Below are 72,089 nucleotides of genomic sequence, written 5' to 3' on the forward strand. Positions count from 1 at the left end.
CGCCACTCAGTTAGTTGAGGTCATAGCGGAGCGTTAGTGGGCTCGTTCAAGAGGGGATACTGTAAAGTTTTGTCCCGACACGGTTCATTCGCCATCATGCGTTGGAATAGTGAGGAGCGTGCCTTTGCCGTTGAGGTTTACTTTTCAAGCGGATGTTCGGTTATTGCAACACAGCGTGCATTTCGGAATCGCAAATCAATTGTTACATGGGTCACTACATTCAGACAAACTGCAAGTGCGACAAAAGGAAGAACTGGAGTCCCTCGGCCCGTTAGATCACCTGAGAACATTGAAGCAGTGAGAGCGTCAATGTTCCTAACAAGAGTCATGACAAACGCCAGAAATCGGTTTACGCAATGTATGGAGAATGGGTAACGTCACCTAACAGATTTGATCTTCAAAACAATGTAAATAAAAACTTTAGACATGTACCTACATTATAAAAATAAATAAATATTTTCCGATGCATTCAATAGTTTTTATTGAGTTTTGAAGAAAGGAAGTTATGCTGCCGCACCCTGTATAAGGTAGCTAAGAGTGAATTCTGCGGTGCTGTTTAATTGTACTGAGTGTGCATTCAGTGCGGAATAACATCAGATGAAGCAGTGATAGTCATCGCGGAAATGATTCCTACAGATTTTCTAGCGGATTTAGCCTACTAACTTTATGTTCAAAGTTCATATAGGTGAAAAGTCATAATTAGATAATCCGATAAGTGCAATTGATTGAACCATTCCTCGAGGGCAGTCCAATATGATGCCAGATGTTTCGCCCCCTTCAGTGTAGACTTTGTGCAGGACAGCGACTGGTTATTTGACCCTTCGGGATCTTCATTCTCAGTTTCCTCAGCTTCAGAGTTTCGGCTGTTTCAACCCGCCGTCGATTCTGTAGTATCAATTCACTACAGATCACCGATGTCATCGATGAGTTCTAAGTTCCATATAACTCTGACTTAAGATTTTCTTTTACGAAAATTATTGTACTACTTTTCTACTTTTGTATATGGGCTTAAACGTTCTTCATTTTGAAAAAGTGCCGTCGAAAATTATTTTTCTGTCCATTTACTTTCATGAAGTACTCCACATCTATGCCATGCACCAATCATGCCCATATAGATCTCGGCATTTTACACCCAACAACAGACGACAAATAGTCTTTCACATAAAATACCTAAGATACATGCGTATTAAGCGTAAGAGACATTCAAAAGACATTCGTCGTACTTCAGCCACTTCTCGTAAAAGGTTACATCCGGGGCGGATTCTGTTTTAGGCGACCTATCTTTTGAAATCCGATGAAAATTTTATGGATGAATTATTTCGAGAGTTGGTCATGTTTCAGAGTACGCACTAAGTGGAGATACAAACATGTACTGAGTTAAGTAGCCGAAATGCGTAAATCATGCACCTTTTACACGAAAATTAGGATCCTGTCAAAATAAATGTTCCCGGGTCTTGCGGAGAATATGCGTCGGGATATCACTTCTGAAGACATCGGATCCGTTTGAAGTAATCTTCTCTGCGTTGTTTTTGTGTTGGCTATTTAGCACTCAAGTGGCACTTCGTTGACACTTGAGGATCTTTTGGATGATGAGGATTGCTTAAGTTAATGACATTAAATGCATTATTGCCATGTTTTAACTGATATTCATTGGAGATTGTGTTGTAAGATGTTTCTTGATGAGGAAGGATATTTAATGGGATTGTTTACTCAGATTTGCGTCCTTAAAAGAAGAGAAACTGCAATGCAAACAACCTTCTTTACCTTAAAAGTATTCAAATATTCTCACTTTGGGCAATTTCGAAATATGTAATTTTTCATACTTGAAAAATTGTGCAATAAAGCGAGCTTCCAAAAATGGCAGAATAATTTGAAAGTGTATCTGCCCCCAAAAACCTCTCTTCGTTATATCACCTTATCCATATTAAATATTAGAAATATTTGAAAGTTATGAGGGATTCGAAGTATTGAAAATAAACAAGAAAACATAAACTGCACAGTATTAGAGCAAATATTTTGTTATGATACCTAATTATAGACAACTTGACGCCTATAAAGATTTTTGAAATCAAATCAATTTCATGTAAAAAATCGACCTACTTTTCCGGGAAGCTTATCTGAATACAATTGCTCTGTGAGTTGGGGCTTATGAATACAAAGTATTTCCTGCTTGTCATCAGAGGCGATTAAAAGGTATAGAAATGTGTGGGCCAACAAATTTGAGATTTTAGTGCTAACGAAACGTCCAGAGCGCCTCTCATAGGGACTGATCTCATGGCTGCGACCTTTGGCTATCAAAAGTGGATAATGATTGGTTTCTGGAATGTGCGCACGCATCTCGACAACGATAGTGAGAGTCCTCAGAATGCTCGATTTTTCTACCTCGAGCGGGAATTAAAACGATTTAAGCTAGGCATTCTGGGCCTAAGCGAAGTAAGACAATGAGACTCTGGAGAGTACTCCTCTCCCGTTGTCCTTCGGTACTTTGAAAAGCCAAGTTGTAACAGATGAAAATTCGATGCAGCGTCGTTTCTGACGGCTACTGCAAGGCGCGCTCTCTCCAAAAGAGAGCCGGTTGATGACCAACTTCTGACTGATTCTAGCCAAGATTAAAAAACTCCAAAATTGTATAGTGCTATGCACCAACGGAAACTCCCGATATAGTGGAGAAGGATGCTTTCTATGAGCAATTACAGGCAGTTAAGAAGAGGCTTCCCAAAGGTGACATTGTCATTGTGATGGGTGATCTGGTCCATCCTGGCCTCTGACAATACCTTGCTAGGTAGGTAGGAGTAATGCGGATTTTTGCTGGTTTCGAATGCCTCATTATTGGTGCGATATTGTTCGAGCATAGAGCCTGCTATAGGTCAGTTGGATTTCAGTTGATCGACACCGTACGAGCAATCAGATTGACGGTTCCGCATTGAGAAGTAGGTTTAGGAGTTGTCTCCTAGATGTGCGCAACAAGGAAGGCACTGACATCGCTCTCGAAAGCTTGCGTATTGCGTCCGCCACTACTCGAAAGATTGGAGAGCTGTGACTTCCTCAGTTGAATATCCACCGCTTGTAGGATCTAGTTGTCGCTGGACAATGGGAGAACTATTTTGCTCATCGGACGATAGATGCACTGAGAATATCGATGAGCATTCTCGGATGCTCAGGGTGTGGAGCAGCGAATTAACGCCTGACGACTAGCAAGGACGCATTATCTGTCTCATACATAAAAAGGGAGATATCACATAGTTCAGCAATTATAGAGGTATCAAGTTGATGAGTACCATCTATAAGATATTCTCCGTTATCTTGCAAGGCCGGATAGCCCCATACACATAGAATATCATTGGCTCATACCAAAGAGGCTTCACCCCAGGCAAATCAACTTCTGGCCTACTCTAACGATACCGACATCACCCGAGACCTACAAACTGCCTTCATCCAGATCGAGCAGGCGGCGCGAGATCTTGGGCTGCACATCAATGAAGGAAAGACAAAGTATATGGTGGCAACGTCAGCACCGAAAACCAACCAACCAACAATATCAAACCGCACTGGTCAAACGGGAAGAAGAATGATAGGAGACTACAACTTTGAGACCGTTGATAATTTCTCCTATCTACGGTCGAACATCACAACCGATAACAGCTACGATGATAAAATCCGCGCACGTTTGTTGACAGCCAACAGAGCCTTTTTCAGCTACAAAAACTGTTCCACTCGAAACGAATTTTTGGCCCCCTACATGAGGATGAACGATTCCGTAGTCTTCATAACGACGAAATCTATGAGCGATACCATCATCGTTCGGTTGTGGATAAAATCCGGCTCAATAGGTTACGGTGGGTGGGTCACTTAATCCGTATGGATGAGGATGATCCAGCCCGAAAAGTCTATAAGGGCAATATCTATGGTAGAAAGAGAAGTCGAGGCAGACCTTGCCTGAGATGGAGCGATGATGTACGTCAGGAGGCCAAACAGCTTTTAGGGATATCGAATTGGTGGACCTCGGCGCAAAACCGGGATGTCTGGAGTTCCTTATTAAGGCAGGGAAATTTGCTTTTGGGCTGATCAGAATAGCGGAGGATGCCGCCGAGCGCAATGATTTCACTAAAAAGCTTATATATCGTTGTAAATCTTTCGATGGTCCTGCGTTAACCGTAAACTTCTGATCCATAAGGAGAGGTTTCTGCGTGCTTCATGCCGTTGCAAAGACAATAACTAAAATAATCGTGGAAGATATTAAAAAACATCTCAAAAGCTTGATCGGGAGAGAGCAGGCAGGTTTCCGCCCCTGATCCTCATGCATTGACCACATCGACATCTTACGGATCAATTTAAAGCAGTGTTCGGAGTTTAAATTTTCGCTTCAACTGCTCTCCATCGATTTCGATAGCGTGAACAGGTAGTGTATCTAGCATGATCTAGGCAGGACGGGAATTTCAGAAAACTGATAGTTATTATCAGCGCGATAAATGATGGCGGAAAATGTGTAAAATCTGAGAGGATTTTGTGGTCTAAAGCGGACTTGGCCAAGGTATCTCTTCTCTATCGGTGACGTTCTTTGTGCTGCCTTGTCCACAGGATGTGGAGGAATGCAATGGACAATGACATCTTTTTTCAAACACCTCGACTACGCTGATGACATCTATTTGAGGTGCAAGCACACCGGGACATGGCTCTCGGCCAAACAACTCTGGATTTAGAAACAGAGGCAAGTCGAATTGAATTGAGAGATAATCACGAACACAATCATGGTTTTCAGTCTGAAGGGTCAATGCGTTGTCATATCTGCATAACTGCCCATTTATGCAGCGAAACCTCAATCAATTTGTATATTTAGAAAGTGTGGCTTCTGCCGGTGGTGGCATCGAACTGGATGTTGTTAAATGCATTAACAATGCCTAAAATATGAAAATGCAGTTACCGCAATACCAAGAACAAGTTGAGACTGTTCTGTGCTAGTGTTCTTTCTGCGTTACTATATGTGAGTAGCATACAAATAGTAAGCACGACTGTTATTCAAAATCTCAAGACCTTCGTGAACACCTGTCTGCATCGTATCATCGGAGTCCGTTGCCTGATACTATCACAAACGAAGAACTTAATTGGCGCCCAGGCCTGGTGAGGACCAGGTGTAGCAGTGGATAGGTCACACATTAAGCAGGGGCGACGTTGTTGGCTACGCCATGCAGTAAAATGTACTATGTCAAGATCTGGCGTTGGCCTCGCTGCAAAACCACTTGGTGCAGAACAGTAGAGAAGGAGTACGGGTGTCTCGAGAAGTCATGGTGAAACTGAAGCGCATTTCAGATAACTGCGAACGATGGCGTGTAGGTGTGGTTGACGTGCTATTCCCCACCAATGGCAATAAGTAAATGGCAGTCATATATATATATGACTCAACAGACGCTGTTTTGTCTTACATGAATTTCTGGTTGCTATTAAGGTTTAAGGTTTTATGTTAAACAGAACCTTATTCAAATCGATTTAATTTCTCTCTGCCTTTCTGTCGCACCCGATTTCCTCGGAAACGGCTGAACCTATAGCCGCGAAATTTGGGGAACACATGCGAAAGGGGGATGTAAATTTTTTTGAAGGTATAGGATCATGTGGTGTACTAAATGAAAAGGTTCGATTAGTTCTTTTTATCTTTTTTATCTTATTTCTGGCATTGAATGAAACACAGGGGAGTGAGGTCTTCTTCACAGAACCTATCCAACCGAAAAATCACAGCGATGTATCTACACGAAATGTGGGCATCAAAATACATCCTATTGCGATATCTGATCAAATGTTATTACCCAAGTTATAGAGGGAGAGAGAGTTTTGTATTTCTCGTGAATTCATCGCACTCTAAAGCTCTATTAATAAGATCTAGCAGCTAGCGTGTTTACAACTGAGAGTGTTAGACTCAAAAAAATTCTCCACCCATTTACTATGAAAATACAGCATTCGTACCGCAATAGTTGAATTGGCTTCAAACTTTTCAGAATTATGAATTCTATTATCACTTATACTGGTGCCAAATTTACTTCTTCAAGAACGAATATAAGCAGTGTCTCCGAGCAAATTTGTAATATATGGTAATATGCTATTATTAATTTTATTTGATCAGATATTGAAATGGGATGTAATTTGAGGGTTAGATTTCGTGTGATTTTTTTTCGGTTGAATAGGTTCTGAAAACAAGACCTGTTTCACTTCTTGACGCACACATTATGAGTCCTCACTCCTCGGTATTTCACCCAATACCAGAAATAAGATCATTTTTCAAAAACACTAACTAAGTATTATTATTCTGTTAAGGACGTCATAAAAGAACTACTGTGCCTCTTTTACTGGTTATAGTGTAGCTTTTAACTATAGTATATCACCAAGCCTGTAATCACCATGAATGTTAATATATTCCCTACCATCAAGTATTTCAACTTGGCATTTGATATTATTCTCTCAGGTGCCAGTGTCGCACACTGGTTTCATCACATTCCGTACGGAACCTGCAGGCAATGTCCGAAGATACACCTAGCTTCCCTAGGTGATAATTTATTCGGCAGTCACCAGTGAGTATTTCCACTATAATTCGGAAGTTTTTTTGGTGAGATTTAAGCATTCCTTTGTGCACTTGGTTCGTATCCTGGACGGGACTGCTCCTTTCCTGGTAAGCTCGCTCAGTATAGTTCCCTCAGCCGTTCCGCTTCACTTTTTAATATCATAATCACGAACACAATTCCGATTTCAGGGAAGGGTTCTGGCTCGTACAGAGGTGTCCTTCTTCCCTTGTTGGTCAGTTCGTCTGCTGCCTGTTTGCTTTCCAACCCAATATGCAGTATATACAATTGAGACCCAGAATATCCAGACTTTATTGTGTGAGCCAAGCGTGTTCAGTCTCTCAAGACATTTCCACACCAGATTAGGGTTCACCTGGTTGGACCTACGTGGCTAAATCCCCACTTGGCTGTCGGTGGCTCTTCCCTCTATAGTTTTTTTGGGTGGTTGAAGTGGCACATCTGTCTATGGCGTGTATTTTCGCCTGGAATATGTTAGTGTGTTTACCCATTAATTCAAATTAGGTTTTTAGGTTTTCCTGGCATCCTTCTGTTGTTAGGGATCCATTAGTATACCAAGCAATCAGCACCTGGTTAAAGCCGTATGTCACGGCTACGCTCCAGTTTGCCCTGTTATACTTACTCCTACTTCAAACTACTTATCGATCATATTCTGTAAAAAAAAATTGAACCGACTTTTGAATGTACAGAAACTTGTGAATTTAGTTAAATTTTATTAATATGATTTGCATAAATTATTTGTAAATAATAGTATGAATAGATTTTCCTGGAAGTGATAATTTAATGGTACCGCGGACAGAATCCTCTACTTCCAAGTTAACTGTTGTGTATTCCCTATTGTGTACAACTAAAGCGATGCTACCGTCAGGTTGCTTGAAGGCTGCTGTTTTCACATTTCTTTCTGAACTGGAGGCTTCGACACGTACAGAGCCAGGTTGCATGAATCTTGAAAAGTGTCCAATCGCGTAGAACAGCGGTTGCTTGTAGATCAAGGTACTGTCTGAAAATCGGGGTTTCTCTTTATATAGGCATGCCAAATTTATTATCAGATTCCTTACCGTTGGCACGGATAATTGGAGCATCGACAAAGTTTTGAACGTAGTTCGGCCCACCTTGTTCATCTAAAATCAAATTCCAGTCAATCCAACCATTGAGGTGATGTTGGAAGTCAGACATAAAATCATTCAAATATTGTTCTGCACGACCCCAATCTCCCAAAATTGGCATATGTCTCTGTAAAGGAAAGCTTCCTGCAGATGATTCGGTATTAATAATAATCTTGCCCTCGAATTGGTCGTGGGATTTGTCTAGGAAGCTGGCAGGAATAAAAAAGTCCCAGTACCAATGCAGCGAAATGCCATCGAGATAGCTAGTTGAACCTTTGACTGTGCTTTCCATCTAATGGAAGGGAAAGGGAAAGTATTTTTTTAAAATTATATAACTGATGGAAATCAGTTGCATTGCGGTACGACAGTAGCTGTGGCCTAACAAACCAATTTACCTTATTCTGAAAGAAGAATACTCACAATGTCAAGCCAATTAGGAAGAACAATACGTTGATCTTCAGGGCCCATGATTAGAATATTCTTATATTTGGAATTCCGAAGAGTTGGTCCGAAGTTTTCAGCAAGCCATTTAGCCTACATAATTTTAATTAAATTATTAAGAAAAATGGATCGCTAATATTTGATAAAATGTTTACCTGAGTTTGGGGAATCCACCCCAAACTTAAGAATTTGATAATCAAGAAACCAATAACTCCATTGATAGGTTCGTTGCCTGTGGAAATACCCCACATATTCAAGCCAGCTTGATCCATTAACTCCAACCATCTGTAAAATATATTTATATAATTTTTAGGGAAATGATACTATTCCTTTCGCAATTGAAAAAAGGATTTCAATCTCCTTATTCCACGAAATCATCAGTTTGCATGAAACACATCAACTTTCACTATAATCGGAAAGTTGAAACAGGATTTCAATTGGCACACATGCATCCTCAAGTCAGTGATTGTGGAACTATGGGCGGGCGCGCATCTACATAAGGTTTCCATTACTGGATGACGTATTTTATCAAGTAATGCTAAAAGATGATCTGATCAGATATTTGTTACCCAACGTAAATTAGTCTAGCTACCTAATTTCAAGTGAGATGGGATTCTCCTTGTCTTGATCGACTTCAAAGTTACCTAAATCTAGCGAGATTAGAACATATGGAACTAAGAAATCAACGTTGATTTGAATTAGTAGGCCTATCCATACAAAACGTGGACAGAAGTTGATCAGTCAATCTCTGACAAATCTCGGATACCTCTTTGAAAGATCATCATATTCATTGATCGATCTGAATCTTCATTTCTTTTTACCGTTCCTAATCGCATGCAAAAGTAATAAGCATTCCAGCCCGGTGCTCCTGACATCTCGTCAACTGATTTCGCAGCGTGTGACCGAGTGTTGTTATTTGGTAAAATCACTTTCCCATGTCCATAGCCAATCATTCGCGTTTTTTCTTTAATGACGGATTACCTTCGACAAGAGTTAGATGGTTGTGATTCTAGATGCGTCATAAATTCGTATGCCACTCGAGAAATGTCGAACTTTGCCGCTAGTGAGGTGCGCAGCGCTTTTCTAGAGAGATTTTTAATTAGAGAGTTGAGTGGTTCTCAAATCATCATTACCAATTAATCATCGTTGTTTCGGTCGATACCTTCATCGCGTTATGGTATTTGTTAGTCGGTAAGCATTCATGACCATAGAACGCAACAGCGCAAACGCTATTGCAGTACAGTGGATTGAAGACGTTCGTTGGTACGTCGATCAAAAAGAACGCCAGTTTGGAACTCCAGTTATGCTGATGAATGAGAATTGATTCGAAATAATTAAATTGCGCAGTTTTGGGTAAGTCGCTGCCACTGAGAGTGGTAGTACCTGTTTCATTCTCTCTCGGACACCAACTCGCAAAGAAGGAAAGCTGCAAAGGGGAGGGCACTACATGCTAAACAGCAGTGGGAACCTTTAAATCACTGAAATCACCCGGAGTAGACGGTACTTTCCTAGTACTACGTCATAGAGGCCTAGAAATCTCTTCTAAGGGTGATAAGGGGCAGAGTAGCCCTGCGTTATATACCAAGGGCGTGGAGATGGACAAAAGCTGTCTTTATTCCGAAAATGGGTAAAAAGCATCCTTTGCACCCTAAATATTTCAGACCAATCTGCCTAATTTCGCTCGTACTCAAAATGGTGGAGAAAGTCATCATCATCATCAACGGCGCAACAACCGGAATCCGGTCTAGGCCTGCTTTAATAAGGAACTCCAGGCATCCCGGTTTTGCGTCGAGGTCCAACAAATTCGATATCCCTAAAAGCTGTCTGGCGTTCTGACCTACGCCATCGCTCCATCTTAGACAGGGTCTGCTTCGTCTTCTTCTTCTACCATAGATATTGCCCTTGGCGGAGAAAGCCATAGTCAACTATATTAGAACTAACGTTATAATCTCCTACATCATGGTCAACAGGCATACCGGGCAGGACGGTCATCTGAAACTGCTCTATGATGGATGTATTACGGGATGCCATAGAAACAAAAGAAAAAGTACAGTGTGCGTTTTTAGATATCGAAGCAGCATTCAATAACACAACGTATCCAGAGATACAAGATGCCCTGATGCATAAGGGAGTGGGAAAGACTTTGTCTTTCTGGATGGGCACAATGTTAGAAAGTGGGCAAATAGAAGTCTCGATAAGTCCAAATGCAACTGTCATGAATACTACCCAAGGTTGTCCACAGAGCGGGGTACTATAACCGCTTATATGGTGTACGGTAGTGGATGAACTCCTGGACAAGCTGAAAATATTGAAATACAAGTCCAGGGTTAAGCTGACGGTATTATTTTAATCTGTAGGGACAAATATAAGGATGACCTATGTGATAGAATTCAATCAAACAAACAAACAAACAATCCAGTCAAAATTACTATAATACCACTCACTAGGAATCGTAAGTTTGATCAACAAGGCAAACTGGTAGATCCTGGCTGTGACAGCAACGAATTACTTGGTAAACTGAAGGATCCCCCACAGTCGAAGGAGCAAGCGCTGGGCCATCATCATCATCAACAGCGCAACAACCATTATCCGGTCTAGGCCTGCCTTAGTAAGGAACTTCAGACATCCCGGTTTTGCGCCGAGGTCCACCAATTCGATATCCCTTAAATCTGCCTGGCGTCGTGACCTAAGCCAGAGTCTACCTCGTCTTCTTTTTCTACAATAAATATTGCCCTTATAGACTTCCCGAGCTGGATCATCCTCACCTATACGGATTAAGTGACCCACCCACCGCAGCCTATTGAACCGAATTTTATCCACAACCAGACGGTCGTGGTATCGTTCGCATTCGTTATGTAGGCTACGGAATCGTCCATCTTCATGTAAGGGGCCAAACATTTTCCGGAGGATTCTTCTCTCGAACGCGGCCAAGAGTTCGCAATTTTTTTTTTGTTAAGAACCCAGGTTTTCGAGGAATGCATGAGGACTGGCAAAATCATAGTGTTGTATAGTAAGAGCTTTGAGCCTATGGTGAGACTTTTCGAGGGAAACAGTTTTTGTAAGGTGAAATATGCTCTGTTGCCAACAACTATGCACGGATTTCGTCGTGACAGCTGTTATCGGTTGTGATCCCGTCTGAACAGTGCGGTTTGATGTTGTTGGTTGTTTGGTTTTTGGTGCTGACGTCGCCACCATGTACTTCGTTTTGCCTTCATTGATATGCAAACTCGAGATCTCGCACCGCTTGTTCGATCTGGATGAAGGTAAATTGTACATCTCGAGTCGTTCTCCCCATGATGTCGATATCGGCAGCATAGGCCAGTAGTCGGGTGACCTTGCACATTGGCCAGGGTCAACCTAGTCAGTCATATCAATTTCGTCGGGATACCGAATTCTCACATGGCCGTGTACAATTTTACCCTGGCTATGCTATCATAAGCGGCGGAAAAGTCGATGAAAAGATGGTGCAACTTATGTCCACATTTCAACAGTTTATTCATCACCTGCCGCAGAGAGAAAATCTGACCTGTCGCTGATTTGTCTGGAATGAAGCCTCTTTGGTATGGGCCAATGATGTCCTGGGCGTATGCGGCTAGATAGCGGAAAATATCTTATAGATGGTACTCAGCAACATGACACCTCTATAATTGCTGTTCTGTGTGATATCTCCCTTTTTATGTATGGGACAGATGATACCTTTCAGTCATCAGGCATTGATTCGCTGTCCCATACTTTGAGCATCAGTCGATGAACAATTCGGCTGTCGGCGACTTATGGTTGTCCGTCAGCTTCCGTTTGGCAGGAGCTCCAACTCACCGATATTTTGGTTGTTGAGCTGAGTTCATCAAAATAATCAACCCATCGCTCCAATGTGACCATTCTGTCAGAAATCAGAACCCATCGCTTTAATATGCCCATTCTGTTGGAAATGATATTTTTCTCTTTATCTCGGCAGGATGAGCATCGTGGTGTACTTCATCTTGCTGACTTGTTGGTAGAACTTGCGCGCCTGATGCGGTTGCTTCCTGTACGTTTCTAGTTCACAGACTTGTTGGTTCTCCAAGACTTCCTTTTGCCGTCTATGAACTCGCTTCTCCGCTCGACTGAGTTCGTGATAAGTCTCAGCTCGAGCCCGCGTTCTTTGAGAATGCAACATTACTCGGTATGCGGCATTCTTCCGTTCCGTTGCCGTTCTGACTTTTCTTGCGGCTGGGGCCAAGTATCTTTGTGACCGGATCAATGATAATGCTCTTCAGGTGGTTGTGAAGATCATTTGTTGATGCTTCATCTCCAGGACATCTGTTGACTGGGGCTATTGCGACATCCGGTTCCTCCTTATACGTGCTACGGAGGGCTGTGTTGTGAATAGCTTCAGTATTTACTCTCACCTAATCCTAATTTGAATTAGTGGGTAAACAGATTAGTATTTTTCTATATTCCAGGCGAAAATACACGCTGTAGACAGACCTCCAAAGGACCTCCAAACCAGGTGGTGATGAAGGGATTTATGTCGAACCAGGTGAATTCTAATCTGGTGGGGGAATGCCTTGTAAGACTGAACACGCTCGGCTCACACTATAAGATCTGGATACTCTGGGTTCCAGGCCATGTTGGGTTGGAAGGCAATGAAGCAGCAGACGAATTGGCCAGGAAAGGAACGCCTCTGCAAGGATCAGAACCTTCTGTGGAATCCGAAACGGATTCAGGGCTATGACATTAAAAAATGAAGAGGAATGGCTGAGGGCACTATATTGGGCTAGCCTAAGAGGATTGGAACAGTTCAGAGTGTTTACGGGGGATAAGAACCCAAGCGTACAAAGACTGTTTAAACCTCACCAAGAAAAACCTCCGGATTATAGTGGGTATACTTATTGAATAGGGATATTTGCAGACACTGCCTGCAGGTTTTGTGTGGAGTGCAATAACAGAATAATAATGGAACGGGATCCGAAGTGGAAATCTACTTAATGTCGGAGCAGACCACTTTTACTTTTTTTGGTCCATGAACCCCTCGTTTTTTCATAACACCCTAGTATTCAAAAAAGGCGAATAGTGGTTTCCTCGTAGCTTTGAGTGTGGATTTCAAAAGTTTTCCATTATTTAATAGATATAGAAAGTGAGCATGTGGTTGTACACGCGACGAATTAGTGAAATGATTGTGCGACCACCAGGAGAAGTAGTTTTAGTGTAGTTTTTTATCTTAGAGATTTAATAAGTATGTCTTTGAGCTCCCGTTACAAATTATGTACAAATAACATATGTTGAAGACGGTCTTATTTTTCGAAACTATAGTGTATTTTTTTCACCTTTTTTTGCTTTTTCGCATTATTTTAGTGCTCCGGAATATTTTTGGTTTCCCAGACTACACCCAGACAGTAATTTATTTGTCGCATCAGATGTGCCGTTACATTTTTTACTAAAAGGGGTTTTCTTTTAAACAAATACTGGAGAGGCATTGGCATCGTATAGTGGCAGGTTCGTGGATTCTTCCAGATTTTTTGGTTATATAGTTTCTGAGAATGGGTCCGTGAAAAAAGTGATCACTTTCCTGCTTTCAACTCCACCACTACTAATGAAGACCTTTCCTTTGGTACCCCCATGACTATATTCGGTTGAAAAAAATACATCCTGCCTTAGCATGCATTTTAACCTTAACGTAGAACGATGTTAATCACTTAATGCGAGGGCATTCATAGTTCGCACCTTTCCACCAAATATCGTACCATTAGGAGTAACCGTTCCTATCTAATTTAAGAAAATTAACCAAACATTGTACCCCCAAATGAGACTATCACCACTCTTTTCTGACCAAACAGCCCCCATTTAGTCAATACGCTACTCACGTTGTTTTAACGGTGGGTTAATTCGTAGAGCATCAATTAACTGGCGATGATCTCGTAAGGAACAATTTTGATAAACTTGATGGTGGGAAAATCGCGACGTCTCTTGAGAATATAGACGATTTGGGTTTGTTTCCACTATAAAATGTTGGAGGAAATGATAGCCGAAGCTATGTATCACCATGTGCCAAGTACAAGGTCGACAGGCACTTTGAGAGGCTTTGTGACGATTAATTGTCAGAAGGGGTTATTTCGGTCATCGCATCGACCAATCTGTGCCAGGTAGACGGCAAAGAAATGAATCGTAAGATCAGCTGAAATAATAGTAGACCTCATTAATTGATCATCAAAGCTCAGCTCTTGGCGAAACACCATAGAGTTCCTTGTATTGACGAATATCAAGGAGGAGTTCAACCAAGAAAATCGACAATCGACGAGATATTTTCAATAAGACAGTTTAAGCAAAAGTACAAGAGCACTTAACGCGAGACTCTGGAACAAATTCTGAGACTAAACAAGGCGATACACTTGCTCTCTTTCACACTGATGAACGTAGTGCGAAAAACGCTACGCGATTGGGAAGGCATTATATTTAGCGAAACGTCTCATATAGTGTCCTATACAGATGATATGACCATTCAGGCACGACCCAAATTAGAAGAAGCAGCAAGCAAATTCGGTTTGAAAATAAATGAGAATAAAATGATGGACAAAACATTGCCCAATACGGTTACAATTTTGAAATAATGAGGAGTTCTATCTAACTAGAGTCACTAATAACGGATTTGTAACGATCATGATGATCGTGAGGGCAGATTCCAAAACCAGAAAAATAACGAAGGAATATTGGTGAAAGAATGACATGTCCAGACTTTATCTTTCGGAGAAAAATGGCCATATAACAGAATGATCAATAGAACTGACTAGCGGAGAAGAGAAGAGATATATAAGGAGCCCGCAGAAAGGGCAATGGTTGAAAAACTCCAGATAGAGGCGGACCCACGAGGAAAACCTATAGAGCTATCATAGCAATGGTTATGAATCTAGTGCTCGTCGACAATTATTTGGCAATTATCCCTTCAGCAAGAAACGGGTGGTAGCTATTTTCTGAAATCTTTAGTTGCAAAACTTGCAAGTACATTCCAACAATACTATATTGGGCCGTTTTTGAGTTGCACCTGCATTGTATGAACCCATCAGTTGCCTTTTTTAAAAGGTGTTGTGTATTGCCTAAAATGAGAGGGCAGTAAACCAGAAAAAAATGGGTCCAGATTTCTCCGAAATTAGTCTGGTGCGCTATCAACAGTAAATATCGCCAAGAAAGTCATAATGACAAGAATAAATTGAAGAGTAGATGCGTCAAACTACTGGCTACTGGCTGACTGCAGTGATGCCATTTAGCTTTATTTTGCTTTTATGAGAGAAGTCCCATTCGGTGCCGTAGTTGTTGTAGGGTCAACACTCTCTCTTAACAAATATATTATAAGTAAATATGGATTTCTCCTCCAAATGAAAGGGAGACCGTCTCAAGTAAAACTGCTCTGTTTGACGGTAACGCCGCATGGCTCTTCGTTGCTACCCTTGCAGTTTTCGCAGAGCTGCTACTTCCAGTTATATGAGTACAGGCAAGCCGAGATCTTTCCCATAGAGCGAAAGAAGGGGATGATTGTTAAGATTCTGAAAATAGAGCATCCGTCTTGAATGCGACAGTTGGAAGAGTCTTTGCGCACTCCTTGCCGCCGTAAAAATAATAGCTAAAATAATCTTCAAACAAATCACGGAATATTTACCAAATTAGCTCAACAAAGAGCAGGCTGGTTTCCGTTCTAGATCCTCTTTCACCGACCACATTAACGTCCTGCGGATCATTTGGATCATTTTGGAGCATCGTGCGGAATCTAGATCTTCTCGACATTGATATCGAGCAGCTTTTGGACAACGTCCAGAGGAAGTGCATCTAAAGTAATCTACACAGAAGGGCATTCAAGGAAAACAAATATCTATTATGAGAACGACTTATGATGACCCAAAATATCGCGTGTTGCTCCGAGGTAACATCTCATAAGAAGCTCAAATCGGGGTCCGCCAGTATTGCATTCAAGTTCCGATATTATTTCTTTTAGGCATCGGTGAGATTCTTCGTGTTGCTTTGTCCAGAGAACGTAGTGGGTTTCAATGGGCCATGACACCTTCCCTGAAACACTACTTTTATAACATCTTCCTTCTTGGAGAAGGAGTGCAGTAGAGTCGGACTAAACATAAACACCCACAAAATACCAATTTACGCATTAACAGCGTTAGATCTGCTTTCGTTGCTTTGTTTAAAAACTGGAAATTCAGCTATTTTGACGCTAATATCAAATTGGGACTGAAAACGTTCTTTGTGTTCTGTTATACGGAAGCTGCACATGAAAAATGGTCACCATTCTTACTCGGAAACTCGATGGCTTAGCCAACGCCTGTCTGCAACTTTTCATCAGGATATAATAAACTGATGCAATTTCGAAACAAAAACTTCGTCGGCGCAGAGGTTAGTTAATCGTGGACGCGTTGATGCGAAGGTGGAAAAGGCAGTGGATAAGTCACACATTGAGGAAGAGCGACAACTACTTTGCCGGGACCGGCATTCAATGATACTAGCTTTCCCAGGATGGTAGACGAATGGTGGACCGCCAAAGAAACATATAGAGCAGACTTGTATAAGAATATTGAAAACTTCCAGGGAAGTCCTGGAACCAGCTGAAACAACTTTTAACAAACCGTGAGCTATGGCATATAAGCGTGGTTGACGCTCCATGCTACATTCAGCGGTAACTGACGACCTTATATGCATAAAAATAAGTAACAAACTAACATAATTATCATTATAATACGGAAATAAATAAATGTACTCACTTCAAATGATAGTCAGCCCAAGTTTGGTAATATTCTAGCTTCAAAGCACTTGGTCCAGTCCATGCGTTATTTGTCTTCATCCATTTCGGTGGACTCCAGGCGGTACCGTAAAATTTGATATTTTTGTTGTTGGAAATTTCCATCAACTGTTTTATTTGTTCGACTTTCCTTGCATCGCGAGGATCTAATTTCGTGAAGTTGCTCAAACTTGCATCATTTTCTGGGAATTCATTATATGCCCATGGTTCGAAATCAAAGTCAGAACCACCAATAGTTAGACGCAACATGTTGTAGGCGATGCCTTTGTCCTTGGAGTAGAATGATCTGGAATGTTAAGTCAATTGACTTTATTTTCGAAAATTCCTGTGGAAACCTTTTCAAAAAGAAAGTTTATACCTATAAACGTGATTTTGAAGGGCAGGGGTCAATTGGTCCAAATTCCAGGATGCTGATCCAGTCAAGGCACCACCAAATCCTACAATCTCCTGATAGGTGATGGACCGATCGACTTTGATGGTTGCATTCTTGCCTGAAAGGATTATTAATGTAAATCCGTTTGCTTGGATTTGTATACAAACAATATTTTTCGATCTGCAAGGTAAACCTACTTTATCCCCAATATCTATTATAAATTCATGATACAGACTTAAGGGGAGATCAACCTTATTTGGCCTAAAACATACAAAGCGCTTTATCTCTGATTGTAATTCTTTATGTTGATCAATTTCAATATTTTTTCTCAATTATTACATATACATTCCAAATTAACTAATTTTCAGGGAATAGTGGACTTAAAATACCTAGATGAAATTTCCAGTTTTTTTGTGTGGAATGTACCTTAATTCTGATTACTCGTATCTTTTTCCACTGTTTTGAAGTCGTAAGAGGCCTAGCCTAGTCAGACTAGTAAATTCTGTTGGGATGTTGAAGTCTCTTATAGCAGAGTAAGGCTTTATAGTGGTTGTATTATCACAGTCGGCGCTGAAGTCAATGAAAAGGTGGTACAATTTCTAACCATCTTGTATATAGTAAGTTTCCGTGCAGACAGCAGACATGTAACCATACATCCCGTAGTGTTTTGGGCGTATGAAGCTATCCTCTTAACTAGAATAGTGGAAAGTATATATACTTGTAGAAGGTGTGGCGCGGCAGGATTCGCGGCATTCGAAATTAAGGCATTCAACAACGTAACATACTTCCATAATTGTCAAAGTTTTGTTTCTTTGTTGTATGACTAATAGAGCTTATGCATCAATCTGTCTCCCATTGATTTTTTGCTCCCCATTTTCATCTGATGAAGTTTTTTACCTCTACCGCTGGTATACCATCAGACCCGGACGATTTGTAATTTCTCAATTGATGAATTGTGCGAACGGTTCCTTCTATGGAGCGCGGTAGTATGAGTGTTCAATCCTCTTGAGTTGGTAGGATGTCCAGCTAAGCAGACTGGCGGTTGAGTAATTCATGGGAGTATTCTGCCCACTGCTATAATATGATCATTGACTCCACAAGTGACGTAGCATAGTATACATCTTATATCGCCTCTATTTCTTAATGTTATGACTTGGTAAGCAGCATTCTTCTCTTCAGTAGCAAGTTTGCAATCACCATCTAACCAGTCATTTCCATTACTTTGTGGGTCATATCAGTGAATCTTTGAGGTATTAGCAGATTTTGTTTACTGTAGCTTCATCCTAGTGTAATTCGCTTCATTTGTGATTACTATATCCAATGTCCTTCGCAGATGGTTCTTCTGAGTCATGTCTATATTTACCATAATCTGACGTATCGCAGGAAGTAATACATGCTTCCTGAAGTGCCTTCATGATTCGCAATCCCATGCCAACAATATGTTGGTCCGAGTCAATATTACCCCCTTATTTGTTCTTACTTTTTCAGGTTGGAGTAATGGCGACGTTTTATAAAAACATGGTCAGTCCAACTGGAACTGAACCCATCCGGGGATGTTGAGGCCAAAGTCGTTCTTCACTCAAATGGTGTTGTTTAGCTCGAACTTTATTCAATAATCGCATGTTCAAAGATAAAACACGCGAATTTCTTTTCGTTTTCCGTTCTCCGGCGGATCGCTAGCGTTAAGCCTGATTTTAACGAAGCGAACACTCGTGGAAAGTAACTATTCTCAACCAGGTGGTATATAGTATTACATGGTTGGATAGGGTTTTACTGGGTGATTCTGTCTAATTTCTAAGTTCTTTTGGTGTAATTTTTAATGCTGGTAAAGGAGGCTATGAAGAGAGAAGCAGGAGATCCCCTCCCTTAAGCTCCGTTGGAAAATCTCAGCCGTTAGCCCCCATTAAAAAGTTGTGACGCCTAAAATGAGGCAAGCGGGTTTGGCATCCGTGTATATCACTAATTAATATAGCACAGGGTAACACAATATGGTCTTTAACAGTGAGCCGAGGGGATGGCTTTATCTGAATTCGATGTTTAGCGGTAACTTTATTTGGCGTTTATCTAGCCGCGGATTTTCGATGCAGGGTTGATGCTCTGGCAGGTCCTGTTTTACGCATGAAGACGCGGATCCTCTTGAGGTTGACTTTAATGCCAGGGTCCGATTGAAAGGGCAGACTCATAGTTTTAAACACCGCATAGGCTTTGAAGGAAGGCGCCGATGATTGCCCAGTTTTTTCTATAAAAGAGTTGGAAGAAGCACTCTTCTCTATGAATAAGAAGAATGCGCCAGGACCCGATGATATTCCCGGCATAGGTACTAAAGTTGGTGTTCCACCATCGGTTAGACTTACCATTCGGCGCATTCAGTTTGCTTGAAAAAGGACATTTTTCCTTCCAACTAAGAGATGGCAAGGCTTGCGCAGATCAGCAAAGGGAAAAAGGCGCTCTTCGTGGACGGAGTTTATCAAGGGTGGGGTCCCTCGTAACGCTTGCTATCAGAAATGCCTTTAATTCCGTAAGATGGAAAGACATTCTAGGTACACTAAATAATAATAAATGTTTTGCAAACAAAACCTTAAAAAGATTTTAAAAGTACATGCATGCAAGTTTACGATAGAATTCGGTAGGGGGTTCGAATATTAAGTAAGTTACAAAAAAAATCCAGGTCAGATGATAATGATTAACTTTTCAGTTGACATTATGAATGTAAACGTTTTTTCACCTCAAAGGAGTTTCAGAAGGGCTTTGCGAAAAGTTTAGAAAAGCGAGATGACCGAGGGGAATGAACTTTAGGTGTGGTCGTTCCCTGGAGAAAAGGGATATGGACAAGCGGCTGAAAATGAAATAAGGAAGACTTGTTTTTTTGTTCAAGACGTCCCTTTTTCATGCAAGTTTTGTTTCTTCTTCAATTTTTAAATAATAATCAGTTAAAGGTTTCTGATCTTAGTTTCTCGCAATGGGCCCACAAATAAAGTTCCGGGCTTTTGTCGAGGGTAAAACATTATAAACAAGTCGGGAAACCGGAAGCTGGACGGTTCAGCTACGAAAGGCTTTTTGTATTTCTCAGTACGTAGCACGTAATATATCCACATATTATGTGTAGTACCCACTTTCGGATGATATTGGCATTCATAGTCTTGAATTTCCAAAGAAGCGACAAATTTGACGTATTATAATTTTGTTAGTAATAGCGCGATTTCCACCAAACTTGGTAAGATCATGCTCTATGTTATACGCTATATTGTTGCGTTTCATGGTGCTAGCATGAACTTAAGGGGTTTTTTCCTGTCAATTACTAAAAACTACAGTAATGTTCTATTATTAACTTTATTTGAGCAGATATTGGTATGGAAGGTATTTCGGAGCCCAGGCACCATATAGTGGCAGCCCCTGATTTTTTTCAGGGGCAAGTACATCTTACCGTCCGTTGTTGCACCAGAGATTCGTCAAGAATTTCCTCCAATACGCGCACGTGACTGTGCAGAGAGTTGCAGACCAGCACCGCTTTATTACTTGCAGCGACACAATCCCATCCGTCATCAGGGAGCGTATCCAGCTTGAGATCATTGTAGAAACTGCAAACCAAGAGTCGATTGGGCAGAAGCATCAATAACATCATGCAGGCAGCAGTTTCAGTACTCGACGAAGCACACTTTTTTCATTATCCCGCTGAAGTTTTCGCTGAGATTCGGGACGAATTCCAAAGAGTATGCATAGAATTTTCGGAAACGGATCCTTTCCACAGACCAGGTATTCTTAGGCTCCATGCACCTCCAGCAACTACGAGAATCCTTTCTCAAATCAATAATCATTCCATCATTTTTGTATTGTTGAGCTGTTGGGGCTGTCAGATTGCTCGTCCAGAAGATTCACTTTCGTATTATTGGTTTGGTTGACAGAAGGGACCTACTATGAAAATTCGCCAGGAATATCGGCGTGCTAGGCTAAATCAAATCAGCTCTGATAATGCTCCCATACGGGTGAAGAACAAAGTACAGAGAGTTTACGGGAACGATGCTATTCCAGTGAGACACCCGTAGTTAATTTGGTCACATTTAAGCAGAAACTTTCAGTCATATGCACTCCATTGCGACGGTATGGCGAAAGTCGCTCCAGACGTGTTTGGAATGCAAAGTACGCGTGCAAGAAGTGGAGCTTTTTCAGATCACGCAACGAATCTCAACAGAGGGTCCAGATAGTACAGTTTTCGGCAACAAAAGCAAAAGAGCATTGGGGTGAAATTTGGGGGCTATCCGCCCAGCATGCTGAGTGGATTACCGTTGAAGGCACCCGCCATGCCACTACACCTGGCACAGACAGTTCGAAGTACAGGATGGTCTGGATCGGGTGCAGACTTTCTGGTATACAAATTTTACCAGTATACACACGATTAGCGGCCATGGAAGGGTGGTATTTCACCTTGCCAGTGCGTTCATTAGAGGGTACCAACACCTCAGAGCCCGTCGGCATATGGAGAGAAATTTTCCCGGGGGAGATTCGTTAAGTCCTCTTGATGACCACCTTAGAAGTCTCTTGCGAATAGTAGACATGTTCAACCGTGATATTCGGATGGACTTTGGGTTAGTGGCGAATCCAAGTCATCCGTAAAGATCATCAGCGGCCGCAAGCCGGACATAGCATTGGCGACCTCCACATCGAAGCTATGACCGAGACAGACTTCTACAAGTACCTAGGAATTCTACAAGGAAACCATCCTCGGGTTGGTGGTCTGAAGCATGCTCTGCTGTCCGAATTCCTGTGACGTATGAAGTTGGTGCTGAAATTGCATCTCCCGGGCAAGAATAAAATAAGCGCATTAAATGCATTTGCTACCTCTTCACTAGCGTATGCATTTGGAATATTAGCGTGAGTGAAGGCCGATTTAGAAAATGTCTAGTGGTGGATACGGACTATCATCAGTGGATGAACCTGCCCCGGGACATTACGGGCAGGGGTGAGGTTGACATTCCGACACAACATCACCGCCAAGTCAACCCGAGTCCCTTGCCAGCGACTGTTTGTAAGGCGGATTGTGGACTGCTGCAGTTAGTTTGAAGGATCGATCTTTCAATCCTCTGAGTGGGGTGAAGTCAGACGAATGCACGTAAACACATGGATTGCTTCTGGCAGCCATTCGTTGATTTGTATTTGTCGAACAGATGGTTGTGTGCTGAGGAGCTCTTTGTTGAGACCGAGGGATTTATATTTGCCATTCACGATAGCGTGGGCGCCACTCGCGTTTATAAAAAACTGATAATGAAAGAGCGGGTGGAGAACGACAAGTGCAAAATGTGTGGTTCCGTGTTAAAGACACTTGGACCATCTCTTTTCTGACTGTACTGTTATGCCACCTGTGGAAGACACGAACAGGCATAATGCTGTATATAAGATTATTCATAAAAACTCCCCATACAAGCGTGGCCTTATCATGGGAATACGTCCGGTTTACCCGTATGAGCCGCAGGCAGTACTCGATATTTCGGTATTGGGGCTGGTAAGTTCAGACTGAACGCCATACACCACACAACAAGCTGACATGCTTTTAGTTGAAAAGACGGGTCCATCCGCGTACATCATAGGTATTGCTGTTCACCGTATTAACAGCATTGAACGGAAATGTAGGTAAGATCGTTCGAGGCTAAATGCTTGGCACTTAGTGCTAGTTTTAGGTGAAGTGCGGCATCTACCGAGATTGTGATAACTCGGGAAAAATATCACTATATGACTATATATAACTATCGGCCTCCCCTTAAATAAGTACGAGTTTATATATTCATTTACAAATAACTACATATCCTCGTAGAATTGATAGCATAAATATTACTCATAAACTTTTATGGATTGTACTATCACGTATGATACTCTTATGCCGAGTCATTACGCACGTCCTCATTGTTCACCCCATGTAGGAAATATTATCTACTTTTTATTGCAAAATTGCTTTGTAATTGCTACCATAAATAACAGTAAGTCAAATAGACAAGCGTTTGAAAAGCGATTCGTATTAGCTTTAGAGATAATTGCGGTTACTTTTTTGGATTTGTTGGTTGATAAATTGATGGTATTCATGATGATATTCATCATTCATGGTTTAAATTATGTTCAATGTTGACAAAATTTATACTTACTTTCGAAGATCCCAATGATACTGTCCCAAAAGCTCCTTTTCGGGCGGAGAATAACTATAGGTTCGTTCCGGTCGTAATCAAGTGATATTGGAGCCACCTTGGTGAACTCTCCTTTTGATACAGCAAATCTCATACCCGACTGGAAAGTTATTATTTGTGATTAATTTTGGAATATAACTGTAGAACGATTTCATAGCTATATTATCTAAAGATTAAGGGGACCTGAGTCCACATCTATTTGATTACAGACTAAAGTAATTGTAAAGAACCTATCTCCCACTATCTTTAGTGCGTCCTCATGTAGATACAGATCAATGTTGTGTTTGTCAATATATATGTAAAAGGAAGCTAATGCCACCTGCTAACTACATCGGTCACGTTACTGCCAGGACAGAGGTGATCTGATGAGGTGTCTCTACTCTGGAACCACTCGTTAGTCGCTTTTTAAAGTTTTGACAAACCATCGATTCACTGCTTGTCTGTTTATCATGAGCATCCCTTCTCAAAAACAAGTTGAAGTAAAGGGGCAGAACAGGAGTATAAAGTTTGCTCCGCCAAATATAGATATGTGGAGATTTAAATGAAAGTTCTCATTTAGTACTTTTCGAAGCAGGTCTTAGTTTTGACATTGTTTATAAGAGGAGGGGTGCCGTGACTAGAAAAGACCTCGAATTACTCTTCTGTACAATATCGGCGTAAATAAAGCTAGGAGCTCTGTATAGGTGGAACCGTTTTTTCCCTAAATATAATAATAATCATTGGTGCGATAATGGGGCTTGAAGCGCGTTAGAATACTTCTTTCGCCACAAAACACTACAAAACTACGGTACCCAAATATTTTTACTAAAACACTCTTATACCTGAAGCGCTGAGCTTCCTATTTCCGACTTCAGTCACGATGCGTTAGCAGTGCAACTTACGGAATATTTTTAAAATAAAAGTAACAGCTCCTACCTGTCCTTAAAACAGGATGAAATAAGACATTCTATTGACCACGCAAACGTCAGTAATTAAATTTCACGCTTATGGACTTCATTTCGGGAATTAGATTAAATTTAGCTCAGCATAGAACTAAGGGAAGTGAAACGATATAGTTTGACTTATCAACATTCAACCCTTTCTAAAATTGACCGAAAAACAACAAGTTATGAAGTGGACTGGATCCTGCAAATTCGGATTACATTATGGGATTTAACATATAAATATGTATTGCAGGATCTACACGTCCTTAAGTAGGATTGTAAACTTGAAAACAAATGTCGTTTTTAAAAGTTCGAAGACCTTCAGAAACAAACAATAGCACGTTCAGTGAGCATCACCAGAAAAATAATAGCGATCATCTCGATGGAGAGCAGAATTGAAACAAAACAGAAACTCGAGGGCATCCTAAGAAAAACGAGTTCCGAAAAATCTTGTTCAGAATTTGAAAAAGAGCCTCCTTCGAAAAATGAAGATAATATCTTGGGCCTAGCAGTTCAAAGCACCATATAGTAACAATCAAGGAACACCATTAGTGTGGTAGAAGTTGCTAGCAGCAAAAAAGCACCATACATGCAAAAGGGCGTTCGAATATAGTCATGTGGGGTAATTAGTAAAATGTCTCGGTTAGTACTTTTGAAAGCTGGCCCCATTTTGTACATTTGATGGAAAGGGAGGCGGAGACGGGCATTCGAAAATAGTAATATGTTTCACGGACCCGTTCTCAGAAACGAAAAACCTCAAAAAAATCACGAAACTGCCAATTTATGGTGTCTAGGCCTTAAAATACCCTTCATACCGATATCTTTTTTTTTTATGGATGGAGGTGGAAATCTTAGAAAGACGCTGCTGCGCCAGGTTGCAGCAGTGTGTGGGATTCGCACCCACTAAAACCACCCCCACTCTTCCGCCCCTCCCCGCGGGCCCACCGTCAAGTATTACTTCGCGGGGGAGGCTCTGGTTCGCTATACCAGCTCGTCCATGTCACGTCTCCGTCGCGCCGCCTTCCGAGCTCGATCCAACTCCAGGAGTTTTCTCTGCACCACGGCGACTGCCTCATTTACCGCCGTCCAGTTTTCCTCCGACTTCAGCATCTCTTCCACCAGGTTCGAGGACTCGATGTCCGCCCCTAAGATGCTATTCAACCTCTTTTTCTCCTGCAGAAATCTGGGACAATGGAATATAACGTACTCCGGGTCCTCGGGTGTAGCACCGCATTCAGGACAATTGGGAGACTCGTCCAACTCGAAGCGATGCAAGTACTTCCTATAGCCACCGTGTCCCGTAAGGAAGTGCGTCAGGTGGTAATTCAATTCTCCGTGCTTTAGGTTGACCCATTTCTCGATACACGGGGTCAATGTATGGGACCACCGGCCCTTGTCCTAGTTATCCCATCGTTGTTGCCACTTGCCACACAACTCTCTCCTGATGGCTTTTCGGTAATCCGCATTCACCTCGGCTGGATTTGCCTTCTGTTTTTCGTAGAGCCAGTGTGCCTCGCCCGCTAGAAGATCTATGGGGATCATTCCCGCGATGACACACTCTGCCTCCGTCGACGCCGTCCTAAATGCGCTGCACACCTTTAGCGCAATTGGCCGGTATGCCGAACTTATCTTCCTCCGGTTGACAGCGTGGTTCAACGCTCCCGCCCAGACTGGGGCCGCGTATAGCAGGATGGACCTCACCACTCCCGCGATGAGTAACCTGCGACTACACTTCGGCCCTCCCACGTTAGGCATCATCCTTGCAAGGGATGAGCTGGCATTTGCTGCCTTCTCTCGCGCATAATCCAAGTGTCCCTTGAAACTCAGCTTGGCATCGATCATCACCCCCAGGTATTTGACAACCGATTTTGAGACGACCTCAAGATTACCAACCTGGATGGTAACCGTGTTATTCTTCCTACGGTTGGTAATGAGGACCGCCTCCGTCTTTTCGTCCGCCAGGTCCAGCTTGGCTATTCGTAACCATGACTTGATGGTGTGAATGGCTTCATTTGCATAAAGCTCCACGTCCTCGGGATGCTTTCCAATTCCAACTACCGCCAGGTCGTCCGCAAAACCAATCAGCGTTGTCTCCTCCGGCACGCGAAGGCCAAGCACTCCGTCGTACATTATGTTCCGCAGCAGCGGTCCCAATACAGAACCTTGAGGCACACCTGCTGTCACAATGTACTCCTTCGGCCCGTCGTCCGTCTCGTACCAGAGACGTCTATCCGAAAAGTAACTCTCGATGAGCCGAGCCAAGTAGCTAGGAACACCCAGTTTGGCCAAAGCGCCCTTAATCCAGCCCCAGTTGGCTGAGTTAAAAGCATTTTTGACGTCCAGCGTCACCAGAGCACAGCATTTGCCCATGGCCATTGCATTTCGAGCCAATTCCACGACCTTTGCTACTGCATCGACCGTAGAACGGGCTCGCCGAAACCCATATTGCCGCTCCGAAAGACCACCCGCAAGCTCGATGAACGGGAGCAGCCTGTTGTATATCACCCTCTCCAACATCTTCCCCATGGTGTCTAAGAGATAAATAGGGCGATATGAAGAGGGCACGCCGGGTGGTTTCCGGGGCTTCGGTAGCAACACCAGCTTCTGCCTCTTCCACTGGGCGGGAAGCACTCCTTCCGCCATGCACGATTCGAATGTGCTTGCGAACCACCTTGGTCTGGCCTTGACCGCCACCTTCAGAGCCTTGTTCGGAATTCTGTCCAATCCCGGAGCCTTACTGTCCCCAATACGTCTGCAGATTTCCCAAAGTTCCTCTTCGGTAACATCAGGGATCGAGAAAACGTCCTGCTGAGCTGCCAGTTGGGGTTCTCTTTCGTCCTGCTCCTGCTGCGGGAAAAGAGTTGTAATTATTTGGAACAAGAGCCGTGGGCATGTCACTTGAAGTGATTTTCGCCCGCGGATCTTCTTCATTACAACGGATTCGTATTAGCCTCCATACAGAGCTTCTGGTAGCATTCCCGCTTGCTTCTCCGAATGGCCTTCTTAAGGTTGGTTGGCAGATCCTTGTATTCCTCCTCACGCTCCTGGTGCTCCGGCCTTCCCCTTGTCCTGTAGGAAAGTCTCCTCGCTCGGAGACAAGAGGAACTCAAGGCAGCGATCTCCGTGTTCCACCAGTAGTTTGGCCTCTTGCCATGGTGCAAACGTCGTCGTGGCATCGTAGCGTCGCATGCTTCGGTTACACGCTGAGACAGCTGTGTGACCCTTTCCACCGCTGTTCCATCCGGATCATGGGCTCCCTCTAATGCGGCCAGGAATGTCTCCTTGTCGAAAGCTCCGATAGACCAGCCAACCGCTTTAGCCTTTCCTCCAGAGCGTCGTTGATTGGTTCCCCGGTTCCTAATGCGGAGGAAGATGGCCTGGTGGTCACTGTGGGTGTAGTGCTCACTCACTTGCCAAGCCATCTCCCTCACCAGTGAAGTGCTAACAAATGTCAGGTTAACGATCGAACCCGGCCCTCTTCCTCGAAAGGTGGGCCCGCATCCAACGTTGGCCAGCACGACGTCCAGCTCCGCAAATGACTCCAACAGAATTTGACTTCTAGTGTTCGTCGATCGGTTTCCCCACTCCAGGGCCCACGCGTTGAAATCGCCCGTAATGATTTTAGGGCTGCGATCTCTAGCGTGCAACACCAGACTGTCTAACATCTCCTCATATTGTGCTAAGGTTGCACTAGGAGGAGCGTAGCAGCTGTATATATGGACACCGTTGACCTTCGCCCTTATAAAACCGGCTGCCAGGGGGGGCCATGACTTCCTGAATGGCCTGTCTTCCGCACGCCCAGATTGCGGCGTTGCCAGACGCATCCACCGCCCATGTCGCACCGCCGTGGTTTCTGTACGGCTCGCAAATAACCGCGACATCCACATTTGACTCTCGAATGGTTTGCGCGAGCAGGTCCTGAGCTGCCTCACAGTGATTGAGATTGATTTGTATCAATCTCATTTGCCTGTGCGGTTCAGCTCCCTCCTATATACCGGACATCTGCTGCTTCCCGCAACATGCCGGTCGTCCACGCCCTCTTTCCCACTACATAACATACACCGTGGATCTCGGGTGCAATCTTTGATGAGATGGCCCTCTTCCCCACACTTCCTGCAACTCCTCGACCTATCATGCTGGCTAGTGCATGCCGCCGCAAAATGGCCAAAATCGAGGCATCTGAAGCATCTCTTTAGAGAGATTTGTTCCCTGAGCCTGCACACGATCCAACCTACTCTTACTTTGCCCGCGGTAATTAACTTAATAGCTGATTCCGCCGGCAAACCAATAATAGCGGTCTGTGTGCCTCCATATGCTTTCTTCATCCTTTTTACGGCACTCTGGTCTATATCGCTAAGGTTGAACTGTTGCTTTAGCGCAGCACAGATGTGCTCCCGTAAGGTGACCTCATCTAGGTCCTTGCATTCAACCACTATCTCCTGTTTCCGAGCTCTTGCCTCAGCTGCCTTTCCTAGTACACTTTCCACCTTTCCGCGGAAGTTATCGGCCGACTTGTCGGCGGATCTACTTAACTCCAGCACCAGATCCCCTCTCTGTGTTCGCCTGATACGGCTCACACTATCCCCCAAATCCTTCAATTCCGGGTCTGACTTTACCTTTCGGAGGATGTCGGCATAGGACATATTTCCCTTCTTGGAAATAATTATTATTTCCGGGCGGAGCTTCGTTTTGTCCTTTTTCCTCTTGTTGCTCACCTTAGTCCATTGTCCGGGCCTCCGGGCGTTGGTTTCTTCCACTTTTGTAGGTGTTGTGGCTGCAATCGTGAGATTACCGACTTTCGCGGGTACTCTCGCCGGCTCCACCTTCTTTGGTGAAGAGGATTTTTTCTTCTTCAGGACTTGCTGTGGTCCAAGAGGCTCGCTGGTACCGTCTCCAGCCCGTTTTCCTGTCTTCCCGCCTGCCTTATCATGGGGAGGCGTCACCTGCGTTTCCCTTGTGACCTTGCCAACTGACGCTTGGGAATTCTTTTCTTCGAGTGCCTTGATATAAGACAATTTAATGCCTCTTATCAAGGCTCGAATATTTTGGTGGATATTCCGCCTTTCCTTGATGAACTCGCACAGTTCATTTATTCGTTCCCCTAGTGTAACGAACGCCATTCCGGTATGTTCCCGTTTGCTTTCGCGCCTTGCGCCACAAGGAATGATGTCGATTAAGGAACTATTCGTGTTTCTTTCAGAGTCCCGCGACGAATCTCGACTACCAAAAAGAACCATTGTTCTCGGTGGTGATCTCCCAAGCTTCGAACTCCTCCTAAAAGGATCCGGTGTGGACCTAATTTCCACTCCACCATTATCTCTTGTAGCATTAGATGCCACAGTAGCCAAGTTTCCCACTACTGAGGCACTGCGGTCGTTGGATATCGACGGCCGGGAGCCTGCTTGCTCACTCCCAAAAACCGCCGGCACTGGGTTTCCGAAGCCCTGCACCGTAAAAAAACTACTTTTCTCCTCTTCCATATTTGGTTTAATTTCTGGGTGTTCTTCCCATAGCCAATTTTGATCCACGGGTGTGCGTTTACTTCCCACCTACCCGGCCTACGCATAAGCATGCCCATACACGCACATCTCCGGATGCGTGCATGTGCATGCCCATGACACATTCGCCGAGCATTCCCTTATCCGCACGAAGGGACGCGCCTGATGGGAGACTTGGCAACTCCGCACATATCTGTGTCTATATGAAGTGAGTAATATAGTATACCATATTTATTCTTACAATATTTTTTAGAAATTGTTTGGAAACCTCCCTCAAGTTTATCCTATGATCAGGTTTTGCAGTAATACTCATATATGCTGTAATATAGAGCATGATACCAAATTTGGTGGGAATCGGACCATGAATAATAAAGTTATAATGAATTAAAGTTGTCGATCATGAGGAAAAACTACGTACCAACACACACGGCTTTTGTTTCTTCCGGTAAGCTATTCAAAAGTTGTATGGTACCGAAGGTAAAATGACTCTTTTGCTGCTGCGATTGGTGGTTTTCAATATATTTATATCAACGTCGGAAGGCCAAACTCATGCTCATGATGTTCTTGTTCTAGACACAGTTAGCGTTTCTTCCATTATGCACATTTACGACCTTCCGTTGATACCATTATGTTAGAAATAATTTAAAGAATACATGATACAATTTTTTGAATCTCCCTCAGACAACATTGCGTTTATTCTAAGATGATTTCACATTCTCTGAAATTGAAATCTTCGTGTAGTATATTATTATCATTAGCCTGAACCGAAATTATGTCATAGAAATTTATTTGAAGCCGACTTTTGCAACACAATGACTCTTTCGAAGATTACATACTTTGCCCTGATTAAGCCCTAAGCTAAGGGGGCTAAGACTTGCTTTGCTTGGTGAAAGTACGGCCATCGAGACTAACTACGGATAAAACAAACTCAGCATGGAGAAAACTTACGTTTTCAAGAAAAGCGGTACACAGAAAGTAATGAAGTAATGGCTAATTATCTACTTGAAGCGCACTTTCCGGCCAGCATCCAAAATCACAGCTCTGAATCAGTAGCTATACACCACTCTCAACCCAGAGGGGCACGTATCACTAGAGCCAGTAACATATTTAATCGCTCCATGGGTAAAAATCTGCAGAACCCAGATGATATTATTCCTGCCCTAGTAATAAAACAACTGGACATTCTGAGGAACATTCAGAATACCGTATATATCGCCCATACTTGCCATACATCACCTTTCAATAGCGCTTGCTTATGGAGAGAAAAAGGTAAAAAGTCGATAACAAATCGCAGATAAGTGTTGACGAAGGCTCGTTCCAGGATTGTTTTAGTTTTTTTTTACGACAATTCACACTCATTCACCCACACATTGCACACTCAAAAGGGGAGCCCTTTTCTGCAATTTTGCGATCATTCCTTGCTTCCAGTCTCTAGGAAAGGCCTCCGGATTCCCAAGATTTCCGTGCCAGTGACAGAAACAGATCAGCCAAAACTGTAGATGCAGCAATAAGTAGCTCTGCGGGGATACCATCAAGCCAGGCAGTATTTCTCTGTTTGAGTGCATTGATGCACTCTCTTCTCTTGTGAGCAGCAGTTCGTATGCGCGTGTTACGATGAGTAGCCATTTCATTCAGAAGAGGCGGAACTTCATCGGATGTGAAATAGTTATATACCGTGGTGAAGTAATCTTTCTCCCTCTTCAGTTGCTCGTTATCGTGGTTGAGCGGTCGACTACAAGCAAGTTATTTCGCAACATGGGATACACTTCTGAAATCATTGCGATCTGCGGCAGTTTCCGCTTCTCTAAGCAGTGCAATAACAAATTCCCTTTTGCCGCACGCACACTACTTTGAAGTTGAAGATCATGCTTGCCATCGCTCCCAACGGTCATAGAGCCTTCAGTCCCTTTCAGTGATCGATCCACTTCCACGATCCCACAGTCAGCCAAATCCTGTGACACTTCTTGGAGAGTGGCCGAGGAAAGAGCATTTTTAATGCCCGTCAACTGCTAATTGATACCCTCACCAGTTTACTCACTGTATCTGGAGCCCAATCAGCAAGATAGCTCTCCCACTGTCGAGCGACAGTTGGATGACACAAACGGTCGATGTTGAAGTTGAGGAGTCGCAGTTCTCTAACGCTGTGAGAAGTGGTGGATGGAACAAGCAAGCGAATGTAAGCGATCATCAGATAGTGATCCCTTTTGAGGACGATGTTAACACGTCTCTTGTTACGGACATACAGGAAACATTTCCTAAATCTACTGCTGATCGCAAAGTGGTCAATCTGATTGCTTGTGCATTGTCGGTCAGTTGAAAGCCAAATGACCTTATGGCAGGCAATGTGCATGTAATTGCGCGTAGAAATCATCCTTGCCCACTATCGGAAGTTCCCGCTGGTGCAAAGGTCGTTCAGGCTAAAGTGTCTGGGATCTTAAGAGTAGCAACCTGGGTGGTTGACGGGTCACTGAAGGACAGGCACATCATCGCGAGGAGCTCCAAGAGTGTTGACTAATCCTTCCTCAACCTCAAAAATCGTTTAGGAATCTAGAAATTATTTGAAGTCAATTTACGGTGGAACTGCTCTTTATTAGAGATGGGTAGATGATGTATGTAATATTACAAAAGTGATACTACCTTAAAGTGTAACATCATATTACCATCAACGAGCGCATTTGAAACATCACCAAACATTACAACATCGCCAAGCATTACCGCCTTACTACAACTATTTTTTTCGCATTACTTTGCGATAACAGCTAATATGCTAGGAACTGTTCGTTTATTAGCGTGGCGTTCTATCAGCTATTTTCCACATACCTTGCATTTAGTATTGCAGGCCATTATTGCCAAAACCTCTTCAACAGTTAGCAAAGTTAAACAAGTCGAGAAACCGGAAGCTAGACGCTTCAGGTATGAAAGGTTTTGTGTATTTCTTTTATAAAGAGATTTGGGTGTGCATTTGTGCCATTAGCATGTAGCACGTAAAATATGCATATATTATGTGAAAATAGCCACCTTCAAGTGATATTGACATTCATAGTCTCGAATTTGCAGAGAAGCGACAGCTTTGACCTAGTATTACTTTGTTAGTAATAGTGCGATTTGCACCAAATTTGGCAGAATCATGCTATATGCTGTAGCCTATCCTGTTGCAAAATTTTGTGATTCTAGGATAAACTTAAGGGGGATTTTCCTGTCAATTACTAAAAATTATAGTAATGTAGTATTATTAACTTTATTTGAACAGGTATCGGTATGAAGGGTATTTCGGAGCCTAGGCACCATATAGTGACAGCCCCCTGATTTTTTTCAGATTTTTCGGTTTGGTAGTTTCTGAGAATGGGTTCGTTAAAAAAATGACCACTTTCAACCCCCCGCACCCACCACCTTTTCAACAAATGTCAAAACTAAGACTGGCTTCGAAAAGTACTAATCGAGACCTTTAATTTGATACCCCACATGACTATATTTGATGAAAAAAAAATTTACACCCTCCCTTTGCATGTATGGGGACCCCCCCTTAAATTCGTCGTAAAAGGATGTAACTCACTATATGCGTGAGCGTTCACAGTTCCCACCTTTCTACCAAATTTGGTGCCAATCGCTACAACCGTCTCCGAGAAAAATGCGTGTGACGGACAGACAGACAGACAGACAGACAGACAGACAGACAGACGGACAGACAGACAGACAGTAAACCGATTTTAATAAGGTTTTGTTTTACAAACAAAACCTTAAAAAAGTATAGCAGAATACTTTCATAGGAGCGTTCAAGGCGCCAAAAAATTGAAGGAGATGCAGAAAAAAATGAATCTTCAGCAAATAAAATGAGAAAACAGGACGCAGCGGCGCGTTGGAACTCCACTTACGATATGTTGGAAAGAATGATGATGATGAAAGATGCCAGCATTGCAATAATTGCCCTAGTAAGGACTGTCCTAGGTCTCTCAGCTGTCACCTGGGTTATTATCAAAAAGGTTATATCTATCCTTAAAGTATTTTATAAAGTAATGGAAGAAATCAGCGGGGAAAATTAATAATAATTATGGAGAAACACATACAAAAAAACATCGCTAAAACAACTTGCGTTATGTCTATAAACGACTTAAATTTTAGCTGAAGAGAACACCTTATTGCGCGTTTCGGTGACATTGACAATAATGCTCTCCTGGCCGAAGCGACAATTTTAGTCCCAAGGTTTAAAAAAAAGGATTTAGTAACCCCTAGAGCTTCAGGAGAGCTTGTTTGGCTTTAAGAGAAGAAAATAATAGTTACCCTACAAGTAAGTCCCACCGTTCCCCACGTTCAATTCATCATAATCGGAATTCTTTTGGCAGAATTTGATGCCGATGTTGCGCGTTTGGTACTCGAAAATTCGGTAGCCGTTGTTATAAGGAAACTGGGTAAATACTTGCAGGAGCCCATTTTGAAAAGCATGAGGATTCTCTGATTTGAAGTATATCCTCATTTATATACATTCATACTCAAGTGGCTTGGTAATAATTGACACCAAATTGAGTTTTAGGGAACACCTAGAGTATGCATGCCAAAAGGCAGCCAGTGCCACCACGGCACTTGCAAAAATGTTGCCAAATATTGGTGGACAGAAACATTGCCAGAGGTTGGTGCTAGCCGGAGTGGTGCGCTCCATCCTGCTCTACTCGTCGCCTGTGTGGGTAGAGGCGCTTGCAAACTCTCAGAGACGGAAGCAGGTGAACTCGGTTTACCGGCGGATGGCTTTGAGGGTTTGCAGCGCTTTTAGAACCACATCAGATGAGGCAGTATTGGTGGTGGCAGGCATGATCCCGGTTGACATTCTGGCCAAAGAAATGAGTGTCCTGTACAATGCAAGACATATGGAGGGGCATGCACAGCGTAGAAATGCGGCAAGGTCAGAGTCGCTTGATCTCTGGCAACGCAGATGGGACGAGTCTGCGAAAGGTCGGTGGACGCACAGGCTCATTCCCAATATTGGGGTGTGGCTTGAGCGAAACCATGGGGAGACCAACTACCACATTACCCAGTTCCTCACGGGACACAGTGGTTGCTACAGGCAGTATCTGCACCGCTTTGGGTTGGATGATTCTCCGAACTGTCCCAGATGCGATGGCATACCGGAGGATGCAGAGCATGTGATGTTTCACTGCCCACGATTTGCGATGGAGAGAAGGAGCTTAAACCAGGTGCTGGGCAGGAGCGGGACCCCGGAGAGCTTGGTTACTGAGATGCTGGAGTCCGAGAAGAAGTGGCTTGCGGTTGGCTCCGCAATCATCCAAATGCAGGCGGAGTTGCTGAAGGAAGAAAGAAGGAGGAAAGCTTCAAATAGGAGAAGGATGAGTGCCTAAGAGCAAACCTACCCCGCGAAGTAATACCTCAATGGTGGTCCCGCGGGGCTGGGGCTGGGGGTGGAGAGATCCCACACGCGCCCGCTGTAGTTCCGCCGTTCGGGCGGCGGACGTGTCTTTCTAAGATTTTCCACCTCCGTGTACGCACAAAAAAAAAAAACCTACTCACGTGTCTTGATATAATAGTAACATCAGTGTCTTGTGAGAGATTTTTTTCCAAAGCGGGAATCATACTAAATGAGAAGAAAATGCGACTCACCTCCAAAAATTGTCACAATAGACTCCCTGCCATATTTTCACTAATGGCGGGAATTACTTCTATGGTCCAATATAACAAAATTCTCAAAGACCATTTTAAAAAAAAAGGGTTTTTGAAATTATCAGCATTTGAAATTTCAATCAAATTCAAGCAGACTGAAAAGCCCGCGCCATGTTATGTGACGTCCCAACTCACCCAAGAAACTTCAGTAGCCCGGCAGCTAGCAGTTACTTTTAAAAATATAAAATGGTCAACATTAATTTTCCGTGTGAAATGCTAAGGAGGACGATGAAATATTGTTTCGTGCTGCTGCACAAATAACTATAAAATTCCGCAGAAAGTTTTTTTGGCTGTTCCGAAAGGAGATTTTCGGAAGAAGTGGATCGCCATCGTCCAACGGAATCCAGTTTCCTTGGAGTCAGGTTTAAATTGTGAGAATCATTTCAATGTGACAAACTTTAACTCCACTCTTAATTGATAATTTACGATTGCGTTAGCATTTTGTGTAATAGTGTTATTCAAATTCAAATCAAGTCCTAAGAGAAGAGATACCGCAGAATATTCAACGTGCCCAAAATTCGGACCGTGCTCATGCAAATCCATTTTTTTTGTCTGTGAATCTTTCAGAAACGTACGTTTTATTGCCGTTCAGGTAGAAATGTCAGAATTTGCTATATAACTTGTTACCATTACTGCCGAAACGTAAAGTAACTTTAAGGATTGTCCATTCAGGCATCAATTTCCCACTTTCCTGTTGAACAGACACTAAAGCGGATGACTTCACATAGATAAGATTCAAACCGCTCGCCCGATGACGTCACCGCGTGTTCTCTTCCGCGTTGTGAGAATTCAATTTTTAAACCATTATAATTAATAAATGATAGTTCCGAATTGGTTTTTTCCAATATGGTAACTGCCCATGATGAAATTGCTATCTCGATGTAAAAAAAACATATAGTTATTTTTTCTTCATTAGCTGAAACTATTAATTTTAACTAGAACTAAGATAATAAGCCGTTTCTAAAGGAGTTCTGGCTTGCTTACTGCAACTTCAAAAGCCAAAAAAGTCAAGTTAATATAGTGTAAATAGTTATTCGATTTCTTCACGATGTACAATTTTAACATATTAGATTGACAGTCGTAAGTCTGCTAAAATATGAAGGGAAATCAACTGACCAGTTTTATATAGGAAGTTAATAGGAAATTTAACAATTATAACTGGTTTGCTTTTATACGATAAGCGAATTACTCTCTCGTATGGGGTACTCTAAAACATTAAAAACGGCTTTTATATAGCTGTCTTATATATTATATAAGCATATGCTTAATTAAGCCATAATAAGCAACGACAAGTGATTGTCAACAACCAAAAGCTCACGCTTACGATATTCATAATTAATAGCCGTTCTATGTACACAATGCAAAGCAAAGCAATAGAAAGTGCATATTACTTTAGCTACGAACGCATTACGCATTCGATTTGAGGGTTGATGTACTCTAGTTTCAGCGGGTAGCATGATATTCACTAATCCTACGTTTTCGGAAAAGAGAAATCCACCCCAACCCATTATAATAATAATAATCGTTGGCACAACAATCCATATTGGATCAGGGCCTTGAAGTGTGTTAGAGCACTTCATTCAAGACCGTAACGGTACACTACAGTAGACTGCAGGAGGCAATGTGGTCAGCATTGTGCTCGCCCGAGATTATTACCCTGATTTGACTCAGGTACTCATTCACAGCTGAGTCGACTGGTATCCGACATCAAATCACGATACAAATCCCACTGCCGCCAGCGAGATTTGAACCGCGACCTTCCGTACTACAGCCTTGTGCTCTAACCACTCAGCTATCCGGACACCCCAACGGACAGCATACCTTTATTCCTCTCTTTATCGACAACTGCACGTGTAGTAATTTTCATTGGCTAATGCTTCACTGACTTCCACTCACTCCTTTTGCAGGTTATCTATTGTCAGCACACATATACAAGATGATCCTGCGGGCCACTCCACCATAACTACCGTTCATCTAATTGTTTATAATTCAAACAATACATAGCATAGCAACAACAAAAAATACATTATTATTTTTGTGGGGAGAGAAGCAAGATTAATAGGCCTGGGGCGGTAGAATCAGTGTAAATTTTTTAGAAATCATTTTAATAAAATGTTGTCTAGAAAGCAACTAACTAATTAAGGAGCCACGAGTATGAGACAACGAGAATTATAAAAATAAAAGAATGTGGCAACAGCTACATGGATTTTGCTGGAGACGATGAAGGAAGCTCCATTGCGTTGCACTTTCTACTTATTTTAAATATGTGCAAACTGATTTGGTTGGCACGAATCTTATGAACACAACAGAAATTATCTCAAAGTAGAACATAAGCTATCGGAGAAGTTTACTAATCGGTCTATAAAGTAATGAAAGTTGCAAGTAGAAACTAAAGACCATCTGAAAAAGATTTGCTTGTCATTTTTGGACAGAGAAATGTCAGACACTCGTGAGGGGTCTCGTCGAGCAGCCAAAAGTTTAGTCGCTATTTTCAAATAATATATATATATTCATATGGACTACTATGTCCAAATTCCGAATAAATCATCCAAACTCTGCCGTGGAGTGGATGAACCTGCCTCGTGACATCACACCATAACATCATCGCCAAGCCGACTTGCTGCGCACTTATTTTTACAGCAAAGAGCAGGCGAGTCCCTTGCATGCGGCTGTCTGTAAGGCAGACTGTGGGCTGACTCCACTTAACTTGAAGGATCAATCTGAGTGGTGTGAAGTCGAACCAAGAGCGAATCGATGGCTGGAAGTCGAACGCAATGCACGGTAAACATGCGAATAGTCTTTGGCAGCCATTTGTCGATTTGTATTTATCGAACAGATGGCTGGGTGTGCTTGGGAGCCCTTCGCTGAGACGGAGGGATTCATGTGTGCCTTTTGGGACGGCGTGGTCGCCACTCGAGTTTATAAAAAGCTTATCATGAAAGAATGGGTGGAAAACGACCAGTGCAGAATGTGTGCTTCGGCGTTAGAGACGTTGAGAGAGAGAGTTATAGACGTTGAACCATCTTATTTCTGACGACACTGTTATGGCACCGGTGCAATACATCACACGGCATAATGCTGTATGTAAAGTGATCCATAAAAACCTTGCATGCAAGCATGGGTTGATCACGGCAACATGTCTGGTATACCGATATGAGCCGCAAGCAGTACTTGGTAGTTCTGCTTACAGCATGTATTGGGACCGGCAAATTCTAACTGATCGCCATATTCCACATAACAAGCCTGACGTACTGTTAGTTGACAAGACGGGTTGCTCCGCGTATATTATTGATGTAGCTATCCCCCATAATAGCAACATCGAACGAAAATACGTGAAGAAGAAGGTAAACTATGAGCCTGACTGACTATGATAGAGAAATCAAAGAAATTTGGAGTCGCAAACGGGTGGTTGTAGTTCTTATAATATTATCAGCTGTAGGTATTGTACCTAAACCCCTCACGACTCCCTTTGATGTCCTGAAACTCTCACATAGTCTAGTTGAACCATGCAGAAGTACACCATTCTGCATTCGTGCTCGATGTTGCGGGGAGTTCTCCACGGATTCTCCCATTGACCTACCACGGGCCTAAATTCTTGGCACTTAGTGCTAGTATTAGGTAAAATCCAGCATTTGTCGCGATTATAACTGCTCGGAAATAATAATTAAGAATAAAAGTGCCTCAAGTTAAGAAAAGTTAATTAAAAACTTATTGAAGCGGAGTATTGGAGTTTATGTACAGGTTCACTTGAAAATTTGAATCGCAGCATATAGCTTAGTAAATTTCACAGGCCAGATATTGTACCCTGTAGTGTCGTCAATTCAACTGTTTAAGGGGGTCATCCTGTGTGAAGCCCGTTTTTTTTCGCTATTTTTTGAAATTTTTTGTGAAGAACTGGATAAAGGTACAAATGCCAATTTTTCACCATATATTTATTGATATCTTGAGCATGCGTAGTAGTTTTTTCAGCCCGATAGCATATTTCATTATTGAAATACAGAGCAATTTATAAACCCATCTCCAAAAAAAACTGGTTTTATGCTGCCACGCTAGAGGCCGCTGTGATCATTTTAACGAAAAAAAGTAAACATTTTAACGTGCAGACTTAACTATAGTCCGCAAACTAGAATTTTTAAAAAATATTAAAAGCTAAATTTTTGGCGGCGCTTTAAACTTTTTTTGTGAATTTTGGTGTTTTTTCATTAAAATAAAAAAATAAAAACTACCATCAATCGCAATTATCCTAGTTTGCGGACCGCAGAAATATGTTCCGAATAAGTCGTGAAAATTTCAAAGAATTTCGTTAGACAGATTTTGAGCTATGGTGGCAGCACATTTTCAATATGCGGTTTCGAGAAAAACGCATTTGAAAAGTAGGATGTGATTTTTAGCCCCAAAATCTTAACTGATAATTAAGCTGCTATGCCTAGTCCATAAACCTCAAGTTTCATCAAGAAACACATGTACAGCCTTGGCTTCAATTCTTGTGCTTTTAGTGAAGTCATTCGGACCGATAAATACGCGCTTTATTACGGCAATCGACATAAATCTGGCATGTGACTTATCACGTATTTAACACTATAATTTCCCAACGACTCCGAAAATCAAAAAATCACTTTGCCCATATATTCTACGCTATATCTAGATACAATTGATGCAAAAAAAAATTCGATTCCGCGGATCTGACACACGGGATGAACCCCTTAATTGTTAGTATGCAGGTATGTCCTCGTCAGTTGGCAACATAAGTAGAAGGTTTATCATTTCCTGGCTAGTAAGTTGTTGTTGTCTTTATTTATATTTAATTACAGCATTAATTGTATGAAATTCCAATAAAGTATTTTCCAGTATGAACTTTGAGGGTGTACGAGTAACATTTGCTTTATATATGCAAAACGATTTTGGATATTTAGTAAGAAATAGGACTCACTTTGCTTGAAGAAACAGCCACGAAGTCATTTTCACCTGTAGGTTCCACATCTTCCAAAGTATCACAGTACGTATCGTTGCAGACACATACGATCCCATCGGTAAATTCTTGTGGGGCGCATGGCATAGCTAGAGGTAGGACAAATAATAAGTTAATCAGTAAATTACATTCAAGCAGTAAATTAAACATTTTCAGCTACAATGCGTATTAAAATCCACTTACACTGAGTTGTCTCCACGACTAGCATCAACGCCGCAAACGCCATATAAACTCTCATGGTTCTAACTCACCAGCAATCAACAACTTTTTCGGAACAATTTCTTGCAATTGATTAGACTATCCGCCCACGCTTTTACACATCTGAAGTTCTAACACTAATTGCAATGTAGAGTGCAGTTTGGGATTGTTGCAAACTGCACGACACGATTTTAATTAGAAATAAATTAAACTCGTGAAAGGTCCGCGTTCGCGGAGTTCACGATATACTATTTGTTGCCGAGAAGGCATACGCTTGACATACGCTTGAATCTTCAAGTTATCGAATTTCGTTAGTGTGTTTTTGTTGATGCTAACATGATGATCATTCAGCAGATTACTGCGAAGATAAGGGGCTCGATCTTCCAAAACAGATGTCCATTATTGTTGACTTTCTAAAGATTAAACTGTTTGGCGAGAAAAATGATATGGTACTGATTAAGTAGCCACAAGTTTGCGACATGCCTATTAGGAATTATTAATAATAAAGTGCGTAGACCATATGAGCCAGAAAATTTAAATTTACCCAATTTTGATGGATGGATGGATGGAATGGAACTTATTCATTGTTTCGAACATGAATAAAATGTTGGCAGATGTGAGTAGATAAGTAAGTACTACGACTGTCCAAATACTAGATTTTCGAAGCATTTCCACGGCTTTCAACTATCGTAACACCAAAAATTTCAATTGTTTTCAATCATATCCGCGTTATCCTGAATGCCTTTTTCTACTGTTATCGAATTTGATAAACTAACAGAGGTTTGGATACCTAGTGTTAAACTTTTGTGACTGTAGTACTAAATTAGATGTATCATAACTTTACAATGAATTGCTTCTTAGTGTTTGTGTTTTCAAACAAATCTATGAGCTCTTATAATTGTTAACGTACAAGAGACTGCACTAGTGATCCTGCTTCACTTCTTCACCACCCCGGTTCAATGGTTGTCGGGGTTATTTTCTCAGCTTTCTGACCGGCCTGGAGACAATGATTTTCCCTTTGAATTTCCTTTTGGGTATTTTCGAGCCGCCCATTCATTGAAAGTGAGCAGCAGTACTTTCGCAGTTTAATCACCTTGGATACTTTCAGCTCGTCTTATATACTTATATATATATCTCTACGTCGTACCTCATTCCTCATCGACAGCTTCTTCAACTGCTCCAAGGATTTTTCTTAGCATTTTCCTTTCAAAAGTGATTCCTGTTTCACTCCATTATACAATCTTTTTCAACTACTCCCAACCATTTTTTAATTCCAATGAATTTGATGAATAGATGGATACTCTTCAGACCCTCAAATTAGCATAGGATGCAATAAAACCGGATTACAGATTATAATGTTGGGACTAGGAGACCACTTAAAGAGGGAACATCACTTTTTTTCTATCATCATCATCACCAATGGCCCTACAACCAGTCTTTTCCAAATCCCGAGCCATTTGAGTAACGACTCGGCGAGAGAGCAAGCGGATGCCATTAAGGACACTTTTCACACTAACAGCGTAATTAGTAGCGACTTTTTAAAATTTTGATTTCTCAGAAATGGAATAACATATTGTGTTCTTTTTCTTTTGAATAAAGTCAAAATAAACAAGTCGGAATTCCGGAAGCTGGACGCTTGAGTATAAAGGTTTTGTGATCATCTTATGTGAGAAATTTCCTATTTACGTTTTCTCATTCGTATATATCTCCAATTTAAATATTCCTTGATATACATATGTATTTCCAACCTTCTACTCCGCCGTTAATATCCGCCGTTTATTTGATGATGACATCATGCACATCTTAGATTGCGATAAATTCACGTGAAATGCACAGTTATTACCGTCTATAACTTTGTTAAAAATATCTCGATTTTTGTGAAACTTTCCAAAACTATGCATTATACTATAACTTATAACCGTATCGTTCTTCAAGGATGAACTTAAGAGAGGTTGTCGGGTAAATTTCTAAAATATGGTAATATACTATTATTAACTTTATGTAAGCAAATATAAGAATGTGATTTTTTTCAGATTTTTCTGATGGATAGTTCTGAGAACGAAACCTGTTACACTTTTTGAGGCACACATTTTGGGCCCTCACTACCCTATGTATCAAAACTAGTATCAGTTTCGAAAAGTACCACTTGAGCCCCTTCATTTGATACCCCACATGACTATATTCTGTGAAACAACTTTACCTTCCTCCTTTCAAATGTATGGGGACTCACCCCCCTTGAACCTAGTGGAAAATGACGCCACCCGTTGTATGCATGTTCACAGACCACATGTTCTCGCCAAATTTCGTGTCAGTTGGTTCAGCCGTTCCCGAATTGATTCTATTAATAATTATAATTAATAATACTAAGGTTTTATTTTACACAAATCCTGAAAAATGTATTTGGTTGTTATTGTTATACAGAGGGTTGTTTTTGATGTTGAAATTGCCTTTTTTGAGGTCCCCGACTTCTCCCGCTTTTTGCACCAAACTGTGAACTGGAAGAAAAAAGCGCAAATGTAGTTTTATTTAAAACACATGTAGTACTAAAAGATCGATTAAATAATTGAATTTAAGCAGCTTTTAAAAAAATAAATTTCAAAATTACCTTCATTTTTTAAAACTTTTGTTTTTAAAATAAAGCTAGGCGCCTCAAATATAAAAGGTTTGCTTGTTTCTTATGTAAGTATATTTGACTTTTGAAGTCGATAAAAAGACGGTGCAACTGATGACAAAATTCCAGCAGTTTTTCCATCGTTTGCCGCACAGAGAAAACCTGATCTATTGCTGATTTCCGTGGAGTGACGCCTCTTTGGTATAGGCTAATGATGTTCTGAACGTATGGGGCTATCCGGCCTAGCAAGCTAGCGGAGAATATGATGGTACTCAACAAAGTGATACCTCCATAATTGCTGGACTGCGTGATATCTCCCGTTTTATGTATGAGACAGATAATGCCCCGTTGCCCCTCATCAGGCATTGATTCGCTGTCTCATGCCTTGAGCATCAGTTGATAAACCGCTTGGTGTAGTTGGTCGCTTCCATATTTAACCAATTCGGCTGCAATTCCATCGGCTCCTGGTGAGAAGGTTTCTAGTAAATTTCCCAAAAAGCAGTTATATACTGTTGTTAGCTTAATTTGAAAAGATATCGATATGGAGAGTATTTTGAAGTCTGGACACTGTATAGGGGCAACTTCGTGTTTTTTTCTTAGGTTTTCCGGTTGGGTAGTTTCTGAGAATGGATCCGTTAAAGAAACCATCACTTTAGACCCCCGCATTCCCCGCTTTTCCAACAAATGTCAAAACTACGGCTTCGAAAAGCACTCACCGAGACCTTTAATTTGATACCAACATGACAATATGATATAAGTTCAACGTTCTGTTTCACAAACAAAACCTTAAAAAGAATGTATATGTAACAGGATTCTGTGTGGATACTTTTAATTCCACAAAGAAGTGAATAGGAGACATACATATATACATATATCAAGGGAGAAAGCATATGGATATTCGTATTGCATGTTTTGGGAAATTTTTAAGCAAGCACCAAATTTCCTGACAATAGAACTGGTCGTTTCCGAGTAAATCGGATATGGCGGACAGACGAATGGTTAAGGCAGACTCAGTGAGACATCGTCGTCATGATTCATAGATGACGAAACGCGCTCCGGTAAATTTTGGATTTAGGGCGTTGCTGTTCCGCTGATTATTAAGGTCCGAGTTACAGCATTCGCCCGAAGAACCTCATTTACCCAGCTCAGGGCAGGTCACTATCACTGATAGTCATCGTGCCGGATTCATTGAGGTCGGTTATCAAGATCTCGATTTTCTACACATTCAGCCGTAAACCGTGCTGTATGAGGCATTCATTTCGCTTTTTAAATGAGTTGCTCTAGATCAGCTTCGTTGTGAGCCGCTAGGAATACATCATCACGGGTGAGAAGTGTGTGGCATATTGAAAATTGGATAATTCGGGTGACATTCTACATGGTAAGAACGAAAACTAGTGGTGAACGGGCGCTTTCTTCGTCTTCATGCTTCGCTGAATAACAATCCACCTAACTGTATTTCAAAGATTAATTATGATCATTGAAATGAACGTAATGAGCATCGCATCGGTTTTTGTTAAGATTTTCACCGTTAATGATTATTGCATCCCATTCTGGATGTGTACGACTCCAGTATTTTTCTCTTCAAAGCCTTTCCTTCTACCAATATACGGGATATAACCTATAACGTCAAACCGAAAATTGCTCCGGTGATCTGAAGGTTATAATTATCCGAATCAGTTTTGATTGATTCAATTCTAAGCATGAAATATCTCCAACTTCCTTACCTTTTTCAATTGCCAGCTCTACATCAAGTATAGGCCGCTTGAACTTTTATTAACAAATCCTTTCTTGTCTTCAGCCCTTGACTCAAGAATGACATTGAGGTTTTGGTCGTCCCCAGCGTGTTGTAATTGCTACTATCTGGATTTTAATGCTTAACCAAATGAAATACGCTTTTTATGAAACTTACAATCACTGTATTTAACTATAAAGAAATCCAGTTTCCGTCAAGCCTCAGGATCACCCCGAACAAATGGTTAAAAATCATAGTAGGCGCCATTTGAGGTTTTTGCTGAGTCCTCTTAGATGTATTTTTTCTGAAAGTGCCTACTAGAAGTTTTATAAAAACAGTTCCTTAGTTTACTATACTTCTATTAAAAGGAAAGGTTTCAAATTTAACTATAGAATTTTATTTATGTTGAGGTAGCAAACACGTGTTTCGGACACAACATGTGGTTGCTACCTCAACATATGCCTGTTAGGTTACCTACGGCATAGCACTGTGAGATGACCAGCGAACCTGAGATATTTTAACTCAAGAAGCTTTGGTTGTTTCGAAAAAAATATCAACTCGCGGAAGAAAATTATGTTTTTCCTTTCGGTTTAATGAAAGGAAACTAAGGCCTACCCTACACAGTCAGCTTTTCACCAGTTTGAAGTTTGACGTCAGTCAGAATGACAAAATTGATCGTTCATGGCAATGACTAATTAATATTTGAAATTAAAAAAAAAAAAATCTGTCATTCTGGCTGAGTTTAGCTCAGTTGCCATTGTGTTGTTAGCCGAAACACGCCTTTGGAATGGTCCAGATATAGTGCATGCGGCAAAAACTGTTTTTATCATCTGGATCACACTGATCCCATCAGCCAATCACTCTCACCAGTCAGTTTTTGATGAGTTTACTTATGACAGACTGGTGAAAAACTGACTGCAGGGTAGGTCTTTCAATCCAATAGAAAATAAAACAACAAAAGTCGACTTTTAGCAGTATAATGTAAATAGCTGATCTTACCGATAAAAGTACAAGTTAAAAGTAGTTTAAAAGCACAACGAACGCATATTTTTCAACAAATACACTTAGAAATTTATTCAAATTCTGTCCATTAAAAATATTCTAAATAGGAATCGTCATAATAAATATCAGAACGAATTCATTGTAAGCTGCAATTATGTAGAGTTTTCTGTTCCTCGTCAACATTTTTTGCGGATAGTAATGCCTTAATACTTTCGGCTTCTTTCATCCAGTCAGTAACCTGAAAATGGAGATAAAAACAGAGTAGTCAACATTAGAATGTCCTTTATATTGTTGCACTACAGTTCTCACCTGTTGGTAAAGTAACGTTCGCCGTTCTCCCTTTGGCTCGCTATTCAATAGAGGCACTAAAATGCTCAACGCAGACGTAAACGATTGCAAGGCTGAGTCAAATCGTCTTTCGTAGGTATAAAGCTCCGCTTGTCTACCGATATCCAAACCATTTTGAATATTAGGACTTGATGAACAAAGAGAGTCTATGAAGAACAAAATTTCAAAAATGTTCCCCCTCATAATCGTACCATTAAATCAATTCACTCACAAAGTTGTTTGAATCTAGCATTCGGTTCCATAATATCACTCATTGACGTTGTAACTGGTTTACTGGCCGGCGAATTTTGATTCCGTGCAATTGTCATCCCAGTTTTGATTTCTTCTGCTCGATTTATGTAGGATATCACGCGACTACGAAGCGCTTGTCGTTTGGCCGCATCACTTTCATCGGCAATAAGCGGGGCAAAATACTGAAGGGCTTTGCAATATAAATGATAGGCTTCCTTGTAGTTTTGCTTTTCATCCTGTTCAACAGCTTTTGTGACTAACGAGACAGCCTTCTGGAGGCTCTGTAATATGATAACATACTGATTTTTTGCTGAATATTTTGTGCAATAATGGAAACAAAATGAATGTGTTGAAATGATATTTGGGAAGGGTTAGTAGATGAATAATTGATATAATTGCAGAGACAAGGAAGCCGATTAAAAGTGAGAGCGCGCTGTGCTTGCCTAAAAAGAAAGCTCTGAAAATGTTGGATATTAAAATGTGCTCTTCTTTGAGTATTTTTCTTTTTGGGTGGGGAGCAATCAATTCGTAACTTAAGAATTCTTGATGAATATCTAATGCCTTTTTCTAGAGCAATCACTACTCATTTCCCTTCCTATCGGCATCAAAGTATATCGTGCAACGAAGAACCACATACATAGTCTGAAGAGTCGTGATATGGTTTTCGCCCACTCTTTTCATTTTTGATCTTATTGATTTCTTTCGCCGTAAATCTAAGGATTGGCCGCATTTGTTTGCTTACTGATCATTTTCCCTATTGGCCTGTGTTGGCTAATACAGCTTTGAAGGGTTCACTATAATTCCTTATGTTTTGCAGAAAGCTAAGCGCTGTCATGGCATGGAGAGCTGTATATCCTCGTAATTGCCCTGGAATTCATTTGTCATAAGCTATTGTCCTTTCTAATAAAATATGCTATCTGATCCAGTGTTCTTCCAGTTTCTTTACCGCATATTTCAAATCATTTTTAGTTTGTATTAATTAGGTCTTTTCTATCTATGACAGGGGGTTGTATTTTTTAATTGATTTCATATTGCTATTCATTTTTCATAATCATATGATTTGCTTTGCTGTTAAAATTCTCTGTGGAATCAACGAGAATTCATTCTAGGGAATTTGACCAGTCGAGAATGTTAAGTCGAAAATCATAAGCAAAAATAGGATCTAAATAAAAGCGTGAAGGTATGAGTTTGTGAATCAGTGAATTGACGAGAGTGAAGCAGTGAGAATACATTAGTTTTTGATATTGAAGAAGAAATCCAAGTAAAAAAATAGAGAGAAGGATTGAATAATCAGATTTAAATTTTCTGGAGGATCGTGACCAGCTTCAGCAGAGAGTTTCCCGAAAACAATCCAAGGAATAAAGTCTAAACATTAAAAACGTCAACCGAAAAAACGCCAAACAGGAGTAAACGTAAAACTGCGAGAGAGGTAACTGTGAGGCAAAATTCTCATCATCGTTGGGAATGCAGTTGGTTTCTCCTTTTTCTTAATTTTCCCAGAATGGTAAGAGTTTCTGTAATCTCTAGAGCTGTACACATGCAATAACAGTACCGAGATCAATTCGAGAAACAGTGGATATCGATAGTGATTGAAACTATAGACACTGGAGTTAACTTCTAATACAAGAGTCAGCCAAATTTTGGGAACGAAGCTTATTTTTGTTTAAAATAAAGTCGCATCCTTTGCGATCGATCCGTCAAGGAGTTTTACAAATCCAGAATTTACCACAGCTTCGTTTACCCTTCCGTTCGATAATTTGTGCATCGATTATTCGCATTTCCTGCTTATTCGTACAAATTTGCCGATACTGAAGAGTTAATTTTCATTATTTTGCACTCCCGATAATTGTTAATCCCGATAGTTCGTAGCAAATCGTCAGCCCCTTAACCTTACGAATGATCAGGATTTTACTGTATTACTTTTTTCAAAATTTGATGTAATTTCAAATCACCTACTAAGGTGATGTTCCGCGCAGAACCTTTCGTCGTCGGCTAAATCGAGAAAAATGGCCGACCCCACTACCGAATAGGGTAAAAATAAAGAATTACGACACATGATAATGCTTTAATATCTCAAATTTTGCATTTTTTTAAATAATCAAAATTTGTTGCAGCTATAAAGGTGTAAAGATCAAAGAATTCGCTTACGGGATTCCCATCTCTTCGCGATGTAGTTGTATGCAACCTCTTTAATTTCAAGACGTTCTGGCTTGCTGCTTAACTCCCGCAAGAATTCAGCAGCTCAAGTCTAAGGTAGCATCAGACCTCATTTTAAGGTTTTGTATAAAACAAAACCTTATTAAAATCGATTTACTGTCTGTCTGTCCGTCACATGCATTTTTCCCGGAGATTGTAGCAGCGATTGACACTAAATTTAGTGGAAAGATAGGAACTGTGAACGCCCACACATACAGTGAGTTACATCCTTTTAAGTCGAATTTAAGGGGGGTCCCCATATATGCAAAAGGGGATGTACATTTTTTTCACAGAATGTAGTCATGTGCAGTATCAAATGAAAGCTCTCGGTTAGTACTTTCCAAAACAGGTCTTAGTTTTGACATTTGTTGGAAAGGCGGGGAGTTCGGAGGGTCGAAAGTGATCATTTATTTCACGGGGCCATTCTCAGAAACTACAGAATCGAAAATTCTGAAAAAAATCAAGAGGCTGCCACTATATGGTGGCTAGGCTCCAAAATACCTTCCATACCGATATCGCTTCAAATAAAGATAATAATAGTATATTACTATAATTTTCAGTAATTGCCTGCGGAACCCCCCTTAAGTTCATTCGATCACCACAAACTTTTGCAGCAATGTAGACTCTAATATAGGGTTTGATCCTACCACTATTACTAACAAAGTTATAATAATTCAAAGTTGTTACTTCTTTGGAAATTCAAGATTTTGAATGGCAATATCACCCGAAAGTGAATATTCTCACATAATATATGCGTAATTACGTGTTACGTACTAATGGGACAAATTCACACTTAAATGTCTTTATAAAAGAAATACACAAAACCTTTCATACCTGAGGCACCCAACTTCCGGTTTTTCGTAATGGTCACGAGGGTCATGAGGCCGACATCTCCTTGATAGCGAACCGCTCTAATTTTTAGGAGGGATTTTCCTCGCCTGTTCGCGCCTTGGGGGTTAGCAAAATGCATGGCTCCGTCGATCTGTTTGATTTTATTTCCGATTTTTTTGTTGTAGACCATGCTGTATCGATTTTCAACGCTATATCTATAGACGACTGGGAATTTAGACCCTTTCCGAAACAAATTTCGTTGCACTGTTCGTTTAATGATACGCGAGGAAGCAGTGTACCAAGGATCAGACACACCCTTCTGAACTAGCTAACAAATTAGTGGGCAGAGGCGTCAACAGGTACTTCGCTAGAGTAACACCTATATGATGACGGACCAAAATCCGCTCTTTTCTAAAAATCTTTCGTTATTTTTCCCTTGAGGCCACTTTCATGCTAAAGGCGAAAGATGAGACAATTCCTCGGGCGTGATTGCGATGAACGCTTATATACTAGATTGTCTTCAGATAGTATCTGATAATAATAATAATCGGATCAGACCCTTGAAGAGTGTTAGACCACTTCATTCAATGGTGCCCTACATGACTATGGTAGCCTGTAGGAGGCAATGTGATCAGCATTGCGCTGGACCGTAATTATTATTCTGATTTGACTGAGGTACTCATTCACAGTTGAGTTGACTAGTATCTGACATCCAGTGACAATACGTCTCCATTATCAAAAGGTGTTGCAGTCCACAATCGTCGAAAATAATTAGCAATGCTAAGAAAGTTTCGAAACTCACGGTGAATCGGTGGAATCAGTGAAAATCGATTCCAGTTTTTGGCACCAGAAGCTGATGGCCAAAAGCAATCACTGAAGCTAAACCCCTCCGATTTACCTTCGTGAGAAAAGCAGTGGATAAATTACAAGCAATACTTGAGAAAACAATTTCCACATTGTTCCCATCAAAAAAGGAGAGATCAACGAGAGGAAAATAGAACTCGATTCTGAAGACGGTTTTAGAAAGCTAGCTAAGGATTTCGCTACATACCAGCTTAAAAGTAGCAAAGGAATGTGGGTTATGATCAAGAGCATTAAACCCGAAGTCGATTCCGATGGAATGAAAGAGGAACTTACTGAAATAGGATAAGCTGTGAAATCAGTCAGTATGATAATGAATAGAAACATAATACCGCAACCCTTATTCAAAGTTGAATTGAATCCATGTTTTTTCTTACAGTTAATATATAAATTAAGAAAAGAACTGGGTGTTGTTCCTTATACTGTATTTTTTTTCCTTCCGAATACAATTGTTTCGGAGACCACTTCCTAGTGTTTACGTAATCTGCGAAGAGTTCCATAAAGCATTTATATGCACCAAAAGTAAAACCCAGACAAAACCATTCTACCAATTATAGAAGATGCGAAGTTCATAAAGCTCTGAAACAAAGTACACCGCCTGTTCAAACTAGGAGCAACAACAAATGAAGTCTATGGCTGAAACATAAATCCCGCTAGTTCCGTTAACTTACCAGCCCCATATATTCGTCCTGGAGTGTGATTTGCTGATGTAGTAAGGCCAAGACGAACCTACCGCTGACAGCTCACGACACGAACTATCTTCGATTATTGTTGTACTGTTATATAATAATCTGAATCTGTATAAGTTCATGAATACTATCAGCACCATGATCCAGGAGCTAATAAAGAAGCAAAATATGATGTTGCAGATTCTTTTAAATAAACGATAAATACCATAAAAAATGCTCATTGGAATGCAAATGGCCTAAACCAATGCAGAGCTGAGAGCTCCTTGAAAACTTATGACATTCATTATTATTATTTTTTCTTTAAAGGAAAAAAAATAAAGACAATTAGTGCAAATAAGCCGCCTCTAGTTAATATCATAGCATTGATCTGTTTGTAATATCGGAAACTCACTTCTCAGAAAAAAAAAACAAATTTGATGGTTCCGGGTACATTTTTTATGATGCTAAGCACCCTGGAGAGAAAGCCACTCTCACTTACCAAATAACTTGGAAGCAGTTTACCCAGCCACTGGCGATTTCAACGCAAAGCATACCCATTAAGGTTCAAGGTAGTCTCTCCTAACGATAGAAAGTTTTATGAGGCAGTCTACACATATCACCCTAAGTAGCTTAAGTAGGCGCAAACAATTTACAAGCTATCGTCAGACCACCCTCCCGTAATTTTCACGGTGCAAAATAAGCCAAAGTAGAATAACTCTTAACCTGGACTGACGAACAAATCCACAAATTGACGAACATTCAAAAAGGAAATGAACAATAATTTTTTGCTGGGCTTTCGATTAAGGAATAAATCTGACAATGATGAAGTGCTTGAGCGTTTCAACAAAATTTTGCTGGAAGTCGCCTCTATAGCAACACCAAATACTTCCAGATGTCCAATTAGCATCAACCTGAGCCACCTGCAAACTTCTCTGAAAGATGTTGAAACCATCATTAAAGAAAACGTCAACGTTAACAAGGCTCTAAGGTATGATTTAGTAACTTCTTTCATATTGAACCAGCTGCCAGTAAAAGCCCTCAAGTTACTGTGCTATATCTTCAACGCAGTAATAATGATTCCGAAACTTGGAAATTATGCCACGCAAATCAAATCGTGCAGACCGAAAAGCCTTCTTCTCAAAATGTCAAAAGTATTCGAAAAACTGCTACTCCAGGACCTATTGCCATTCCTAGCAAAGAGCAACGAGGGTTGTCTCAAAAGTAGAAATGGCGGTAGATGTTTGAAAAATGCCACTCTAAATGTAAGGATAAGTGAAAGTACAAAATCGATTAAAAAAGTTTGAAGACGCCATGCTTTTTTTGGTGTTTGTTTGGTAACCATCAATAATGAACGTTTTTAGTCAATTTGTGAAAATGGAGAAAATTGGTCATCGTTATGTGATACAATCCTTTTATTTGAAAGGCCTCAACACAGCCAGCCTAAAAGCTGAACTGCAATCTACTCTAGGTGAGTCGTTTACAACAATAGAACGTAGAGTAACATAGTTTAAACGAGATGCCAAAACGAGTCTCGCAGTATTCGATCAAATGAGGTGACGACCCCAGAAATGGTGAAGAAAATCACAAAGCGGCACGGGATGATTGTCGATCGAAAGCGCGCGATTAACTGAACATTTGGAGATTAGAAAGATGTGCTTAAGATGGGTGCCGCGTTTGTTCACACTCGAGCAAAAACAGTTTCGTGAAGATGTTTCAATTGAAAGTTTGGGAAAATTCACAGGAGCAAAGCAGAATTTTTGCGCCGTTTCATAACTGTGGACATGCGTGCACTACTTCAGACAAAGAACAATTAAAACAATGGTCTCAAAAGGGAGAACTGGCTCCAAAGAAGGCGAACACCCTTTCATCTGCAGGCAAGGTCATGGCGTCGGTTTTTTGGGTTGCGCACGGAATATTTTTCATCGGCTATCTTGAGAAGGAAAAACAATCAACGGCGAGTAATAATAATAATCGTTGGCGCAACAATCCATATTGGATCAGGGCCTTGAAGTGTGTTAGAGCACTTCATTCAAGACCGAAACGGTGCACTACAGTATACTGTAGGAGGCAATTTGGCGAGCGCAATGCTGACTCGCCCGACATTATTACCTTGATTTGACTCAGGTACTCATTCACAGCTGAGTCGACTGATATCCGACGTCAAATCACGATACAGTGAGATTTGAACCGCGACCTTCCGTACGATAGCCTTGTGCTCTAACCACTCAGCTATCCGGACACATCAACGGCGTGTATTATGCGAAATTATTGCAACCAGAGTCAAGAATTCAAGCAAACAAACGCGGCATTTGGCTAACAAGGCAGTGTTGTTTCATCAGGGCAAAGTACCAGGTCGCAAATCCGTTATTGCAATGGTCAAAATTAATGTTTGAATTGCTACCCCATGCGTCCCTTTTTGCCAGGCTTAGCACCTCAGATTATTTTCTGTTCTCAAACTCGCAACAGGTCGGGAAACCGCAACCGAAGCACTACAGGTACGAAAGGTTCTGTGTATTGCGTATATAAGAATATTTGCTTATATAAGAGTATTTCATTTCCACCAAACTTGGTAGTATTATGTCTTCATTACGGCAAAATTTGGTGATTCTAGGATAAATTGAAGGGAGATTCTCAGTCAATTTCTAAAAAAAACTTATAATGAATGTGGTAATATACCATTATTGACTGTATCGGTATGGAGAGTAAGCCGAGATTCTAACACATTTCTTTTCAGATACCTAAGGGTACCTAAGTTTCTGAGAACGGGTCTGACCCTTTCTGGACCCCGCATTCTTCTCCTTTACAACCAACGTCAAAACTAGTATCGGTTTCGAAAAGCACTAACCGAGGCCTTTCATTTGATATCCCACATGATCAATGTGTTAAGTCAGATAAAAGCTGGCGGATCATTCTCGAGACCATCCAACATCAACAACGATCTAACACAAGGAGATGCCCTATCATGCGCCGTCTTCAACGTAGCTATGGAGAGAGTGATTCGCGATTCAAATGCCAATGCAAGAGGCATCATCCTCTTCAAATCCACCCAACTACTGACGATATCGAGCAGGCGACGCGAGATCTCAGGCTCCACATTAATGGAGGCAAGACGAAGTACATGGTGGCAACGTCAGTGTCAAAGTACAAAGAACGAACAACATCGAATTGCACTGGTCAACCGAAAACAATAAAGATGGAAAATTACAAAAATTTCCCCTATGTAGAGTGGAAAATCACAACCGATATCAGCTATGATGATGACGCACGGTTGTTGGCTACCAAGAAAGCCTATTTCAGCTTCAGTTTCACTCGAAACGTCTTACCACGCTCTTACTATACAAGATACTGATCTTGCCAGTTCTCGTGTATTTCTCAGAGACTTGGTTCTCAGTAAGAAAAGTTGCGAGCTCTTGGCCGCGTCCGAGAGAAGAATCCTCCAAAAAATTTGGCCCCCTACATAAGAATGGACGATTCTGTAGGCTCTATAACGATAAAATTCATGAGTGATACCTCGACCTCGGTTATGGATAAAATCTGGCTCAATAGGTTACGGTGGGCGGGTCACTTAATCCGTATGGATGAGGATGATCCCACCCGAAAAGTCTATAAGGGCAATATCTATGATGGAAAAAGAAGACGGGGCAGACCCTACCTGAGATGGAGTAATGCCGTAGACCAGGACGCCAGACAACTTTTAGGGATATCGAACTGGCGGACCTCGGTGCAAAATCAGGGTGTTTGGAGTTCCTACTAAGGCAAGTCTAGACCGAATACCGGTTGTTACGCCGTTGATGATGTGATGTTTATTTGCAATACCGCTAGGCTTGGCAGAGGACAAAAATATAGTGGCTTAGCAGGAAGGGGATTACTGCTTAAAGTGTCAACATCTCACTTTACTCACTTTTTCTCGTTCTCGTGTCCGGATAGCTGAGTGGTTAGAGCAAGCGGCTGTCGTACGGAAGGTGGCGGTTTAAACCTCACTGGTAGCAGTGGGAATTGTATCGTGATTTGACGTCGGATACCAGTCGACTCAGCTGTGAATGGGTACCTAAGTCAAATCAGAGTAATAATCTCGGACGAACGCAATGCTGACCACATCGCCTCCTACAGTGTACTGCAGTGTACCGTAACGGTCGTGAATGAAGTGCTCTAACACACTTCAAGTCCCTGATCCAATATGGATTGTTGCGCCAACGATTGTCATTATTATTTCTCACTTGAGCGATAGCAACAGGTCAAATTACTTCTTATTTATGCAACTTGCAGATTGCTTCCCCACAAATTTCTATCCCTTTTCGTAGTCTTTCACACAAACAAACAGGAAATTTGTGAATCCCCGTTCAAGAAACCATCAAGTATCTTTCTGAATTTTTCGTTGAATAAGTTCTGAGAGTGAGACAGTTATTTTTTTATGCAACTTTTTGTTTTTTCAACGGCGAACTTTCAGATAAATTGGAACCAGCATTCCGCTTCTCTTCTACTATTCAAATATGCTACACTCGATCTGACATCGTTAATTTTTGGTGAGACTGTTCCGCGGTATCAATTAATTACACGCCCGTCATAACGGACTTCACACGTATGTATACCCGAATTCGTAGGGAATTGACCCATTCAATTGGTGCGATTTAAGTGGAGGAAATTACACACCTCAGCTTCTCATGGCGATAACCCACGTTTGCATGCCTTAATAGTACAATGATCACGTGAACAGCTTATCAACAATATATCATTTGGGTTCGTTTTGGATGTTTGGCGATCATAAACCTTATCGATTGGCAGCTGTGCTGTGAAATGGAATGTAGCGCACGGAGTGAACGCGCTCCGACAGAGTAACCTCCCACATTTTGTTCTTCTGCCAACATCATGTACATCAAACTCTGAACATGTTTTCCTTATTAAGTGTTTGAAGGCAAATTCCTCGCCGCATAGCAATCGAATGTTAGTACCACGTACAAGTACGCACGTCAAATTATTTACCTGCTCATTTGGGGAATGTTTCAGGTCCAGGAAAGGATGTTCAAAAAACTCCTTAAACGTTATCCTCTTCGAGACATCATGTTGCAGCAGGCGCGTCAGCAAATCCTCGCATTCTCCGCTGATCTTCGCATTTGTCGGGATCGCGATCCGCTCCTGCTTCTTGATCCGCGCCATCAGCTCCTCAATCGTCTTGGAACTGTACGGCGCCCGGCCAAACAGGCATTCGTACAATATCACGCCAATACTCCACAGATCCGCTCGGGCGTCGTAGTTTCGCTTGAGCACGATTTCAGGCGCCATATATAGCGGCGAGCCCTTCAGCGTGTAGTTGCTTTCACCGAGCTCCAAGTGCTCTGCGAACCCAAAATCCGCCACTTTCAGCACCACATTCGGCGTCCGCGTCAACAGCAGATTCTGGGGCTTGAGATCAAAATGAGAAATGTCGTTCGAGCGCATATATTGCACCGCAGCCGCCAGCTGGCGGAGGAAGTACTTGCAAGTGGCTTCCGGTAGCACATTGCGCTGTCGGATGTAGGTGGACAGGTTGCCCGCATTGCAGTACTCCAAGACGATGTAGATAAACCTGTGGAGAAGAGAAACGCAGTGAGGAACACCCTGCGATACGGTAAGATAATGTGGCCTACTTTTCATCCCAGAAAAAGTCGGTCAAGCCTACGATGTGCTTGTGCGAGAGATTCTTCAGCAGCCGAATCTCCGTGACTAGATTATCCGTGGCTGACTTGGAAAGCGACAACTTCTGCACGCACTTGATGGCGTGGAATGTGTTCGTCTTCTGCAATGCAAGCAAAAATCAATACAGAATGCACACGTTGGGAATCCCAGAATAGACTCCGCTGCGACATTTCGCTTACCTTGTGGCGCGCTTTGTAGACTGTCGCGTAGCTACCAGCGCCAAGCTTCTCCTGGATCTCGTAGTCTGTGATTTTCGGCACAGCCATCTTACGTGTTCGAGGTTTTACTGGACTAATTAGGAGTAATGCGGGGGTTTTTCGAGGGAAACATGTTTTGCTCAGGTACTAGGATGGCTTTAAGCGTCGACAACAGAAACACGACAGAGAAATCACAAACAGCTGACTAACTGGACTGATGAAATGTCATCGAATTTTGACATTTCCTGGTGGAAAGAACAGTTAAAGAATTGTATAAGAGAGAGAAAGAGAAAATACTGTCAAGTTTGGTTGGTAAGTGGAGAATCACGTTTTGAGTGGTTTTCCTTTATAAGTTTCACTCGAATTTGGAAATCGAACGTATAAGACTCTTCATGACGTCATACGACCGTTAAATTCAAACTACCGGAAAATATATGCAGAGTGAAAAATCTCTAAATAACAATGTTTATCATATCAATAAATCTGCCCCTCGGAGATAACATTGTCGTGGAGGTAGAATTTGTAGTATTTTACTACTACACTAAAGGTGAAGATGGAACCAGTGGATTTTAATTCTCCAAAGGGCAAGGAGTCACAGACTTGGTATCCAGCCACGATTTTAAGCAATCAAGTCGCGTCCGAGGCACTGTTTTTGGAGGCCTCACCAGATTCATATTCCTCCACAGAGAAATCTGTGGATGACATGCTCTCCACTTAAGTGCAAAGCTTGCACCTACTGTTCATGGCCCAGCCAGCCAGAGTTAGTCATAACATAAAGTTGTATAATCCCAAGAGATCGGATGACTTAATCGGTAAGCACAAATGTGGTGTAAGTTCCTGTTTAATGGTCAATAATTCTTGGAGTCTTCTCATGATGTGGATCTGAAAGTACGTCTTGTAACGCCGTGCATAGCTACCATGGAGAATGTTTGTGTTGCTTCCGTTTCCTTCATTTCCTTGGTATGCTGTTCATCCGAGTTATGGTTTGATTGAGCGCAAGATTCAATGACTGGAATGAACTGTTTGTAGTTTTTCCAAATTCATTATAATGTTTTTTGTTGATTCGATAAACGAAGTTTGATTTTTGATTTGGTCCAGAAAGTGTGCATCATTTCCCTTCGAACCTTTAATAACGGTTGCCATCTTAAATGCTGAGTCTGAGTCTAATAACCCGACTAAGTTCAGGGCTCCTCGCTTATTTATTTGATGCTGCTTTGTTGATGCTAATAATGGTTCGTTATTTCTGTTGATATCGCCTAGAAGATGATTGAATTTTTTTCACTGTAACAAAGCAAAAACGTCTATAAATTGATCATATATTTTTGAAAGTTTCTTTACTCCTTCACAAATATTTTGGATTTCATTCCACTACGGTCCCAAGTTGTAATGTACCACCAGATTCCATTCGTTCAAAACCGAATTGACTTCTCTGAGATTCTCGAAATAAAGTCCTGGTGACGTTGGAAATCGTGTAATTTGAACCGGGTTGGTGAAAACTGGGTAAATGAGGCTAACTCAAAGCGGTAAGTTGACTGTTCAGCTTGATAATCGCCTTCTCTTGGTTCTAAAGATCGGAGTTTCCCGTGATGGACCTGGTTCGATTGAGTTGGCCGCTAGCGGCTTTTGAGCTGGCGCTGAATTTGTCATCTGGTGGTAAGCTGCCTTCTCCTCGGCTATTTTATGGATAGGTCTGCTTACTACCTCTGATTATGTTTTGACGTTTACTATTCTTACGAAACCATCCGCTCCCCGTATTGCTTCGTGAATACCATTTGGGAACAAGAATGCCTGGTTTGAAATGTTCGCAAGGCTGCTTCCATTTATATCGTAGTTGTAATTCGAAAAAATATTCCGAGGACCAGCGATGCCGAAATCGCTGCGTTATGTCGAAAATCTCTTGCCATGTTTTAGGTTGACTGGTTGTTACTTCGCCCGCAAGTTGACTACACAGCGGGTCAGTGCCGCTTAACTGCTTGCTGTTTTGTAGCACTTTTATCGCTTCTGAGTGGGGAGGCGGAGCTGATGTCAGACAAGCAAGAATTTTTGGTGAAACGTAGTCTATAACTCATAATCCGTCTTGAGTTCAATGAAGAAATATTAGCCCAAAGAACCCATGACTACAATTGTCAAGCTTTTCCGGTGCGATGCATCTAGACACCAGCTCTGCCGGATTCTGCTTGGAGTCAATGTGTCTCCACTGAATCGATGTAGATAGTTGTTGCATGGATGCAACTCGATTCGCCACAAAGGTGTAAGATGATGACGTCTTTGCATGCAATCAGTTTAGGACGTATATTCTATGGCACTTTGTCTCCGAACATATGTTGTGGTATTTCAATCTTGCTTAATTGTGGCAGATTAGTCCGAAGTTCCTCATTCCATAGTTTTTGGGGAAATATTTTAGCCGACACTGTTATTGGGACCATCAGTCCTAACGGGTCGAATAAGTGGGCGATGTGTGGGGCGGCGTATTGCACGTTTCGTGTCTTTACTGTTCCCGAGATCTGGACACTCGATTCCGAACTTGTCTGGCTTAGGTACGCAGTCCCAGGGTTTTCGTTTGCCTCCTAATTCCTGCGCAAGATCCAATTGTAATGCCTGGCCCGGGGTAGACATATTTGATAACAGTGCTATATAGTTTTCGCACCATTTTTTAGGCGAAATTCTGCTGACCCTAAGATTACTTTCAATTGTTGTTGTTTGCCAAAGGTTTCTCTGAGGTTATCCGCTCCTGCCATCACATCGTCCTCGTAGAAATCTTCTCGCAATGCTTATGTACCAAACGAGACGAAGCAGCATCTGAAAGGATAAGTGCTGAAGGCATTCAGTCGCTAAATAAGGTGCAGATGCGGTACCATATGTGATCGTATTTAGCTGGTAGAATCTCATCGCTTCGCTTGGGTGATCTCGCCATAAGTTGGAATCTTCTAGCTTCTTCTGCAAACAGAATGTATCGATACATCTTCTCAATGCCCGCCGTGAAGACATAACGAGGAAATAGGAAACGTATAAGGATGGTGAACAGCTCAGGTTGAATAGTAAGTACGGTGCATAGCACGTCATTTAAGCTATGTCCGGATTACGTTTTCGAGGAAGCGTCGAACACAACTCTTAGTTTCGGCGAGATGCTATCTGGCTTCAACACAATGGCGCGGAAGGAAACAGCGTGGCTTTGAATTGATCTCCAATTGATTCAAGTTTGATGTTCGTCTCTCAAGCTTGGGTCCTTGGTGAGTTTCTTTTCAAGTTGAAGGAAACGTTTCGTTGCGATGTCTTTGGATGCACCAAGTGACGCAGCGTCTTGTCCGCATGGTCGTTTCACAATCAAATGCCCATCGTTTAGCCTTTTCACTGCTTTTTCCGCCTGAATTGTCTTTCATATCTTCTTTTTTGTAGAATCGCCTACTGATTCTTCTAGCTGTCAGAATTGGTATGGGTGGCAATCCTAACGTTGCCCTCGGGCATCTATCGAAAGAGCTACTGCCCAATCAGTCCATTGGGCATGATGATTGAGGTTTTGGTATTGAAAGCGGGCGTATCAAGAGGAAGGGAAGGGAAGGATACATTCAATAACGAAGGTAACGTTCTATATTTGTCGGCGAATTTCTCAAATTGTTCGAGTTTAATAAATCTCCGAAAAGGTAGTTGGTTGCCTTTGCGGACGATATTATAGCCCACTTGACACATTAGAAAGTAACTGAGGTGCAAGTTGAACTTCAGAAGATGTTCAATGACATTAAGTTCTTTACGAACAGCCAATGCATGAATATTAACACACAAAAGTGTGAAACGCTTCTGTTTCGAAATTCCCTATCGTATGCTAGTAGGAACTTGAAAAGGGATTAGAGAGATTTTCACATTGTTGCGAGGCAGCATAGTTCTAAGCACATTCTTCATAAGAATTGCGGTAGATACCTCTTCAATTTAACAAGCACGTTAAAGTCGCGCCCTATGAGTTGGAGCTTAAGGATACCCTCAAAGTCTTTCCTGCCTGTCGTAAGAGGCGACTAAAACGGATACAAATTTGTTTGCTACAAATCTGGAAATTTTGAAACTTTATTGCTACCGAAACGTCAACAACGCCTCATATAGAGACTAACCTCACGCCGTGACCTTCGGCTATCGAAAACGACCATAAGGTCAATTGGGTTCCAACTGACCGACACCATACTAGCAATTAGATCGAAGAAGATGTGCGTAATAAAAGAGGCACTGAAATTGGCGTCGAAATGGGTTATCAGTTGATTGTCGCTTACGCTCTTTTGCGTGTTGCATCCGCTACTTTGCGCACGGTTAGCGAACTGCAACTCCCCAAGTACAATATCGACCACTTGCATGGTTTAGCTGCCACTCGACAGTGGCTAAACTATCGGACAGCAGTTACACTGAGTAAACTGCCAGACTGACTGCAGAATTGTAGAAGCGGATCTATGAACGGAAGGAGTCGAACGGTCTATTGATCGCTGTGAGTGATGGTGGGCGTAACACCCTTGAACTTTGAATCCGCGGGAGACCCTCGGAAGTTCTTTGTAGTGTGCCCATAGGCAGAAGGGAGCCTGGTATTGCGCTGGTCAGGGAGGCGGAAGATGGCGCAGAGCGCAATGATTTCAGAAATTTATACCGCATTACGAAAGAACTTGCATATGGTCGCTAATTTTTTGATGGCCCTGTAAAGAACGTTTACGGTCGACTTCTTATCCACGGTGGCGAACAAGTGCAAAGAACATTTCATCATGGATATTAATCGTATTACATGCGGTGAAGTTCCGCCTCTTATGGATGAAATGGCCAGCCACCGTAACGGATACGAACTTTTCCTCCAGGTTGAAGAGAAATCATTTAGGCCATCAAAGAAATCAAATTGTGTAAAGCCTCTGTGTTTGACAGTCTCCCCGCAGAGTTATTTCTCGCTGCACCTTCAATTATTGCAGATCTGCTACTTCCACTCTTGAGACACCGAGGCCTTTTCCAGAGAATGGAAGAAGGAGATGATCGTTACAATTTGAAAGGACGGTATCCGTTATGCGTGTGACAACTGGAAGGGTATCTGCGAGCTCCCTGCGGTCCCAAAAATAAAGTGGGCTAAGCCAGGGTGAACGATATTAATTCGTCTTGTTATCGGTGGTGTTCTTCATGCTGCCTTTTCCGAAAGACGTGGAGGAGTTAAATGCCATGACATCTGTTTGTTCTTTCACCGGATCATGGATCTTGACCATATGGCTCTGGATTTGGAAAGAGAGCCAATTGAAATCGGACTCAAGGTAAACATCAACAAAACCAAGTTCTTAGTCGGGCGTGTCGTCACATTCCCCTTTCTACATTAATGCCGGGCGCATTAACAGAGCTAGATCAGCTTCCGCTGCCGGTCTGTCTAAAATGAGGAAATATTGTTATCTCAACACCAAGATCAAGTTGAGATTGTTCTCTGCCGGTGTTCTTTCTGTGTTGTTATATAGAAACAGCATATGGAAAGCGATCCCATCTGACTCCCGGAGGCTTCAAGCCTTCGCCAATACTTGGTTGCGTCATAACACCTGAAATGGACTTCAGTTCCCCCGACGATTTTCTGAGATACCTGCACCCCCTCTCTACTATTCTGTATCAAATGCCGGCAGGGGGGTGACCACTTGTAGTTGCACTGCGTAGCGAAGCCGGCAATGCATATGCCGCTCGTCCTTAATGTGTGAGTTATCCACTGCCACTTCCGCCTTCCGATCACTGGTATGAATCATGCTTCATACCAACTTTGATAAAAATCATACTATTATTTATGAAGTTATAGTAGCTCAAAGTTGTATCAATATTACATTAAAGTGAGCAGTCTGACATGCTAAATATACATATACATTACGGACTACGTATAAATGGGATAGTTCAGCACTCCAATATATGTTTCAAGCAAAGTACTATTAGTGGAAGTCGGAGTATAGTAGATATATTCAAACCCCTTCATATTTCAGTTAGTGTTGATAAAAGAAGCGTCCTCCCGTCATTCCCCGTTGTTCTTCTTATGGACACTGCCCCGAAGGACACCGAATGTTCAGCATTCTACCCACTGCTCTACGCAGATAATATTTTACTAGCGTCAAAAACAATCACAACCAACTTCTTTAAAAGGGAAGTGATCCCTTTACACTGCATAGTTTTAATAAATATACTTTTTAACGACCGTCCGTAATGAAACGCGTTATCACCGTAGGCGGTAGCCAATCAGCGAACACGGAGTGGTCTTACGGGAAAGTCTTTTCCGCAATTTCTATATGTAAAATATAACTGACTTCAAACTTATTTAGAGAATTGATACCGCAACAAAGGAGGACGAATAAAATAGTTATCGCGCGGACGAAGCTTTTTTAAGATTTTGTTGAAAACCAAATCTTCACTGCCCATTTATCTGTTTTTCCGTCGGTCTGTTTCATTCTCCGCTAGAGGAAATCCATCATGGATACGCATCTGAAAACTAAGATGCACAAGGTGGATTCTTTATCATGGCGTCACAACAGACATGCTGGTTTTGTGCCGAAGTCAACCAATTCGACACAAATTTGATACCTTTAAAAGCCGTCTGACGTCCTGGCTTACGCTATCGCTCCATCTCAGGCAGGGTCTGCCATTTGTTCTTTCTCTACCATAGATATTGCCTTCACAGACTTTTCTGGCTGGATCATCCTCATCGATATGGATTAATTGACCTGCCCATCGCAACCTGGTGCACTGGATTTTTTCCAGAACCAGGCGGTCATGGTATCGCTCATAGATTTCGTCGTTATGTAGGCTACGAAATCGTCTATCATTATGTAGGGGGCCAAAAATTGTTCGGAGGATTCTTCTTCTCTCTATATGAAGACTGGCAAGATCATTGTCTTGTACAGTAAGAGCTTTGATCCTATGTTGAAAAGTTTCGTGCGGAAGAGTTTTTGTAAGCTGAAATAGGCTGTGTTGGCTGACAACGCGGATTTCATCGTCGTAGCTCTCAGTACCTGAGTCAAATCAGGCTAATAATCTCGGGCGAGCGCAATGCCTCCTTCAGTGTACTGGCGTGTACCGTTACCGTCCTGAATGAAGTGCTCCTACATGCTCCAAGGCCCTGATCCAATATGGGTTATTGCGCCAACGGTTATTATTATTATTTGGTATCCCGGATCCTTTTCACTGCGTCCAGAACTTCGTCTGCGGTTAGTAATTTCTGGATATTGGGGAAACAATGTGAAAACTATCTCCCAAAGCTATCTAGGGCACATAATAGGAGGGACTTTTTATTGCCGACATAACCAACTTATAAACAGTCTGCCTCATCACAAAGTCGCTTGATGCAACACTTTTTACTTGGCGTGATGACCCCCTGCAACTTTTTCCGTATACGTAACTCTCGAGGTACTCTGGCATTGACTTCGCCTTCTGGTCTTCAGGCATTCCTTACGGGATTTCGCTATTCCAGCGTTCCACCAGTAGTTTGGGTTGCGTTTCTGAGAATGTACTCGTCTTACCATGGAAACATCACATGCTCGATATATCTGTTGGGATAGCTGCGACGCTTTTTCTAAGGCTGTTTCAAATAAACTCGGTATTCCAGCGCAATGTATCTCCAGAAATGTATTCTGATCAAGCGCTTTCGATGATCAACGAATTTTTGGTTGTCAATAGTAATATATATCGCCTCGCGCTGTGCGTATATTCGTCTCTAACGCGCTAGTGTAGACGTTTGACGAACGTTTCACCTACGAAAGTGTTTACGTTACCGACATTGGTCAGGATGAAGTTTAGGCAGGAGAAGACCTCGGGTAGCATTTTCCCTTTTCATTTGTTTTCCGGTTTCCCTGTTCCAGTACCTAAGCGTTTAAGTTGCCATTAATAATTTCGGATTTGTGCTCTTTGGCGCCTTTCGCTAGTTTGTCTAGCATATCGGAAGGCCACACCGCAGCCTTTCCATTTATGTCCGTTTACCGAACGTGTTAATTGGCAGACAAGAGCAAAATCGATTTCCTTTTTACACATTTTCCATTTTAGCAGGCCCAGCGGGTTTTTGCAGTGGTTTAAATTCAGCTGCATGACTCTCATTTATGTAAGGTACTTGAAGCGATCTTTTAGTCTGGACACCTTGTGCATCCCGTTATATGGTTGCAATCGCTATCTTCGATTTATCTGCATAGAAGACAATGAGGGTTCTTGTGCAGTCCTTCCAAAAATTATTTTCGCTTCCATATCTCCGACACAGTTTGGATCTATCGGTGTGCAATCTTTCGCCATATGTGCGAATTCGAGGCATTTAAATCACTTTTTTAGTGGAATTTGTTCGCGTGGCCTACAAATGACCGCGCAGACAACGCTTTTGTTAGAGACGGTGTCTGTGTTTAGTGTTTGAGCGCTGGGCAAATTTACTCCTTGGTGGTGGCTTCGACTTAGACGAACGGTCACTGGTTCGTCAAGTGAAGATTTTCGATAGTTTGAACGGCAGCCCGCTTTTGTTTTAGCCTAATTCGCATAATTTTGTCGCTAAATTTCTTCAGCATAGACTGCCTCAACCTTTGGCCTCTTTCGCTGTTATTACCAGCGTTTCTTAGTGGTTTTGTTTCATAATCATGCTCCCTGCTATGTCCCGCTTGTTCCTCGATTTAACGAGGGTCCGACTTGGGTTCGGATCCCTTTGGCTGTTAACTCCTTTTACCTCCCCCCTTGGAAACCACCTTATCGTGGTCGGGGAGCCTGTAGTACTGTACTACTACATTAAGGGTGTCCAAAATATGAATATGGAAACGAAAGATATAAACTCTCCAAGTGGCAAGACGTCACAGACTTTGAATTCACCCGCGACCATGAGCAATCAAGTCGCGGCCGATTCGCGGATTTTGGAGGCCTCACCACTTTCATACTCGCCTATAGCTAAATCTGTAGAAGGCATGCTTTCCGACTCAGTGGAAAGCTTGCATTTAGTGCCTACGGCGAAAGAAAGTACGGAAACTCTCAACTTGGGAGAAACTGGAAATCCGACTACGACTGGCCCGTCCCCGGTACTACAGCCCAAATCAACCCGCAAACGGAAGAGGAAGGCCCGTCAGTAGGGCACTTCGGCCACTATGGAGGGAGGACTACGGGCAGAATCCTTCCAGTCAGAACATTCTCCTTCATCCTTACCGGGAAGGGCGGAAGAACGGGAAGCTGCTGACGTGGACGCCACTGGTTTAACGCCAGTAGGCGGAAATGGATCCAGCCGGCGGCAGAAGGGAGCAGGGAGCACATGAACGTCGCTGTACCACTAGGCGCGGTAACGTCCAGAGAAATCGGACACAAGGTGGCGATAAACTGGAAACCCCGGTAAGATCTACACTGGGCGCACCAGACTCTTCTGTCAGCGGTAATGCGCGCAAGAAACGTAAGACCAACACATTTGCTGTGGCCAACGCTTTATTGTGCTCCGTACCAGGGCTTACATCCACGCGTCTCGCGGGGCTTAAGACCGGTGTGCCCGGAGCGACAGAGATCTCAATGAAGCTGGTCTCTCCCACAGGAATACGAACACGAAGGCGGGAAGGAAGAGGACGTATGCGCAAGCTCGAGCCTCTGTTCTGTTCTCGCACTGATGCAGGGACTACAGACTGAATCCTACCTGCTAGTAACTTCTCCTACACCTTCCAATTAACAGGCGGAAGGAAGGGAAGCCAGAGACGTGAACGGAACTGACTTGATGCCAGTTCGAGTGATCGAATCTATGCAACCCGGACACCGCAACCCAATTAAGGTGCTAAGTGGAAAACAGACGAATGCTCTGCGGGATGAGATGAGATCTTTCATGGATGAGAACATAAGAATTGCGGTATTTCCAAGTACGGCTTTTCTCAGAGAAATCAAACACGAGGGGATCGAGTCTCTGGCGGTATGGTGTGGGGGAAACCCCGTCACACGCGGACTGCCTTATACGCTTCTAACTGTTTTTCATAACACAATAGACTAAGTTTATATCGAAAAACATAAAGATTGGTCAAATCAACCCGTAGCATGCCAAAGCTCTCTTCTACCTTTTGGCAGCGAGAATGCCAAAGCTACAGGATTTCCCCTACATTTTTCTGGTGCAAGAGCCGTGGGTTCGATTTAACAGAATCTGTGGCATTGGATCAGTAAAGAGGGCTAGGATCTTCTACGGCGAAAGATCCATTATACCGAGAGCTTGCGTTCTGATGTCAAGACGGTTAGAGGCAACTATCCTGGGACAATATTGTTCCCAGGACTTAGCTACGGTCATCATACAATACCAAATAGATGGCGAGAGGAAAAACATCATAGTTGCCTCCGCTTATTTACCCTATGATTCTTTGTATCCTCCACCGAGGCAAGAGCCTAGGGATCTGGTGGCGTATGCAGAATCAAGTGGTCTTCAGCTCTTAATAGGTTGCGATGCGAATGCTCAACATATTTTTGATTTCATCACTTCAGCTGGTCTTATGATTGCAAACGTAGGGTGCGCCCTTACGTTCGTGGCACCGAGAATAAGCGAGGTAATTGACCTAACCATCTGTACCTCAAAATTGTTAGAGTTGATTACACACTGGCGAGTGCTTGACGAGGTCTCACTGTCAGATCACTGATATCTAGAATTCAATCTGACTATTGCGGGCGAACAGTCTGCAGTACAAAGACGGAACCCTAGGAAAACGGATTGGACAAAGTTCAAAGAACTTCTTGGCAACAAAGTACAGTTCCTTAGGCGACTAAGGACTGCTCTGGCGCTGGAAAATGAATTGAAGACTCTGAACTGCACACCTTTAGAGTGCTATGAAGAGGCTTGTCCTATTTCCGGAGGCCAAAGCGATAAAACGGTTCCTTGGTGGAACCAAGAACTGCAAAAACTCAGGAAATCAACCAGGTGATTTCTAAACCGTGCTTGCAAAAGTAACAAGAATGAAGACTGGTTAAATTTCAGGAACTCACAGCGTGAATATAAGAGGCTTGTTAGGTGTTCGAAACGAGGCTCCTTTAGAGCGTACTGTGAAGAACTGGAAGGCGAAAGAGAGACTTCAAGGCTGTGCAGGGTCCTCGAAAGGGATGAGTTGGTCAAGTTGGATTCTCTTTGAAAACCTGATGGTACTTTCACGAGCTCCAGACTGGATTCAGTACAGACCCTCCTGGAAGTACACCACCCGGGAGAACGGGTGAGAGAAGTTGGCAGGGGTTGACGGTTCTTGCAACCCCTTCAACACGCAAGTGCTGCAAGGGCAACTGGAACACTGCGAGAACGGTTGTTACCCATGGGAAGGTGAGAGCTGCCATACTGTCCTGTTCTGTCCGGCAATGCTAAAGGAGGGAATGGAGCATATAGAGCGACCTCTAAGAAATACTTTTCGAGGATGTCTTGCTCTGGGCTACGTGCTTTCCTCTTGGAAACAGGTTAAGGTAGTCTTCATACCGAAACCTGGGAAAGATGACTATTTCAATCCAAAGAACTTCAGACAGATCACCTTGACTTCATTCTTGCTAAAAGGTTTGGAGAGACTGTTGGAGCGTCACATTCCTGCAAACGCACTTAGGTCACACCCACTTAGTGAAAACCAATAGTCTGCTTGTAAAACAGTTGCAACTTGTCGGCACATGAATTCTGTTGGTCGCATACAGAAGTCACTAACACTAACTGATGTCGCTAGATAGATACCGGCCAATAGCCAACAAATTATTATACCGTATAGACCAAGTACGCTAAAGAAAATTAATGCACAGCGTGATCGTCTTGCTAATCTAATTTAATTTAGTTTTGGATGATCTTTAAAAAAAAACTTTTTAAATATTACAAATTACTTTATATATGATGTGATGTTTACGCCGCCGCGGTTGGAACAGAAGAGACCGGCTTATTTCCATGCGGTCTTTACTGTCCCAACCAACGGCATTTTTCCACCGCTAATTCTCCACTCCCCTGGTGCGTTCCGAAAATGAGTGAGTGGAGAGTTCCGCGCCATCTACCCGTTCGCATCCGCAACATTCGAAATAAATTTCGAATGCTGCAGATCCTGCCGCGCCACATGCTCTTCATTCTTTGGTCACAAAGATAGAGAATGCAACTTTGAATGGTGAGTACGCGATGGGGGTGTTCGTGGACATTGAAGGGGCTTTTGACTGTGCTCCTTTTCAAAAATTTTGTGGTGCCGCCAGAGCGCATGGTGTTGTGATGCTTTAATTAAGTGGATCCATGCTATGCTAACGCAAAGATTGCTGTGCGCTGAGGTAGGTGTCGATCGCTACCTGATTGCAGAAGCAACAAAGGGCTGCCCCCAAGGAGGTGTGCTTTCGCCACTTCTGTGGAGTATGCTGCAAAATTTGCCATTACACGCTCACGCTTATGCTTATGCTGATGATGTAGATGTGCTTGCTTTTGATCGGGATCTTTGAACGGTGTGTAGGAATATATAAAGTGCCATTGATTTGATGGACAGCTGGTGCCTCAGACATGGTCTGTCAGTTAATCCAAATAAAACCACAATGGTTCTATTCACAAAAAGGAGAAAACTGGATGGACTTTGCCTCTCTGAGATAAGGGGTACTATCCTTCAACTCGCCGAAGAAGTGAAATATCTGGGGGTTACTCTAGATAAAAACCTTGTTTGGAACAAACATGTAGAGGTAAAGATGAAACGAGCTCTCCCAGCTTATGGGCTGTGCAGACCGATCTTTGCCTCGACATGGGGACTCAGGCCTCATGTGGTAATGTGGATATACATTGCCATCATTAGGCCGATGTTCGTATATGCATCCGTAGTGTGGTGGGTTAAAGTAAGACAAAAAGGTTTTCACCGTAAACTAGCCGCGCTGCAAAGAACTGTATTTCTGGGTACCACTGGTGCCATGAGCACGACATTCGGCGCAGCTCTGAATGAACTACTCAATTTGCAGCCCTTATATCTACTTATTCAAAGCACAATGAGAGCAGCTGATAGACTAATTCGATCAGATCTATGGGGAAAAAGGATGTGGAGGGGCACAGAGCATTGGAAGAGCTACTGGGAGGACTGAATTCAGTTCTTACAATGCCTTCCGATTCTCGTGTCCCCATACATCTGTTTGGTAGAAGATATGAAGTTACTCTCCAGCGTAGAGAGGACTGGGAAGACCCAGTGAAATGCGTGGCGGGATAAACGGAAATCTTCTACACCGAAGGCTCCAAAACAGAAGAGGGTTCTGGAGCCGGAGTCTACCTTTCGAATAAAAACGAGAAGTGGGCTTTTCCTTTGGGACAATATGCAACGGTTTTTCAAGCCGAAGTTTATGCGATCCTAAGGGTGGCAAACTGGGTGATTGACGAGCGGTTGAAGGGCAGGCGCATCGCAATCTGCAGTGACAGCCAAGCTGCATTGAGGGCATTGAGTAGTCCTTTGATCACCTCGAAAATCATTCAGGAATGCAGAAACCGTTTGAACTCTATCTCTAGATTCAATGCGGTAGAACTACTCTGGGTACCTGGTCACTGTGGCGTAGAGCGAAATGAAATCTCGGATGCTTTAGCGAAAGAGGGGTCAATCTCCCCTATGCCGGGACCGGAGCAAGCAATTGGACTATCAGTAGCACTGACTAAGTCTGTTTTCAAAAACTGGGAACATGCTTCCCACAATGACAGGTGGCAGAGCCTAAATGCTGCTTGACACACCAAACTTTTCTTGCCAGAACCTAACATGCGTACCCCAAAGTTTATCCTGTCGAAAAGCAGGAGGACTTGCAGGTGTATTGTGAGCATTCGGACAGGCCATAATTCACTAGCTGGGCATATGTTCAGAATAGGAATTACTCAAGCTGATATGTGTCCCTCCTATAATAAAGAAGCGGAATCCATGGAGCATTTCCTTTGTGAATGCCCCGCCTATGGACGCATCAGGGATCAGATCTTCGGTGCCGATGTTCTCCAGTTGCATCACATCCATTAAAGGAAATCCTGCGATACGTTAACGAATCCGGAATATTCCGTTAGACGGAGGTGGCGAGTACAAAGGACCAACACGGCCTGAGTACCGAGAAGCTGTAGCTTCTCCCCCATCCTACACACACACACACACAAATCCTTTTACCCGAGTATTAACCAATGTTTTGGTGGGGAGTTCTTCCTTTTTAAGGTTTTGTATGAAATAACACTTAATTAAATTCGGTTCAATATCTGTCTGTTCGTCTGTCGGTCTGGCTATCTGTTTGCCTATCATCATGAGTTCGGTAAGAATAGAGCTACACGAGCAACGGGTTACATCATTTTGTATTGCGTTTAAGGGGGTCTCCCTATATATGCGAAAGAGGGAAAACATTTTTTTTCACAGAATGTGGTCAGGTAGGACCAATTTTTCGATACTCTGATGATGACATCTTGAGAACTTAACATGTGTGCCCCAAAAAGTGAAACAGGTCTGGTTTTTAGAACCCATTATCCAACTGAAGAATCTGAAGAAACTCAGAGCGGTGCAGTCCCTTAAGTTCATCATAGAAGTACAGCATCAGTATTAGTGATAATATTAGACATAATTTTGAAAAGTGAACTTATTGCACCCTAAACAAGTAGGGAAACCGGAAGCTGGGCCCTTCGGGTATGACAGGTTTTGTTTGTTTCTCCTGTGAGTATATTTGAGTGTTGAACTATCCCATTTGTACGTAGCGCGTTAAGAATATGCGTTTAGCATATAAGATTTAGTACTTCAGGTTGTAAATTTACACGGTAAAGACAACTTTAAGCTACTGTAACTTTGTTACTAATAGTATGATTTTGATCAAACTTGGAGATAATATGCTTCATATTATATTTAATACTACCACCAACTCTGAGACAAACTTAAGGGGGGTTTTACTCAATTTTCCCAAAAATATGGTAATATACTATTATTAAGTTAATTTAAACAGACATCGGTATGGAGAGTATTTTGAGGCCTGGGTACCATATAGAGGCAGCTCCATGATTTTTTTTTTCAGATTTTTCGGTTGGGTAGTTTCTGAGAATGGCTCGGTTAAAGAAATCGTCAATTTTAACTCCTCCCACTCCCCGCCTTTTTAGCAAATCTCAAAACTAAGACCGGCTTTGAAAAGTACTAATCGAGACCTTTCA

The 72,089-nt window shown here is 42.1% G+C and overlaps 2 protein-coding genes and 2 long non-coding RNA genes across 6 annotated transcripts; 1 reads left to right on the forward strand and 3 right to left on the reverse strand.

Annotated features, from left to right (window-relative positions):
- Positions 1-553: 553 nt before the first annotated feature.
- Positions 554-2,057, reverse strand: LOC119652331. Of its 2 annotated transcripts, none has more exons than XR_005249531.1 (3): positions 1,790-2,057; positions 1,408-1,723; positions 554-1,349 (listed from the first exon to the last, which is right to left on the reverse strand). It is a non-coding gene; the product is annotated as an uncharacterized LOC119652331 (long non-coding RNA). The 2 variants fall into 2 exon arrangements; XR_005249532.1 differs by having other exon boundaries at positions 554-1,170; positions 1,224-1,723.
- A 5,202-nt stretch (positions 2,058-7,259) lies between these two features.
- Positions 7,260-40,810, reverse strand: LOC119651376 (lysosomal acid glucosylceramidase). Its single transcript, XM_038054951.1, has 9 exons — positions 40,667-40,810; positions 40,445-40,572; positions 23,388-23,526; positions 17,242-17,374; positions 16,846-17,169; positions 8,266-8,395; positions 8,090-8,203; positions 7,622-7,961; positions 7,260-7,563 (listed from the first exon to the last, which is right to left on the reverse strand). Exons 1-9 carry the CDS (start codon positions 40,719-40,721, stop codon positions 7,298-7,300), a joined length of 1,629 nt encoding a protein of 542 aa, XP_037910879.1. The 5' UTR covers positions 40,722-40,810; the 3' UTR covers positions 7,260-7,297.
- On the forward strand, positions 40,203-40,776 carry LOC119651377. The gene is made up of 3 exons (XR_005249453.1): positions 40,203-40,288; positions 40,353-40,578; positions 40,640-40,776. It is a non-coding gene; the product is annotated as an uncharacterized LOC119651377 (long non-coding RNA).
- A 5,175-nt stretch (positions 40,811-45,985) lies between the features above and the next one.
- On the reverse strand, positions 45,986-57,278 carry LOC119651656 (serine/threonine-protein kinase ULK3). Of its 2 annotated transcripts, none has more exons than XM_038055342.1 (6): positions 57,014-57,278; positions 56,786-56,934; positions 56,142-56,724; positions 46,586-46,904; positions 46,336-46,520; positions 45,986-46,264 (listed from the first exon to the last, which is right to left on the reverse strand). In XM_038055342.1, the coding sequence occupies exons 1-6, from the start codon at positions 57,098-57,100 to the stop codon at positions 46,163-46,165; spliced, it is 1,425 nt and encodes a 474-aa protein (XP_037911270.1). In that variant the 5' UTR covers positions 57,101-57,278; the 3' UTR covers positions 45,986-46,162. The 2 variants fall into 2 exon arrangements, with proteins under 2 accessions (XP_037911270.1, XP_037911271.1); XM_038055343.1 differs by having other exon boundaries at positions 46,586-46,886; positions 57,014-57,276.
- Between the last annotated feature and the right edge of the window lie 14,811 nt (positions 57,279-72,089).

This window comes from Hermetia illucens, chromosome 3, assembly GCF_905115235.1.
Source record: "Hermetia illucens chromosome 3, iHerIll2.2.curated.20191125, whole genome shotgun sequence".
Lineage (NCBI taxonomy): Eukaryota > Metazoa > Arthropoda > Insecta > Diptera > Stratiomyidae > Hermetia > Hermetia illucens.

What these genes read in the sequence shown, in the direction of transcription:
- LOC119651376 (XM_038054951.1), bottom strand. Translation starts at nt 40,721, where the DNA reads ATGAGAGTTTATATGGCGTTTGCGGCGTTGATGCTAGTCGTGGAGACA. An exon ending in AGTCGTGGAGACAACTCAGT is followed by an intron (nt 40,573 to 40,666) that starts GTAAGTGGATTT and finishes TCCTACCTCTAG; the next exon opens with CTATGCCATGCGCCCCACAA. An exon ending in GGTGGATTCCCCAAACTCAG is followed by an intron (nt 8,204 to 8,265) that starts GTAAACATTTTA and finishes AAAATTATGTAG; the next exon opens with GCTAAATGGCTTGCTGAAAA.
- LOC119651656 (XM_038055342.1), bottom strand. Translation starts at nt 57,100, where the DNA reads ATGGCTGTGCCGAAAATCACAGACTACGAGATCCAGGAGAAGCTTGGC. An exon ending in AACATTCCCCAAATGAGCAG is followed by an intron (nt 46,905 to 56,141) that starts GTAAATAATTTG and finishes GCAAAAAATCAG; the next exon opens with TATGTTATCATATTACAGAG. An exon ending in GAACGTTACTTTACCAACAG is followed by an intron (nt 46,265 to 46,335) that starts GTGAGAACTGTA and finishes CTCCATTTTCAG; the next exon opens with GTTACTGACTGGATGAAAGA.